Consider the following 71,821-nt stretch of genomic DNA (forward strand, 5'->3'; position numbering starts at 1 on the left):
AAAAAAAATATCAGAACTCTAGTTTTATAACACCAATTTTTGGAAAAGAAGTTCAAAAAGTCAATTTCTAGAATAGATATTTTGTAATCCCAAGATAGTAGGGAGAAAAGAAAGTTTGTTTACAGAGAAATAAATGATTAGACAAATATTCCAAGTTACCCAAAGTGAGAATTAGAAGACCAGTTTTACTTGAGAGAAAGGAAGAAAATGGGCAACATAAGCACGAGTACAGGCCATTAAATGATCATTTGAGGTGACAAAAAGCAAAAAATCAGCAGCCACATTCAAGCAATTGTTACAAATAGGAGAACATATCTTCTTTATGAAAATATGCAGCTAAATGCAAGTGGTTGTTATTTAGAAGAAAAATGTGGTATGTATAAAGATATGTTCCATAACAACCATAATATCGAACCCCACAGGCTCACAATTTCTAACCAAAGTTTCCATGTGGTATCCCCATGAACTTGACATTGCCAACACCACCTAAGGTGTAAACTAGTTGAACTCTTTTACAAGAACAACCAAGTAAGCCACTTTTGATCCCCCATAAATGGTATCAACAATGATCTTGAACATTGCTTACCAATGAGTTGTGGCTCAAATGGGACTTCTTCTCCTCTTTAAACAATCAACTCTTTAAATCATTTCAATTTGTCACTAGAAACAATAAGTAATTAAAATCCACATAAGTTGTATTTAGAACCTATATGGCCTCAAGTGCACGTATAAACCTATTTGAATCTATCCCAATTAGAAACCGAAGAAACATAGAGAAATAAAATAAGCATATCAAGGTTAGAACATGTAAATACTCCCTTTGAAAAAAATTGAGCAACAAAAGCAAGTAGCTTTAATAAATCAATCATATTCTGAGAGGGGTGGTATAACAAGATGAGTACACTCAAATTTGTTGTCCTATTAAGAAAAATGCGTCCCCTTCCCCCCCCCCCCCCTTCTTTCCTTTCCATACCCTATTACTTCAGCCATGTACCTCTTGTACTACAATCATGAAGTAACCCACAAAGGGGAATAAAATGCTAGTTAGCTCTTTCACATACCATACAATCTACCAACATTAGATACTTGCAATATTTGAACTGATTAATTCCAAGTACTAATCTCATTTGAGACCCATTAATATCAAAAGGAGACAAATAGGATGTAAGATTAATATACTGATTATAAGAGCAGTTAAATGCATGATTTTCCCTCCCATTATAATTCACAGCTTGTAGAAATTTGTCGCAGTCAAAACACAAAATACTTAGACTGCCTTATCCTTCAGACCTATTGCCAAGGTAGGGTCCTTTGGACCTACCCCTGGGGAGTAAACCACATGATATATCAAATGGAGAGCACTCATTGACACAAGCAAATTTTTCAAGATACTAAGAAGGTAATAAAAATAAAATAAGCCATGTCCCTCTCCTCCTAAAAAAGCACAATCAGATTGTTGGCAACCGTCTACAAGGCCTTTTATAACCTAGATTAGAAAACAGAAAGATCAAATCAGCTTGAGCTTTTGTACATTTACAATTTTTGTGACCCATGAAACCTAGTCCAATTATGCACATTTGTTTGATACCTTTTCCGCAAGGACAACATCTAGGTGGCTAGTAGCATAGTAATCAAGAAAAAAAGTGGTTTTGCTCCAGAAGTAATAATGTCATTAACACTCATTGCAACTTGAAGCAAGAAAAAGTGCATAAGAAAAATACTAACAAAATAATTTAACAAAATTTGATAATAAATATTACCAGATCAATCCCAATGGTTTCATGAATTCCAGATTCAAATGCAAGTTTAAGTATAGTTCCCACACCATCTGTACCAGCAACAAGGTATGAATCACCTGTCCATGGAAAATAGATTAGCAAACTTTAAAAAATCAAAACAACCAGCCCAAGTTTAAAAGAACACCAAATGAAGGCAAAAATCAGCAACTATCCTCAAGTTTTCTTGGCTTGGATCTAGCAGGAACAAAATTGCCAAATGAATTACCTATTAGACTTGTAAGTTATCTATCTAAAAGGCAGAAAAAAAAAACACATGTTCATTTGATAATTTATTAAACACAAAAACTAAAAAACACAGAGATGCAAGCGGATAAAATTACAAGATTGAAAGAGGATGAATATTAGGAATCCTAGCCATGCTGCTTGAGACTACAAAGGAGTTGGGGTCAAGACAAGACTACGCACTGATACACATCAGTACTTAATAATTAACTTAAGAAACCAAACACAAGTCATAAAATTGAGCTGTCAATTACTCCATAATTCATTCACACACACAAACACGCAAAATTACTCCATAATTGAGCTTTAATCCAAATTACATACTTCAAGTTTGCTGAATCAATTTCTTCCCTCAAGTTTTTTTTTTTTTTCACATTTTAATCCAGCAACTTTCGCATTCCTGTCAAGTTAGTTCTCCCATCCATTGACATCTATGAAATTGCCACTCTTCACATACAATATACAATGTAATTTAACCGAACTTAATGGCAATTTTATAAAAAGCAATGGACAGGATGACCAACTTGACAAAAATGTTTAATTTCAACCACAGAAATCTGGGTTAATGGTCAATTTCTTTCAGCCATCATCTCCTAAAGCCCATGCTAATCAAATAGCCTGTAGCTAAGCAAACTGCCTATTTGGCTAATCTCACCTCACGTATTGTCATCCACAGATATCCTACACTAATTCAAGCAAGTCTAAAATAAAGCTCATATAAGTCTTAAAAGGAAGAAACCCAATATTAAGTAAATCAATTTCAAGTAATATGACCATCATTTCCTTCAGTCTATCCTCTATACAAACAGAGCTTTCCATTCCATTCAATTAAAGGCTTAATTTTGGTGGCACTGAATTTCAGTCTCTGTATATTGTCTGATGTTGGGACAGAAATTCAAAATTTATATATATATATATATATATATATATATTTTCATGTCAGCTGTAGAGTGTTTGGTGGCTATATATGCTATTTTACATTTGATAGAAACCTCATGCGAGAGAGCATGAGGTTTTGCCATGTGGCGCACTCTATGAAGAGAATTGAGATACCCTTAACCATATTAGAGATAAGAACAAATTTAAAAGTAGAGACTCTTTATTTTCTTTGATTCAATATTTCAAGACTAATTTTTTTATCATTTTTTATTCAATGTTTTAAAACTACTATTTATTTCATTTGTTTCAATGTTTCAAGATCTCCCATCTCTCACATACACAAAAAACTCTTTATATTTCCATTCATCCATTTCACTTTTACTCCTTTATATACACATGTCCATAACCTTTCATATCATCTTATCTCAAATACACTTAGACAAAAATGATGTCATTTAGCTTCAACCTTTCAATGACACCTACATAACTCCAACGTTATAGTATCATTTGATCGTAACCCGTATTAGTAGGCTATGACCAAGAAAGGGGGCTTGCGTTCTTTATTCAGTGACGGCTTATGGTTTTGATGTTGAAGTTAGACATTGTAGATTTTGTGAAGGTTATGATTCGCTTGGAGTCTTTGGATGTTTGAGATTTTGGTTTGAGAAAGTTATAAATGTATTTTATTTTAGAACTAAAGAAAAAGAAAAAGGAACATTCTAATTGTTTATTTATGAAGTTGGCTTTTTTTTTTTTGTGTTAAAATTCGTAATTTGTAGGTTTCTTTGTATGTAGCCATAGTGGTAAAAACAAAAATTGATGGTGACTTAAAAGCATTTGTCTCTTTTTTTTAAAGGATACAGAAGTCCCAACTAAAGCCAATTAAATTTTGATAAATGAATCTATTTTTAGCAAATTTCTCTTTGTTTAATCACGTTCTCTTTATATTGATACTTACAAATAATTTCCTTAATTCCATTGAGATAATTAATTGGGTGTTTATAATCAAGGTCTCCATATTTAGTTGTGAGAAAAGAGTGATTGAGAAAGTGTTTGATAAGTTGCTTAAATTTAAGTAATTTTAGGATATAAAAGTATTTTATATTTTAAATTCTTATTTGTAAATTTCAAAATCATTTAATCAGTTTGAAAAATAAAATCTACTTTTAACGGTAAATATTATGATATATTATAATCTTACAATGTTATACAATTTTTTAAAATAAATTATGAATTAAAAAAAATCAAGTATTTAACAATATTGTGAGCAAACATAAATATTATACAACAAAATAAGTATGAAGCATTATATGTAGTTTTTAATATACATAAAAATGATTTCAAATGAAATTGTAAAGTAGTCTGCGCATCACACGGGATATCAACTAGTGTTTATAAAAATTGTGCAATCAATCTTTCTGCGTTAATAATTTTCATTGAATCAAGGATTCCATATTTTTGGATTTTACATGTTGCCAAAAAATATCAATCAGTCAACAAATTACTTCGAATGAGATTCAAGAAGCATGAAGTAATCCACCAAAAAAAAAGGACAGCCATAAAGGCATATTGCAAGAGCAGAATTTAAATTGGTAAGAATTATGTTGTAATGCAACTCATATCCCAACAGCCCACCCAACCAAACTTTAAATCAAATAAAAATTAAATCAAGCCCCAAAGAAAGTAATGGAGAAATAGAGACATCTAAAAACTATAGATTCAAACAGTGTAAGAACTATCACATTTTTCGGACTAGTTAATTAACAAAACTATATATTCAAACAATGTAAGTAAGAACTATTGCAATTAGTCAAAAAATAAAAACTTTCTTACTTAGAAAAATCTTATCAAGGGCCAATCAAAATCAAATAAACCCATATGCAAGTCACAATTTCAGAAACAACCCACTATAAGATTCCACTTAAAACAACCCACAACTAGTTCATTATCAAAGCTACAATAAAAAAATTACTTAGCATAAGTAAAAATGATTAAAACCATTTAAAAATATAGTGTCAATCAAAATCATAAGCTATTGAAGATTTATCATATAAACAAATGCTCCTAGTCTAATCTACCAAAAGAAACGCAAATCTAAACCCTAAATTGAAATACCAAAGCCTAAATCATATTTTTATCAGCGATTTTTTAAAACTAAATTAAAAATTTACCAGTAATGTTTCTGGAGGTATAATGGTGGCTTGAAGCCAGAAAACGGAAAGGAACCGGCTGATGATGGTAAAGTCCCACAGATTTCTCTCTCGACCCCTAACGTTTGTTGTTTTGTATTTTGAATGAAGTCTGTAGAGGAGCATTCATAATAAGGGCAGAGCTGCAGAGACAGAATGTTGGAGGAAACAATGGAGAGAGTTTTAAGAAGAAATTAAAAACTTTACTGGTAATGCTTGTAGAGTAAACTTGGTCTGAACACGATGTGCAACCATACCAGCGGTTTTAAGTTTGCAACAACACTGAAACAAAATAGAAATACCCATTTAAGAAAAATAAAATGGTTCCTTTAATTGGCATAATTTAAAGGTATAATTTTTAGTTTTTTTAAAAATGTAATCGTGGCACAAATTTATGTAACTACATGGCGTAATAAGAAGTGATCAATGTAACAGAAAAAATTCCAAAACATGTATCTATTAGTACTTCCTAATTTACTGTCTAAGCCCATATTTGACAAATCAAATTGCTTGGACATTCAATTGCAAATAAATATTATGCAATGGATTTGAAATTCTCCAATGTACTACCTAGGGCCATATCTTCAGTGTTATGACATGCAATCATGTATCAAGCACCCCTTCAGCCTTGTTAGTCATTTATTTATTTTTATCAATAAGTAACCTTCTTAATCCTTTCCCTGGTAACAATGAAAATAACCCACTATTTGCCTATTAGATTCAATAATCAATAAATCAACTTGGATCATAATGAAGTCTCACAAAACATGCTTCAAAAATAAATATGGAAGAAGTAAAAACATAGCTCTACCTTTTCACTTTGCTATGCACTTTGCTATTGTTGGAATTTGTAATTGAAGTCGAGACTACAAAGGACTTGGATCAAAACAGGACCACCCACCAGTACACATCAATGCATCACTACTCCATAATTAACTTAACAAAGTAAATACAAGTAACAAAATTAAGATGTCAATTGTCCATAATTTATTTGCCCCAAAAGGAAAAAAAATGGCTAACATCCAAATTACACCCTTCAAGTTTAAGTTTAGGTGAATTATAAGTCCTTAAACTTTAACATTCTTGTCAACTTACTTAACTTGCTGCAATATGACATTGTTTTACTGGACTTAATGGCAATTTTATAGTCTGCAATAGATAGAAGGACCAACTTACGACTAAAACTATAATTTCGAAATGAAATTGACAATTTTCACTCAACATTAAAAGGGTTGTTGTAATTTGGATTTTGGCCAATAAACAAAAGTAAAGTTACCGTACTACTGTCACCTATAATATAATATAAATACATTAAAAAAATTAGAAAAATTGAAGGTGAATCGTATTATTAAAAAAAAAAAAAATCATAAACCTATGTTTCCGTCTTGATTGACACCTAGCATACTAGAAGTCAGTTCATAATACAAAACAAACCTCCTTTTTTCCAACAACCTATTCACAATACAAATAACCATGTTGCAACACATACATACATGCTTTTCAAAAAAAAAACTTGGTACAAATTTCACACTAATTGAAAGAACAAATCTATACTGACGAACAAATTTACAAAACCAAACACCAATAGCCCAGAAATCCAAAAAACACAAACAAATTTACAAACCCAAACACCAGTAGCCCGCAAATCCAAAGAACACAAATAGAAATAGAGAGAGATGATAGCAGATTTGAATTTCAAGTGATTAAAATGAAGAGAGATAAAAATCAAATTGATGATGGGTGATGGAGGAGATTTGCAATTCGGTGAGACTTGGAGAGAGTGTTTAGGTGAGATTGGTAGCATGGGTAATGGAGGCCTGGACTTCGTTGGTAGCGGCATGGTGAGGAGGATAGGTAGTAGGGAGGGTTGGATCGACGGTGAGTGTTTGGGAGTCAAAGGCAGATTGGGTTAGGGTGTTCAAACAGCAAGGCTAGAGTGGAATTGAGGATTTTTAAAAAAAAATTTATACCAAACCTATAGCCACGTTTAAAGAAATGCAAATATAGACATGCTTTAAGCCGCGTTTTAAAGAAACGCTGATGTAGGCAGACTATAGTTGCATTTTGAAAATGCGGCTATAGACCCTTTTTTTTAAAAAAAAAACTTTTGTTCAACCTATAACCGCAATTGAAACACGCGGCTACAAACAATACTATAGCTACGTCTTTGAAAAACGTAGCTTTAGCTGTGCCTATGACCACATTTACTAAATGCAGCTATAGGACATCTTTTTTTTTTCTTTTTTTTTTAAATTTGACTTGACATATAGCCTCTTTTTTTAAATGCGGCCATAGGCCCTACCCAATAAAACGCTGCTGCAAACTTTATAAACACGGCTACAAAAATGGGCTATAGCTGTGTTTTCTAAAATGCAGCTATAGGTATATCATTTTAGCCGCATTTATAACAAAGCGGCTATAGGGCAGCTACAATCACGTTTTTTGTAAACGCAGCTAAAAAAATTGCGGCTATAGCTAGCGTTTTTTGTATTGTTTCAACCCAATACCAAAAAGTGACGGACTAAACTAGTATATTTAAAATGCTAGGAACCAATTTAACACATAGGACAAACATTAGGTACTAAAGTAGTAATTAATCCCTAAAATATATAGATCTATATTCATGAGAGGAGGGTGCATCACTTCCAAACTATTTATATGTTTTTCATGAATGTGATTTTTCTTTTGAAAAAAAAAAAAGTAAAATGAAATTTGAGTTTCCAAAGATAGTTTCACTTGACATATTATAATCATGTTTAATTGTAATAAAAATATTAATTAAAACAAAAGCCAATGAGCTTGCAACTGGGAAATTCATCCAAGAGCTAAGCCCCACGACAGAGTGATATCTATGCTTCTCAATTCCAAAAAGGAGGACCAACCGAACAAGTAAAAGTAATCCAAGTAACCACCGTACACCCTTTGTGCGGTGGTCACTCCACAAGTACAAGTGCTTATAAGGTGTGGGGGCAAGAGTCAGGGTTCAAGTCTCCAAGAGGAAACTTCACACACATATACACTTAGATTAGGCTAAAGTAGAATTTTTATTTTGTATTATAAAAACAAAAAATAAAATAAAAAAGCAATCCAAGTAAGCAATGCTTGAGAAATCAAGGTGGTCCATCCAAGGATCCAAAGAAAACCCATGAAATATCTTCATGGCTTGGGAATGGTGAAATTGTTGATACGAAGATTAACCTCCGGCTATTGTACATTTCCCTTGTAGATTCCTCTGAGTTCCTAGGATTTAGGAAGGTGTATTCATGCAAGTAATTTCCTTGTAAGTTGTTACTCTATTAATCCTAATTATATTCAAGTTCTTTCAATTTGACTCAAATTCTTAGTTGTTAGCCTGTTAGATCCTTTGTTCCTTATCATTGATCATATTTCATGTTCAAGCTGTTTACTGTAGTATCAATAAGTCCTATTTACGTTGTGACTTAGTTTACTTAGCTTATTGATACCCTATAACTTAGAATTGCAATAAGAAATTAGCTGAAGAAGGGAGACTTGTCCAAATATGATACGCCATTGATGGGGTTTGATGGGCATATGGTAATTCCAGAAGGGTAGATTTCACTCCCCGTCAACATAGGAGGTAATGAGGTAACTGTAACGCTCATAGTTGTTACTTCTTTCTTGCCATCTACAACAATCCTTGGAAGGCCATGGATTCATGACATGGGGGCTGTGCCGTCCACCTTGCACGTAAAGGTCAAGTTTCGCACCGAGGATGGAATCACGGTGATAAGAGGCAATCAGCAGGTAGACAGACAGTGCTTAGTGGCCGCGGCCAACCAGCAGACTGATCAAAGGGAGTCCATCAAGAAGACCCCCTTCTAGCAATTACAGCAACCCCAAGAGGAGGTGGGGGCCAGCTGTGCCGAGGATCTGGTGAAAGTGAAGATTCTACCGGATTGTGAAAGGAATTTTCTGATAGGGGCAAGCTTGAAGGATGAAGAGAAGGTGGGGTTGTTGCTTTTTCTTATACAGAATGTGGAGGTATTTGCTTGGAGTCCATACGAGGTTCCCGGGGTTGACCCTGGGTTTATTGTTCACAAGCTGAATGTGGATCCTTTATGCCCTCCTAAGAAACAGAGACCGAGGAGATCGGCCAAAGAGCATGTCAAAGCCGTCAGATAAGAGGTTGGGAAGCTGAAGAAAGTAAGGGTCATAAAGGAAACGTTCTTTCTAGAATGGCTTGCAAACACTGTGGTAGTAAGGAAGAAGAATGGTAAATGGAGGGTTTGTGTTGACTTGAAGTAGGGGCCATAAAGGAAACATTCTTTCTAGAATGGCTTGCAAACACTGTGGTAGTAAGGAAGAAGAACGGTAAATGGAAGGTCTGTGTTGACTTTACTGATTTAAACCTAGCATGCGCAAAGGATCCATTCTCGATGCCAAAAATTGATCAGTTGGTAGACGCAATGTACGGACACCCAAGGATGAGCTTTCTGGATGCTTTCCAAGGTTATCACCAAATTTCCCTAGCCGTCGAGGATCAAGAAAAGACTGCATTCATAACACCTGATGCTAACTCTCATTATATCGTGATGCTGTTCGGATTGAAAAATGCAAGAGCCACTTATTAGCGAATGATGACGAGGATGTTTAGGGATAAGATTGAAAGTATAATCGAGGTATACATTGATGACACGGTGATAAAAATCAAGCAGGAAGGGAAACATATTGAAGACCTTAAAGAAGTGTTTGAAATACACCAGCTGCGTCTCAATGCCGATAAGTGCACTTTCGGAGTAAGGTCCGACAAGTTTCTGGGCTATTTAATCACCAAACAAGGAATCAAAGTTAACCCCGATCAGATTGAAACCGTGAAATGTCTCAAATCACCGAGCAATCCGAAAGAGGTTCAAAAATTGACCGGTATGTTGGCTGCCCTTAACTGATTTATTTCCAAGTTCACTGATTGGTGTCGACCGTTTTATCAGCTTTTGAAAAAGTGGAAGGGGTTCTAGTGGGACGAGGAGTGTAGGGCCTTCCAAGACCTAAAGGACTATTTTGGTCGGGCGCCAATGTTAACGGCCCTAGAACTCGAAAAAGATTTGTATATGTATCTCTCGGTGTTCGAACATGCCGCGAGCGCAGTGCTGCTGAAGGACAATGGTGTACAGCTACCAATTTACTACATAAGCAAAACATTTGTTGACGCCGAGACGAGGTATTTGCCACTGGAGAAATTAGTGCTGGCTCTTGCGCACTCCACCCTAAAATTTCCCCATTACTTTCAGGCTCACATCGTCCACGTTCTGTTTGAGTACCCTCTGCAGTCATTTTTGAGGAGATCTGACTTTACGAGGAGAATAGCTAAGTGGGGGATTTGGCTGGGTTCCTCTGACATTAGATACAGGTCGAGGAACTTTGTGAAGGGCCAAGTACTCGAAGACTTCATTGCCGAGTTTTCACTGAAAAGTACGGAGATGATCTGCCTCATAGGAACCAACCCGTGGAAAGTATTTGTAAATGGCGCATCCAACGTGGTAGGAGCAGGAGCTGGAATTGTGGTCATTACCTTAGAAGGAATAAAGTTGGAACATTCGTTCAGGTTAGGCTTTAGAGCCTCTAATAATGAGGCTGAGTATGAGGCTTTGCTGGCGAGACTAAGAGTTGTCTTATACTTGGGAGCGAAGGAGGTGGAGATATACTCGGACTCCCGGCTAGTAGTTAAACAAGTAATGGGGAGTTTCGAGGCCAAGGATCCTTGGATAGTTGAGTATCTACGAGTAGTGAAGCAGACAATGGGTTATTTTTCAAGTGTGAAAGTAGAGCAAGTTACCAGAGGGTAGAACCGCCATGCCGACTCCCTGGCCACATTAGCTTCATCAATAGCCAGTAGGGTACCCCGATTGATCAGGGTAGAATTGGTAAATGAACCGAGCATCAGCACGAGGACAGGAGTCTCACAAGTCAACACTGTCGGGAAGTGCTAGATGGATCCTATGGTCGAATTTTTAGCTGAGAACCTGGTGCTGGAGGACAAGAAGGAGGCGGCTAGAGTTCGACGGATTGCTTCTTGGTACTGGCTATTTGTGAATCGGAAGTTATATCGAAGGTCTTTTGAGGGCCCATACCCACAATGTATGTACCCTAGCATGACCGAAGAACTTCTGGCCGAACTGCATGAGGGCGTGTGCGGCAGTCATGTTGGCAGACATTCATTGGCTCATCGAGCAATGACTCAGGGATTTTAGTGGCCACAAATGCTGAGGGACGCCCTTGAATACGCATGAAGGTGCGAGCAATGTCAAAGGCACACCCCAGCGATCCACCAACCAGCTGGAAACTTGAATCCTGTTAGTAGCCTGTGGCCTTTCGCTCAGTGGGGTCTGGACATAGTTGGACCTTTTCCTTGGGTGATAGGTAACTGGAGATTTGTATTGGTAGCAATGGACTACTTCACAAAGTGGGTAGAAGCGGAGGCGATGGCGAACATCCGAGACGTTGACGTCAAGAAGTTCGTATGAAGAAACATTATAATGAGATTTGGGGTGCCAGAGTCTCTCGTGCCGGACAATGGTCTACATTTTGACAGAAAAGCTTTCCGCGAATTCTGCAGTAACCTCGGCATCAGAAACCGGTATTCTACACTAGCGTATTCGCAGAGCAATGGCTAGGCCGAAGCCACCAATAAGGCCATCATTAATGGATTGAAGAAGAGGTTGGAGGGCGCCAAAGGTAAATGGGCTGAGGAACTGCCAAGCGTCCTATGGGCATACCGAATAACCTTGAGGAGATCCACGAGAGAAACACCATTTTCTCTAACTTTTGGAGCAAAGGCTGTCATTCCTGCCGAAGTGAACCTATGCAGTGCCCGAGTCACAAGATTCGCTCCAGCCAAGAATGAAAAGTTGATGTTCAAACAGCTGAATTTGTTGGAGGAGCACCGTGAAGCGGCGACCATTCGGCTGGCAGAATATCAGCAAAAGCTCACCTAAAGATACAACAAAAGCGTGAGGAGAAGGGAGTTTGCTACAGGAGACCTAGTGCTTCGTAAGGTCGTAGGGAATACACGAGATATCAGTGCAGGGAAACTACCCCCGTCTTGGGAAGGGCACTACAGTGACTGCCGTTGTAGGTGTAGGAGCATACTACTTAGAAGATTTGGAGGAAAAGCTGCTTCCCTAGCGTTGGAATGTTCACAACTTAAAGAAGTTTTATCACTAACCGATATTACACCAGGGTGTAAATTGAATGTAATTTTACAATATGACGGTATTTATTCATGCAGGTGCATTTAACTCCATTACTGTTAAATTATTATTGTTGGTCAACAAATACGGAAAGAATTGTGTAGGCCAAGGCAACTAATTCTACGCTAGTGACAGAAACCTGTCCTCGGTTCAATCTTATCACCGAGCATGTGGAAATCTTAAACCATAACTTTCTAAGAACAGAAACTTGTCCTCGGTTCGATCTTATCACTGAGCAGGTGGAAACCTTAAACTATAATTTTCTAAGAACAGAAACCTGTCTTTGGTTCGATCTTATCATCGAGCAAGTGGAAACCTTAAACCATAACTTTCTAAGAACAAAAACTTGTCCTCGATTAGATCTTATCACTGAGCGGGTGGAAACCTTAAGCTATAATATTCCTACAGAAATCTATCCTTGGTTCGAACTTCATCACCGAGCACACGAAAACCTTAAGCCAAACTGTCCTAAGGGCAGAAAGTTGCTTACCATAAGTGAGAAAGTAAGGTATGATGAGCAAATTAACCATAATTATGTGCAAACTCAGTGGCAAACATCAAGCCTTTGTATAATTAAAAGTAAGGGGTGAGGATGAAAGGGAAAGCACACAACTTCCATTTAAACAAAATCAGTCAAGGCAAACATTAAATAAATTGTTTCGTTGCCACAGCCCGGCGACCTAAGCTTAACCGAGTATATAACAAAATAACTTAATAAAAACTAAATTATCATGCGGTAGGATCGGTAGGTTGAAGTGGAGCAACAGGTTGTCCAGTCCTATCCTTGGCTATCTAACTCGTAGTGGGGGCCTGATTTTGAGCATTTCTAACTCCATTGCGAACACGGCTCGTAACCTTTGGATCAACCGTTTCTACGTAAGCATCAATCTCCTGTACTAGATCCCTCATACTTGGAGTATCTTCCTCGTCCGTGGTGTCGGCTCGACTTTGAACGGGGGGAGGAGGGGCCGGGTACGGGATTTGCTTGGGATTCCACAGGGGAGAATCCTCGGCCTTCCCCGAACCCATGATTCCGGGCTTGGTGAATAATAGGCTCCACAGCATTCTCCGCCTCTAAGAAACCTGCGTTGTACCATTTATCCTCTCTGGCCTCAAGAGCATCTTTCAAGCAAGCAATCTGGTCGGCTTGGGTCAAATTTAAGCTATCTACCGTGGCTAACTTCAACTCGGTCTAGCCCAATTTGGTCGTCATATCAGTCAGTTTTTTCTCTGCCGCTAATTGAGCTCTCTCAGCATCTATTGCCTTTCTTTCAAAAGCATTAGCTACTTCCTCTTTCTCCTTGGCCATGGTCTCGGCAGCGGCCTTCTGCTCATTCACCCGATCAATAACCTTGGCTGCCTCCTTCAGCCTCCCATTAATAACGCTAGTCAATTGCACGGCCTGAGAACATAACAGTAATAAAATGATGAAACTGGGAAGATACCTACATGTTGCAACGCATGAAATAGAGGAAATAAGAAATTACAATGATGGTGTGCCATTGCAGCCATCTAGCAAGTTACTCGTCATCATCGTCCGAGAAAAAGTGAACATCCTTGGGCAGTAAGAGGCCTTGTGCCAGACTTTAAGCTACCCGCCCCCCTTCGCCCTTGTCCCATAGCCGAACGTTGGCGATTGCCGGTAAAGGCTTATCGCCCAACCGAAAAGCGTGCTGCCAACCAAACTCGGACTGGGAAGAAGAGGCCACATTGGTTCCAACTTGGGCCACCAGTTGAGTAACACCCAGCGTCTCCTAAATCCTAGGCCCACCTTTTGCGCGGGACGAGGTCTTCAGCAGGGCATCACTCGGGACGGGGGTATTTTTCTCGACAGCTCGCTTCCTCTTTTTGGTTTTACCAACGAGAAGAGTTTGCCCCTTTCCTTGGGCGGATTGAGGTTGAGCCATGGGGTTGGCCTCAGGCAAAAACTGAGCAAGGGTCATTGTTCTCTTGCTCACCATTTTCTCTACTGGATCGAATTTGGCGCCCGAAATGCCGATCTGCTCAGTAGCTTCTCCTTCGGCTGTTTGGACTTGGGCTACGTTCCCCTCAACGGGAATGTGTCCCTACTTTCTGAGAGCCCAAGAAACTCGTTCGGCTGACTCGTCCCTAATGGGGGCAAGGTCTTTAGCAGTTGTGTAGCGGGGACCAAGGTCTCGGGCTTCGCCAGTAGTCAACGAGGGGGGGAGGAAGTTGGCGTGTCGGACATCAATATAAGATAGCAACAGGCTATCAACCAAAAGGGCTTGGCTGAAGGATTGCCAGGTCTTGTACACGAGGGTGCAGCCAAGTATGAGGTGCAATGCTCGAAGCTGCCTGGAGCTGTGGACAAATATCTCGGACCTAAGCACGAAATTTAGGTCCCTTATATTCACCACTCTAAGATCCTGAGTAAATGCTTTACCATCTGCAACAAAGAAATACAATGGGTCAATATCCAGATAAAAAATGGAGACAAGGGAAAGACGAATTAGTGATCGATACGAACCAACTTCGCGCCGTGAGAGGGGGCAAGGGATGTCACCGGCAAACCAGTTGTCGCGCACCCGGAAGAACTTTCAGGCGGAATTCTTGTTAGAATCAGGCAGGCATGAAATTAGTAGTACCCGTGTATCTCTGACCTTCAAATAATAGTTGGTGTCCTTATTTCCACACAGACTATTCATATAGTTTATATCGTGATGGGTCAATCTCAGATTGTATATTTGATTCAACCTACTAACACAATTAACTACTCGGTAAAAATTAGGAGGGAGTTGGTCCGGGCACAAACCATAAAACCTAAGGGTATCGAGCAAGAATGCATCCATGGGAACCTAACCCCACCCTCCAATATTGACATCAAAGGGAAAAAAGCGGTGTTAGAACCTTTATAGAGAGAAAATTCGCTCTCATGGCAATACGCCACATCTACATCCTCAGGGATGTTGAACGTTTGCCTAAAGGTGGCTAAGGACACTTCCGTGTTCATAAGGTGAGCGTAGCCCATCCTAGACTCTAAAATTGAAGAAAGAAACTAAAGTAAAAGAGAGAGGTAGAAGACTTACTTTATGCTCTAAAAGAAAGGGATATTCTGGGTTGAGGGATTAACACGCAGATGAATGCTCAGTAGAAAGGAAACTCAGAGAATGGAGATTGTAAAAATGAATAAAGGATTCGAAATGACTTATTTATAGGAACCACGAAGGAGAGTATTAATGCTGATTAATAAATGGGAAGTGGGAAATCCTGCAAATCCCCACACCAACTGTCACGCGCATGCAGCCTCGGTTCATAAACCGTCAGGCAATGATGATAGCTGAGCCAGTGGTCACATGCCGCACGACTTTTTGTTACACCTTAATGAATCTCCTCAACCACCCTGCCTCTGTTTGTTCAGTGTCTCGGATAGCATATGTCTCTCACCCTTGACTCGTGCCTGGGAGCTGGGCACAAATCAAAGGGGGGGCTATTGAATCTCCTCAACCACCCTACCTCTGTTTGTTCAGTGTCTCGAATAGCATATGTCTCTCACCCTTGACTCGTGCCTGGGAGCCGGGCACGAATCAAGGGGGGGTTATTGTATGGAACTCTATTCTTTTGTAGGCCTAATACTCACAAAACCCATCATAGTAATGCCACGTATACAAAGCCTAAAACTCGTTGGGCCTTGAGTTCTAAAATATCACGTACAAAATCACATACTCTATTAGGTCCACAAACATGGTTTGGATGGTCCTCGGCACCCAACTCAAATCCGAAAAACGCCGTGAGGCTAGTTATGATATAGACCGTAAAGGTGAGATCTTGCTTGCTCGGGAAATGCAATTTCTTGAAAAGATGAGTCCCCCGTAAGCACAGTGAAGCCTAGGGAGTATCGCTACCGGGCAGTCCATTCAGCGGTGGGACCAGTTCCAATGCCACTCTCATCTCCTCTCACTTCCAACTAAACACCCACTTAAGGGTAATAGCATTGGGCCTCTCCTCCCACTCACCATGAAAACAATCATAATCCTTCCATTAACCTTAGGCTATAAATAAGAGATGGGAATTGGAGAAAGGGGTTAGCAATTTGGGGGGAAAAGGGTGAAAAAGGAGAGTGATCATTTTGGGAAAGAAAGGAAGAACAATTTCGAGGGTATAGAAAGCAAGCGCTTTGAGCTGCCGAGCATAGGACCACTCATTGTAGGAAATCCAAAAGCCCATAAAATAAATAGATTGTGAGCCCAAATAGAAGTTGGGCCCAAGAGCTCCTTCTGGGTACGCACAATTATATTTGTTAGTAATTTGACCTTTAAGTGCCAAATAAATATTGTCTATTAAGACATGCCACTCATATAAGTCAATTTATGTTAGTAATTTGATTGTTAAGTGTTGAATAAATGTTGTCCATTAAGGCATGTTATCCATATAAGTCCATTTTTGTTAATAGGGAAATGCTAACGGATTATGATAATATGACTGTTAAGGGTTTGTTTAAGATTTGCTTATTTTGTTGAAATTGAAATTTTTTTACTGAAAGTATTGTAAATAAAGATAAAAGCTAGCTAAAATAATATAGTGAGACCCATGAATAGTACCAAAAAGTGCAGTGAAACTCATAAATAATAGCAAAATAAACTGAATAGTAAAATAATTTGGTTTTTTATTTTGTGCCAAATGCACCCTAAGTATCAAATAAGTATTGTTCATTAAGAGGTACAACTCACCCATACAATACTAGGTATCACAAGATTATTAAGGAAATTAGACGATATGAGTAAAATGAAATGGAATCAAATATGTATGGTCAAAATAAAAAATTTAAAACATAAATGATACAAATAAAAGGGTTTTACTAATGTATATACCCTAATGTGGCATTTGGTACAGGATAATGTTTTAAGATTTCCAAGAATGTTTAAAAATTCTCATATTTGATTGCAAATCACATCTGGGAGTCAAATGCCAAGGGAATTTTGATTCCCTTTTTAAACCCCTCTTAGTAGGAATGTGGATTCTCTTTAAAACGTGTGAGTATTTAGATTCCCAAGCTTAAAGGAAATTTTATTTTTCATAAATTGACAATTTTAACTCTTTTACCTTATCATTTAAGCAATTAAGATAAAATATAAAACAAATCATCAATATCTTTTCCATTGTCTTTATCTTTTTTTGCCAAAATAATATTAAAAGGATAGACAACTTTGTTGATATATTCTTTAACAAAATTCTATTTAGGTTTCACGTGTGGAAAAAAAAAAGTTTGAAGGGGATCCTCCATTATTGTCAGGTATTCACTTTTGCTATTGTGTGTTGCTCAACAAATTATTAATAGTTTATATTTTGTTTTTCATTATTTATTTAGATGATGATTTTTTTTAAAAGGACTTGATAGTTCACATTCAAATTCAAAGATAGAATGGAAAAAATAAATAATTCATTTAAAATTCCTAGGAATAAACTAAACATTATCATCTCACATTCCTAGGAATCTTAAGATATTCCCAATGAAACCAAACATACTAATAACTACATTCCTAGGTATCTAGATTGCAAGGAATTACATTTTTAGAAATCTGGATGCTAGGAGTAATGTGAATTCCCTCGTACTAAACGTCACATAAGGGCAAACATTAATAAACCATTTCAGGAAACATTTTATGGGAAATTAAAAAAGTAATTAACTGTTTTGACAGTTTTTTCAATTTCTCATAAAATTTTTCCTAAAATGAATGATTAATGTATGCTTAACCCGACCCAAAATAAAAATAACCTAAAATTTTAAGGATAAAAATAGTATTTTAATATATTATATCATAATTTAAAAATCAATTTACAGTAATCTTGTCAACTGCATACACAAGCTTTGATAAACTCCTAGATGTTCCAAAAAAAAGAAAAACAGAGTACTTTAATCAACTCGATAATTCAGTTTGAGCCTCCCTCTATGGCACTATCCAATAAAAATATGGTCAAAAAAAAAACAAGAAATTAAAGAAGAGGAAAAATCAACTCAATAATTCTACTTCCTTATCTTTGATAGTTGTATTGTTGTCCCACTCCCTACTTCCTTATCTTTAATAATTCAAAGGATTCGTTTCAAGTTGTGGATCTAGAATTTTCAAAAAAACAATAATAATTGTAAAGAGTTGATTGGTCACCCATATTATGAATAGATAAGGTAACGACAAAGACTTCCATGCTTATTATTATTATTATTATTATTATTATTATTATTATTATTATTATTATTATTATTTTGTTACATGTAAATGTTTATAACTTTTTGAACAGTTAACTAATCTCTTCCATATGCATTTTATCTTCTTTCTAATATACATTAGATAATTACAATTAAGGATGAATTCCTTATGAGTGTCTCTAATAATTGCTTAAAATATTTAAATTTAGAACTTCATGAATCACAAGCGGTTTGGAAAATTACTGTGCCAATCCCTTAAGATTTTCCAGCTTAAATTGGAAGTATAGTTAAATCTCACTCACACACACACACACACAGCTGTATACTTAATCTTTTTAAGTTATATGCGACTAAGCACCCCCATACATACTTTTTGGCAAGATATACATGTAGAATTTAACTTTAATGTATTAATTTGTCAAATATTGTATTAGGTGAAAATAACCTTGGAGATGCTCAATGCCGATGACATCAATAATATCAATCTAGCAACACTTATTTGTAAATTTTACAACGTTTTTAAACACTATTTAGTGCTTATGTTTTTTAAATTATGGTGGGAATGATGTGAACACCAACAATACTCTTTGTATATAGTGAATTAATATTGGCTCAAATAAATGACATTTAAATAGGATTGTAGATTCAAGAGATTTTATGCATATATGCTCATAAGAGAATAGACTTGATCCAGCTTACTTGTATCGCGTTTTTCAATATTTTTACATAAAATGTTTGTCCATGAAGCATTCTCTTTATGGAAGATAACTCAGAAAAGGATTGAATTGTCAAATTCAAAATCCTAAACCATACATTTATTAGGTTCGGTGGGTGATGACAGGAGAAAACTGACCAACAATAGGATTATGTGATTTAGATTAAGTGAAATGGAGAGTTTTTTTTTTTTTTTTTAGAATTTATTTTTTATATCTAACAATGTAAAGGATGCTTAAGATCTAAAGTTTTTGAGTTAATGAGTTCTAATTATCACAATTGGTAAAATATCTTAATTTCAAATAAAAAATTTGGTATTCAGATTTATCTAAATAAAAAATTCAATTAGTGTTTTAAGATGACGATAAAGAATAATTATCATAAAGAGATGGGTTTAAGTTATACCTAGTGTAATTCTTTAAAGTTACACTTAGTGTAACTCTTAAGAGTTACACATTTTTTTAACCGTTAGATTCAAGTAGATTTTTTTAAAAAAAAAAACCTTCATTATTACAAATATTTTTATTGATTAGAATCTCATTAATTATCCTCATTTATTACATTATAAACTTATCTCTAAACCCAAAAACGTTTGGCGTCTGACTCTCTCTCTCTCTTTTTCTCTCTCTCTCTCCTCCACCATTGCTCCACCTCCACAGTTTGCCGGCAGGAAAAAAAAAAAAAAAAAAAAAAAGCCAAACACTAACAATAGAGGTCTGTGAGTGAGAGTCACTCTTTACAGGAGCTACATCAACTAAAGTAGTTCATACCATAAACTCATCAGGCAAGAGGAGCTGCTCGATGATGGCTCTATACAGTTATGGATCAAAGGCATAGTCATAGATATTTATCAAGTCTCTACCTAGTGTCAAGAATGAAACGTTATTCGGCAAATTATAGAAGGAAAAGATGAAAGAATTATTTGCAACTTAATTTGCAGGCAAATGATGTTGAGGAATGGTGTAGGAGATTGCTATATATAATATACGTTGGATTCAGTCTTGTATTTGAAGACATCAAAATAGTCAGATACGAAATTAAAGAGGGAGGTGCTTGTGTGGTTCTGCAAGTCTTTTTAGGTGAGGTCATTATATATATAGACCTATGGAGAGTGACTTGATTGTATGAAATTGTCACAGTAATTTCTTCAATCAATGCTTGGAAAGTAGTACTGATGCGTACAGCCTGGAATTTGGAATTACTAGAACAATTTCTTTTTCGTTCCATGCACGTCACGTGTGAGAAGGGAAACAAGGGAAATTCGGACTTCATAGTCAATGAGCAAGAAAAGAAACTCTCTTCTGTTGAGGTCCGTTAAAAGACTTTTCCTATTCTACTTTCCTTCATTTCTATTGTCCTGTGAAATCATTTTCGCAGCATCTTTTGTTTCGTCAATCTTTACCCTCTCACTTTGGGTTTTATTTTGCTCAACTTTTCAAAAAAGAAGAAGAAGAGTTTGATACTTTCTACTCTACGCCATTAATTTTCGTTTCAGTCATCCTCTTAGTTTGGTTTTGCTTTGCTCTAGTTCTTAAAATTTTAAAAAAAAAAAAAATATTATAGTAAAGAGTGAGATTTTTCCGACTTTTTACCTTAATCTTCGTAGCAGTTTTTTGTGTTATCATCCTCATCCCATCGTTTCAATTTTACTTTGCTTCACTTCTCAAAAGAAGAAGAAGAAGAAAAAAAAAAAAAAAAAGAAGAAGAAAAGTCCAGCTATAGCTTAATCGTCACCGCTGCTCTCATTTACTATAGCCACTATCCTTGAACTGCTAAAATAAGAGAGGTACTTCCTTTTAGTTCCTCAATTTGATTTTTGTTGCAGTTTGTTACACTGATTTACTTTTTCTTTTTTAATTTTCATTTCAGTTTGTTCTACTTATCATTTGTCAAGACAGGCAAGGAAGGAAAACGAAGAAGGAAAGGAAATTAGGAAAGAGCGAAAGAAGGAAGAAAGGAAGGAAAGAAGAAGATGTCATCTACTGTTTCCCATTTTCTGATACTCAGCACAGTGACTGTCCGAGTCTAAAACAACCTGTGGCTCTGATTTGATATCCTAAAGAGTACGGCGATTGAGGTAACCTTCTTATATCTTTTTATCTCATTCATCCTTTGACATCGTTCTTTGCGGTTGTAATCACTGTAGTCTGTTACTAATTTGGTGCTTAATTATGGATCTAATAGCTGCCCTTAAAATAAAAATTTATAATAAAAAAATGGCAAAATAGGAGATAAGGATTAAAAAAAGTGTTAAATTACCAATTTTTTCAAAATTTTAAATTATTAAAATATAGTAAATTTAATTATTTAATTAGATACTTCAAATAGAGAAATAGTTCGTGAGCATGAACAAAATATGAAATGAATGACTTTAAAATCTTGCAAATTCTCCTATTAAACATCATTTTCTTTTTCTTTTTCTTTTTCTTCTTTTTCAAAGAGATAGGATAGAGGAATTTTAATTCGGGTTCTCCCATGAGAGAAACCGGTAGTTCTACTTGGCAATAAAATATATAAAATTAGGCATAGTTCATGCATTGCGGGTATATATTATTAACAAATTTTTTGTTTTAAATAATAAAAAAGCCTTTTATAGCTCTATTATTCATTACAACTAAAACAAATATAGCAAAAAAAATTTAATATTTGACTTGGAATGGAGAAAAAAATGCAAAAGCATCGAATAGTACACATCAAATTCTTTATAGAAAAGATACTAACCAAATTCTTTTAAAAATTGAAACAAAAAAGCAATTGTAAATATCTTTTCAATTAAATCCATCATCCAAACCAAAAGATTTTAATCAAATCCTAGACTAGTGTACACAATTTTAAGAACTTAACACTATTTGATAATTATTCATGAATGTTTGTGATACATCCAAATCTTTCTTATGAGCAAATAAAAAAAAATTTCACCAAATAAAATACAATCTAATGTTCTTAAGTTGTTCTATTTTAATTTCAAACTTCTTGTCATATGAGTAAAAATTCTTTCACGAAATATATTGTTACCTGGCATTTGTTATAATAAAGAAACTATATAATACCATTAAGCCTAAGTTTTGTTATTGATTTAAGTTTTGGCTTTAAAGTATAAATGACTTAACCTACGATAAATTTTTAATAATAGGTTCGCTTTTTATGGCATTTTACTTTCTTAAATTATAGAAATAAGATAAAGAAGGAAGTCCCTATGACAAAATCTTAAAGAACAGCAGAAATGGTTAATTAATTAATGTCATTTTTTAACTTGATCAAACCCTTGAAGACATTCTCATCTAAATTGATTTTGAATGACAACCGTTGGAAGATGAAAATGCTTTTTTTAGAGGCGACGACCTAATATATTACATAAGAGCATTCACATCCGTTATCTTCAAACTATTCTATTTTACTATCTCAAAAGCTACTTTATCAATTATACCATATCATTTTATAACACATCCAACATCCCAATTTTTATTTTCCTATACAATACATTAAAATAATATATTTACCCAATAAAATATATAACCCAAAATCATCTCTCTCCTCTCCCTAATTTCTCTCTGTCTCTCCCTCTCTCTCTCTCTCTCTCTCACAACCACCTGCCACCATCATCAACAACACAACCACCACCCAAACCTACCACCCCATCACTGCTGCACCACCTTGTTAGGACATTTGTGATTCATGTTAGGAACATATGTTAATTTAAAATTGGCTAATCATTTAACAAAACGCACTTTACTTGTAATTTGGTAAATTTAGGATGTATTTAATACTTCAAGGAATAAAATTTCAAGATCAAGTGTTAAAGTCATGCAAATCTGTTCAAGAAACAAGTGAAGAAGTGTTGGATTTTAAAACTCGACCGCTAGTATCTATCGAGATTTAAAAAGCTGTTTCAACCTGAAATTCGATAGCTTCTCGAGAGATAAGCTATCTATCGAGATTTATGAAAAACTGATTTTCAGTTTTGATTTTCATCAAATCCGTTAATAGATGTTTGGGTTTTTTTTTTTTTTTTCTCACAACCCTAAACATATATAAGGGTTATTTTAAGGGCCATAAAAAGTGGCACAATTGCACGAGTCAGACTATACAGGCAATCGAATCTGTCCCTTTGGTATGACACTTCCCTTCAAAGCTTATCAGTGGCGAGTCATAAGGAGTGAGATCCTCTAGTTTTAACCTTAGCCCCTTGAATAAGTTAGGATACATAATATCCGCGCCGCTGCCTTGATCGATCATCACCCTTTTGACGTCATAATTTCCTATCCTCAAAGTGACCACCAGGGCGTCATCATGGGGTTAAATGGTCCCAATCTTATCCTCCTCCGAGAATCCTAAGATAGTCACATTCCCTCTAATTCTCTTTGGCTTCGAGCCCGACTCCTCGGCTTGGGAGTGTGATACCACCATCACCCTAGTAGGACAGGAAACGGTCCTGCCAGGTGCAGCGAAGATGACACTAATCGTTCCCAAAGGCGGCCGAGATGAGTTGTTCTTCTAATTATTTGAACCTGACTGACTACCTTGCCCGTTAGGTTAGTACAGGTGTTGCTTCAATTTCCCCTCGCTAACAAGCTGTTCCAGATGGTTCCAGAGGGTCCGACAATTCTCGGTAGTATGACCCACATCCTGATGGTACTGGCAAAAAAGATTCTGATTCCATTTCGTAGAGTCTCCCGCCATCTTACTGGGCCATTTGAAGTAGGGTTCCTTATGGACTTTCTCCATTAGTTGGTGCACTAGTTCTCGGAATACAGTATTAACTGCTTGAGGAATGGCTGAGCCAGACAGCCCAGTATAATCTCTCCTCGGCTTATTGTTATGGTACCTGTCCGACCTGAAATCCCTTCTCTCCTGCGGGATAACCTTCACCTTACCCTTACCCTGCTGTTGATCTTCCTCAACCCTTTTGTACTCGTCAATACGGCCCATGAGGCGATGTACACTCCGTACAGGCTTTTTGGTCAAGGATTTCCTCAAATCATGATCAGTGGGAAGGCCCACCTTAAAAGTATTAATTGCCACCTCGTTAAAATCTCCATCTATCTCGTTGAACATCTCCCAATACCTGTCGGAGGATGCTTTCAATGTCTCACCTTCCCTCATGGCCATAGATAATAGTGAGTCCAACGGTTGAGAAACCCTGCTGCATGTAATGAACCGAGACGCGAATGCCCTAGTAAGTTCCCTGAATGAACCGACAGACCCCGACTTTAGTCCATTGAACCACCTTATAGCAATAGGTCCCAGGCTAGAAAGAAAGACTTTGCACATCAAGGTTTCATTGTGAGAATGTACTGCCATCCTCTGATTAAAATGGCCCAGGTTCCACCAGATCTGTCCTGCCATTATAAATGGTAAAGGTGGGCTGGGTGAATCGTCTAGGGAGCCTTCCATTCTTAATCCTGCGTGAGAAGGGCGATTTGGAAAATTGGTGTAACACTCGGCTCATAGCATCATTCCCTAAGCCTTGGAAGGAAGCTTCCTATGCTTACGACCTGGTAGGTCATCCCCTTCACAAGAGAAGGTTTCACTAGGGGAGTCCCTGACTTTGAACTGTAACTGCTTCCTCGGGATTCCCCTGAAGAAGGACTGGATGGGGGTGAAGTCGGCCTTTGTCTGACACGGTGTAGCTTTTTCTTGAGGTGGCCAATCTCCCTCTGCATGGCCCTAGCATTATCCTTATGGGTGTCACTGCCTCTACCATGCGTATGACTCTCGTCAGGATATATGGTATGAACACTTCCCTCTCGATCCCTCTGGCGTTCAAGACACTCAAAAAGATTTTCGGGCTGTGATCCCTGAGATTCTGTATGATACGAACCTACACTTGCCATGATGTTCCAATTCCTTCAACACTAGACTTCTCATAAACAGCGCCAATTGTAAGCGCACAATTGTACCTAGACCCAAAAACAAGTGTTGGGCTCAGGCCCAATGAGCCTTATACAATAAAATTTGTAGAGAATGAGTTTGAAATCTAGGTTCGGGATGTTGGAAGTTGGTTAACAGGCTAGAATGCCACAAACTGTGCAAATGATAAACGAATATGACAAAGAGACCTCCTCGGACGTAAGCCAAGGACGAGTTGCATAAATACTCTCTTTCTATACCAAATTTTACAATTCTTAGTTCCTGTTTTTCTCAGCAAAAAGTGTCGATCCCCTTCTCTTTCCTCTTTCGTTTCCTTATATACTTCTTCTTTACTAGTTCATCCACGTGTCATACAAATCTTCCCCTTAGATACTTGTCTCATCCGCCACCTTCTTGAAGTCTTCAAACAATAGCAAGAAGGCTGAACCGTACTGTCCAGAGGTCATTTCCTCATTAATGCGGTCAGGGAGGTAGATGCAGGGTCTTTAATGTGGTGGTAACAGCTTTTTCCTCAAATATTTCTCACACATCCTTGCTTCTAAAGGGTACTTGGATCACCCTCTTACCCGTCAGTTTTTCCAGAATCTTGCCTCTAACCCCTTTAGCAAGTCCCAGGGTCATTGCTGAGCCTGTCCGACGAAACATTCCTCCTCAAACAACTCCTCGGACCTCTGCAGTGTAGACTGACTTGTGGGCCTAGAGGCCACTGATAAAAATAAACTGGTACCAACCAATCAGGCCCAAAGCCCAAACGTTTATTCAATAGCCTCTACCCCCCACACATAAATTAGAATGCAACCCACAAGTTTCAAACTAAAACATTCCATGATGTTTCAGAAATTAGAATACAACCCACAAGTTTGAAACTAAAACAAAATAAAAGATAAGTGTTCAAGACAATCAAATACGAATGTCATCATCATTTTCAAGATCAATAGTTTCATTTTGAACTTTACTTTCACTAGTAGTAACACTAGTGCTAGCATTCCTAATAACCATGGCCTCCAACTCTGGTTCATCAAGTGTAAAGGTAGCATTCTCAAGAATTCTAGCTCCTCCATGTTTGTCACCCTAATTCCAAGAGTCTCTTGCAATATCCCACATCTTTGTTGCTGCATTTATGTACTCCTCATGGTGCCTTGACAAGAGTTGAAGATTAGAATGCACATATACCAAATCCTCAGCATGTGCATGAGCTATTTTGTTTCTTTTTAAGGAATGAATGAATTTGTATGTGCTCCAATTCCTCTCAAGCACATGGGGAAAAACAAAGTTGTCCAAGAAGTTTAAAGGCAGGAAACCTCCCTCCTGAAAATGTATAAACTCAATTTTCATCATCCTTAATTCATTCTCATCTTTAAAGAATCGCCCCAATCTTTTGCTCTTTTCTATAGAAATTCTCGTAGCATATCATAAATAGGTGTTGTGAATTCAATGATACAATCAACAACATCCCACTGATGATCACTTAAAATCAAATCTTTCACATTTTGAGCGTTTCCGACATCATCCTCCCTATAAGAAGCCCATTAGTCACTAATAGCCACTGCTTGAAGGCATCTTTTTATCATCTTCAACCTTTTCAGCATGACAATAACCAAAGCAAATCTAGTATTAGCAACTTGGAGTAGTTTTAATGGACAAAATTCATTAAACATTGCCTACCTCATTAAATGGTTCATAATAAAAACGCGTATAAAGAATGCATAATCAGTAATATGTATAATCCAACTACATTCCTTATATGTAACTTCATTCTTTAATGTGTTTTTTGCTGCACAAATATTCTTCAAAGCTAGATTGAGAGTGTGGACAACACTCCAGTAGCCTTCATCACATTAGCATTATCAGTGATGACTTAGAAAACTTTTTCATATCCAATCTCTTTTATAACATCCTTCAACAACTCAACAATAAAAATGTTTGTCTTTGTACTTATTTGACCCATCAATTGCCTTTATAAACATTGAACCCCCATCTGATGCATCCATTATATTAATAAGAGGTCTCCTTTGTGGATCTGACTATCCACAAGAAACTATACTTACACCATTTGCAAGCCAAGAGTCCTTAATTGGTTTCAAAAGTCTTTCAACATTTGCTCTTTCTTTTAGCAAAAATGTTGTTCAAAAGGGATTGTATCCAAGAGGAACATAACTTGGAATGTTATGGGTAGCAACATATGCATAATATTTACGATAATTTTGGTTCCTTTCAAAGTGAAATAGAAGCCCACCGATATAAAACATCCTAGTAATTCTACTGTTCAATTCAGCTCTAGCACTATTCTGGAATGCTTTCTCCAAAGGAGAGTTCGCAATCACCTTCCTCCTCTTACCATCAACCACTGCATCTGTACTACCACTCCCTTCCTGTCCCTAGAATGAGGGAATAGGCCCAGGGAAAGGTGGGGGGTAAAGGAATTCAACTTCTACATTCTCGCTTTAACTTATCATTCTCAACCTAATCATGCACTCTCTACATTTATAATCTATTGTCTGGTGTCACTTTCATACATGCTTTAATACCTTTACCACTAATTTTTAATAAATGAGCCTTAACCCTAGACCAGGATCCCACAAAAGTTCCATCACAATAGTTGCACTTAAAATGTGTGTTTCCACCTGATTTAGAAGTAGAACCAGGAGGTTTTTCCAATTTAGTTACATACTTCCAAAGAAGACCTTCATCTGATGAAGGTTATGTGCTAGTAGCTTTATCCATTGAAAATTCAATAATTTCAATTTAAGTTGTTTGACCTACAAATAATTTGGCAAATATATAATAACTAAATAAGAAATCAAGCAATCAACTCAAGTCTCAACATTACAGCTTATATTAAAAATTAAAAAAATCAGATAATAGTTACAGATTGAGAGATGGATATAGAATAAGCAATAGAGCATGTAAGAGTACAATGGAGGGTAAGAATGAAAGCAAAATACCTGAGTGAGCTTGGAACTTGGGTTAGTGAGCTTGAGGCCAAGATTGAGACCGAGAGATGAAGAGTGAGCTTAGGCAATGAGGTAAAGGAGAGATTCTAAGTGAGTGGTCGTGGGTTAGGGAGTGAGAGAGGAAAGATGGAGAGTGAGAAAGGCAGAGACCTTTGTCGTTTGAGAGGGATTAAGGGTTTTTTTTTTTTTTTTAAGTTGCTTCAAAGTTCAAAACCTTGAGTTTTGTATTATTTTTTATTTTATTTTTACTATAATTTCAACCTGATTCAAAGTCAATTTCAACTTGATTCGGCCGGTTTTGGCCAATACGGTCCGATTCGGCCTGATTTGGCCTGAATCAGTGTGAATTCGCAAAAAAAAAAAAAAAAAAAGGATACACCACTGACGCGCGTGTAGCGGTGTTAACTGCTGCATAGCTCGTTCGTGCGTGTCGGGTGCAAGTGTGGTGGCCCTGGAGCTACACTCGTGCTTCCTATGGCCATAATTGATTTTGAACAATACGTAGCTAAAAGCCTTATATCTCTCAGACTCTCACTGTAGTAAGCTGCAACTTTAGAATTAAAAAGCAAAAAACAAAGTAGTTGCCTTCTTCCTACCATCTTATGGGCAATAATCTTTTATATATATAAATAAAATTAGAAAAAAAGGGACAGTAGTTCATTGGTGCACAACTTATCACAATCTGCGCGTTAGTCCTATAACCCAAAATAATTCTCTAAGAGCATTCCCAACAACGAAGGTAGAATGGATTTTCCTTGAGAAGATTATGCTGAAGATGGGATTTAGCGAAAAATTCATCCACCTCATATCCATGTGTGTTCGTTCTATCACTTATTCCATTATGCTAAATGATTAGCCCCATGGGTTTATTGATCCAAGGAGGGGGCTCGGGCAAGGGGACCCTCTCTCCCCTTATCTTTTCTTATTGGTTACTGAAGGTCTCCATGCCCTCTTCAAGAAGGCTGAATTAGAGGGGAAAATAAAGGGAGTATCTCTATGTGCAATTGGACCACGGGTTTCTCATCTTCTATTTGCAGATGACAGCCTTGTCTTCTGTCGAGCTACGATCTCAGAATGTGTCCAAATCTAGTCAATCCTACACCTTTATGAACAAGCATCAAGCCAAAACATCAATAGAGGGAAAACAAAATATTTTCTTCAGCTCAAACACCTCCTTTCAAACTAAACAAGCTACTCAAGCTTTCCTAGGTGTTCCAGCAATTCAGAGATATGAACAATACCTCTGTCTCCCATCGCTGGTTGGTAGAGATAAAAAGAAGTCTTTTAGTATTATTAAGGAAAGGATCTGGAAAAAGCTCAAGGGGTGGAAAGAGAAGTTATTGTCTCAAGCTGGAAGGGAAATACTTATCAAGGCAGTAATTCAAGCAATCTCGACTTACACAATGTCATGTTTTAAGTTGCCAAACTGTCTTATTAAGGATATTGAAACTTTAATTAGAAAGTTCTGGTAGGGATACAGAGGTGAGCAGAGGAAACGTTGCTAGATCCGTGCTTTGCTTCAATTGTAAATCTGACAGTGAAGACATTATGCATGCTTTATGGAGTTGTGCCTCCTTTATTCCCATTTGGGAGTCAAATGAAGTGACAACAAAATTACTCAGGTACAAGTTTTCCTTATTTGCTGATTTATGGGAGATGTTGTTAAAGATGAGGGAAACGTTAGATATAAATCTTATGGCCATGATTTTCTGGTTTATCTGGTCTAGAAGAAACTCAATAAGAGTGGGGGAGCAAGTCATTGAGGTCCAGCAGATTCAGAAGAGAGCAATGGCTTACCTCCAAGATTTTCAACAGGTGCAATGTAATAAGGGTCATCGATCTCGATCGAGTGAAAGAGTTGTTCGGTGGATCCCTCCTATATATCCCCTGTATATAGTTAATTTTGATGGGGCCACTTTCAATAAGTTAGGTGCTGCTTGGTTGGCCGCAGTAGTTCGTGACCATACTGGTAGTGTTATTGGAGCCTTGGCTGAAAGAATTCACTTGCCAGCTTCTCCAGTAGTGGTTGAAGCTTTGGCATGTAGGAGGGCTTTGTATTTTGCGAAGGAACTAAGCATATTTGATCTTTCTGTTGAGGGTGACTTCGAGGTCATTATCAAGGCTATTATAGCAAGAGATATGGCCAATCCGGAGTATGGTCATGTGATTAGTGATATTTTGTTAGTAGCAAATGATTTTCGTTGTAATTTTTCTCATGTAAAACGCATAGGCAATTCAGTTGCCCATTTTCTTGCCAAGAAATCTGTTTCTAGCAACGAGCTACAGGTTTGGATTGAATCTTCTCCTGATGATATAGCTCCCCTGGTAACTCGAGATTCTTTGTAATTTTTTTAAGTTATTAAGTTATTTTTCTTGGCCTTCAGGTCTGGATTCTCAAAAGAAGAAAAAAAAAAAAAAAAAAAAAAAAGGAAGAAGGTATAATTGCTAAAAATTAATTTTAGCAACTTATTTCACAAAAAACACGCTACAACAAGGTTGCTAAACTCAAAATTTTTAACAACTGAACTACAGTAGACTGGTATAATATTTTAATGATAATAATACTAATAATAATAATATTTTAATACTTCTCTCTCATTTCTTCTCTCTTTTCTTCTATCTCTTTTCTTCTTTCACCGGCCTTTGGCTTTCTTTCACTTTCTTCTTTCACCCCAAGAGAAAAACTTTGAGATTTTGGGTTTAGGTTTGAGCAAAAATCAAAAGAAATTGAACTTTAGGTTAGAGGAAACCTTGAGATTTGGGGTTTGGGTCTAAGCAAAAATCAAAAGAGGTGGGGCTGGTTGGAGTGTGGTGGTGGCTAGTTGTGGTTTTGTGGAGGTGGGGTTGTGGGTTTGGGATTGTGGAGGTGGGGAGTGTGGGGTTGTGGGTTTGGGATTGTGGAGGTGGGCTTATGGGTTTGTGGAGGTGGTGGGCTTATGGGTTTGTGGGTTTGTGAAGGATGGCTGGTTAGAGCGTGGCAGTGTTTGGTTGTGGGTTTGTCAGGGTGGGGCTGTGTGTTTGGGATTGTGGAGGTCAGACGAAAGAGAAGAAAAGATTCCAGAGAGAAGAGAAGAAGAAATAGAGAAATGAATAATTAAAATAAAATAAATAAATAAAAGAAGGAAGAGAGAAATGAATAGTTTTTTTTTTTTTTTTTTTTTTGAGAAATGAATAATTTTTTAGGTAAGGTAAAAAATATAAATTTTGATGTATTGTAATTTGTGTTGTTAAAATAGATTAAATATCTTTTTAAGTTGTTAAATGTTAAAAATTTTACAATCGTTGCTCTAACTAGCTGTAAAACTGTAAATGTTGTCTGCTTTCAGCTTTTTTGTGTATCGCACTAACAGCACGCGTGAAGACGGTAGGAGACCTTTACCTTCAGTAATATTCCAAACATAGAGGTATGTTAATGTCATTTGCATTGGCTTCTTTTGTCCTTCAATTTGAATACACTTTTCCTCTAAAAAAAATTAATAAAATTTGTTTACACTTTCGCTGTTGTCATTGTTTTTATTGGCCTTCATTTGCCTATACTCTCAAGACTGCAGCCCAACGCAAAAAGAAGCAAAAAATGGAGGTTCTTACGGGGACCGTAAAAGTACTCGCTGAAAAAATTGTGGGTTACACAATTGCAGCAGTCGGACGTCAGATGGGTTATCTGATTCGCTACAAAAAAAATGTTGACAATCTAAACAACAAAGTTGTAGATCTCAAAGATGCTAGAGATGATGTGCAGCGTAAGGTTCAAGCTGCTAGTTACAATGTAGAAGAAATTGAAGCTAACGTCCAGAGGTGGCAGACAAGTGTTCAGGGGATCACTGCAGAGGTACAAGAATTTGTTGAAAAGGAAGGCCAAGCAAAGTTGAAGTGTTTTAATTTGAAGGCCCGTTATCAGATTGGAAAAAAAGCACACAAGATGGGATTGAACGTCAAGGAACTCAAGGATCAGGCGGACACGTTCCATACAGTAGGCCACCGTGTCCCTATAGAAGGGGGTACTACTATTTCTACTAAAGGTTATGAGCACTTTGAATCAAGAAAATCAATTTTTGACGGAGTTATGAAGGCTCTAAAAGATGATAATATTCCTGCCATTGGGGTTTGTGGGATGGGCGGCTTGGGCAAGACCATGCTTGTTGGAAAAATTGCAACACAAGCAATAAAAGACAAGTTATTTGAAAGGATTGTTACAGTAGTTGTATCCCAAACTCCAAACTTGAAACAGATTCAGAAAGACATTGCAAAAGAATTAGTGTTGAAGTTTGAAGATGAGGACACTGATTTTCAAAAAGCACATTTGCTACGTGAGCGGTTGAAGAAAGAGAAGATCCTTGTAATTGTAGATGATATTTGGAACAAGATTGACTTGGACGCTCTTGGAATTTCTTTCGGGGATGATCGCAAAGGAAGCAAACTATTGCTAACATCTAGATTTCGAGATGTATTAGACAAGGATATGGATGCTGAAATTTTCCAAGTTGAAGTTCTATCAAAAGAAGAAGCTAAATTCTTGTTTGTAAAGATAGTGGGCGATTTTGCTGAAACCTTGAATTTCCAGTCTACCATGGTTGAGGTTGTCAAAGAATGTGCAGGCTTACCGATTGCAATTACAACAGTTGCGAATACATTGAAAAATCAAAAGAACCCAAATGTTTGGAAGGATGCCTTACAACAGTTAAAAAGGGCAAATCCAACACAGATCAAAGGGATGCATGAGAAGGTCTACGCGAGTATAAAGTTTAGTTACAATTTTTTAAGTAAGGAAGCGCAATCTTTATTCTTGTTCTGCAGTTCATTTGAAGAAGATATGGTCGTACAAATAGATCTCTTATGGAGATATTTGGTGGGTTTGGACTTCTTTGAAGATGTTTATAAAATGGAAGAAGTGAGAAATAGGGTCCACACGTTGGTCGAAATTCTAAAAGATTCTTGCTTGCTGTTAGAAGGTAATAGGAGTGGTACATTTAAAATGCATGACGTCATTCGTGATGTTGCCATACATATTGCAGACAAAGAAAAGAAAATGTTAATTATAAGAAGTTTAGATGATTCGGAAAGATGGTCCAATATGAAAAAAATGGAAGACACCATTGGAATCGCACTTTTTGAAGCCAAATTTAGTGAGCTTCCTAAAAGGTTGGAATGTCCACAACTTAGCTTCATTATTTTGGGTGATAAAGAAAAATCTTTACAGATTCCTAACCACATTTTTGGAGGGGCAAAAAATCTAAAAGTTTTAGTTTTGATGAGACCAAGTCTCCCACTTCCTTCATCCCTTTCACTTCTTCAGAACCTCCAGACGTTGGCTTTGCTTGAGTGCGAGTCAGAAGACTTGACTTTAATTGGAGAATTGAAGAATTTGAAAACTCTTGTCCTAGTTGATTCCAAGATTAAGCAGTTACCCATAGGAATAAGGCAATTGACTCACCTTCAATTGTTGGATTTGAGAAGGTGCACCGAACTTGAAGCCATTCCATCAAATGTATTATCAAATTTAAAAAATTTAGAAGAAATACACATGAATCAGAGCTTTAATCAATGGCAGGTTGGCGGAGAAATTACAGAAAGAAGCAATGCTAAAGTCTCAGAGTTAGATCATTTATTACACTTGACCACATTATGTATACATATTCCTAATCCCAATATTCTACCAAATGCCTTACTTTTTGATAAGTTGGTAAGATATGAAATATTAATAGGCCCTGATTGGGATTGGGATAGTAATAGTCGTGTTGAGTTTGAAATCTCAAGAACATTGAAAATTGACCTTGATAGAAGCTTTCAAGAAGAGAATGGAATTAAAATTTTATTGAAAGGTTGCGAATATCTCACTTTGGCTCTTGGGAAGGGTATTAAAAATATTCTTTATGAAGTTGATAAGGATGGTTTTCCACGATTGAAGCATCTTTATGTTCAAAACAGTGTTGAGATTCAATACATCATTGATTCGATATGGTTTCAATGTGTTGCCTTTCCTGTTTTAGAGTTACTTTCTCTAGTCAATATGATCAATTTGGAAAAGATATGCCATAACCAACTTGCAATGGGGTCTTTCCACAACTTGAGAAAGTTAGAAATAAGAAAATGTGATAATTTGATATTTGTCTTCTCCTCAACCTTGCTCAGGTGCTTTTCGCAACTCCAAGAAATAGAGATTGAGGATTGCAAGGTAATGAGTGCAATTGTTGCAGAGGAAAGAAAACATGGGATACAGGTCAATGATGACATCATTACGGATACAATTGACTTCACTCAATTGCGTTCTTTGAATCTAAAAAGATTACCAAATTTAAAGGGCTTTTGTTCTGATGTTGATTCTCAGCCACTTTTCAACAGAAAGGTATTGCTATGACTTATGATTTAATATCCTCTACAGATTGTTATAACCTTCACACGTACACATTTTAAAGTTGAGCATTATACTAAAAGTTGAGCATGAATTTGACTTTCACTTGTATGGAAATTACTTGCTAGTTATTCATTATTGCAAAGTCAAATCCCTTACATATCATGATTATGATTTTGATGGAAAGTATTCTTCTATTAATATCATTTACATCCGACAAATTACGAGATTGACGTACTTTGCTTACGAAATTTCCTTATGAGGGAATATGTTAGACAAACACGTATCACACCAATCTTCTTATTAGTCAACAATTGATTTTCTTTGTGCATGTCAAATTACTTCAATCATGTCCTTTTTATTTCCTTACTTAACTTATTTGATCATTTGTAATATAATTAGAATTTTTAAATTAGTTTGTTTATTTACTAGTGTTAAGGTCCAAACTAAGTTTGCTAACCATAGAAATCTAGAGGGAAATTGTATATATATTTTTATTGCCGTTTTAAGCTTCAATAAAACTGAAACTACCCCATTTTCAACCCTTTTAAAAATAAAAAGCAAACAAACAAACAAATCGGGTTGGGTTGGGTGCCTATTACCCAACAAGACTGGAAAAGAAAAATTGTTGCTAAAGTGGTTTAGGTACAAGTGCTGTTCTACTTGCTTCGTGAGTTTTTGAAATATAATTTAATTAACTTTTCTCATGTTTGTCTCTATGTCTTATTCTCAACATAAATCTTCTTCTTCTTTGGGTAATATAAAGGTATGTTATTGACTCACTCAATATATATGTGAGAATTGTAGGTTGCATTTTCTAACTTGGAGAATCTACACATCGATGCCATATATAAGCTGAAGATGTTGTGGCACAATCAAATCGATCCAGATTCTTTTTGCAAACTAAAACAATTGTGTGTTGATGACTGTGAAAATCTAATAAACATTTTTCAGCCTAATATCTTAAGAAGGCTCCAGAATCTTGAAGATTTGCAAATAAGAAATTGCAATTTATTAGAAGAGGTATTTGAAGTTCAAGGGAAAAATGTTGATGAAAGATGTGATATGGTGGTATCCACTCAGTTCAAAGTCTTGAAGTTAATCAATCTACCAAATCTTAAGCATGTATGGTCTTCAAGTCCCCAAGCAATTTTAACATTTCAAAATCTGCATGAAGTTGAAGTTTCTAACTGTAAAAGTATGAAAAGTCTCTTTCCAGCTTCGGTGGCCAAAAGTCTTAAACAACTTAAGAAGCTAAGAATACACGATTGTGGATTGGAGGAAATTGTTGCTATGGAAGAAGGACTGGAAACAATGACTAAGTTTGTGTTCCCACAACTTGTCTCTCTAAGTCTTGAATTGATGCCTGACCTTAAGTGTTTCTATCCAGGAAAACACACCATAGAGTGGCCATCGTTGAAACAGATTATGATACTCAAATGCGACAAAGTGAAGATTGTTGCTTTGAATGAATTAAGCTTCCCAAATACAGGTGGGTTGGGCCATGATGTTCCGATTCGGCAACCCTTTCTCCAGATTGAAAAGGTATGGACTTGGACTTGTTTCTTTGTTGACACGGATATAAAATGTTTTTTTTTTCCTTGAGAAATAATTATAGCATGCTGCTAACTCCACAGCTAAAACCCTTTTCATTAAAATGTTTGCATTGTATAGCTTTTATACTTGATGGACATTGTTCGGTTGACATTTTTTTTTTTTTTTTTTTCTGTTAAAATGATTTCCACTTAATGCTTCATATAAATCTAAATGGAGCTCTGTCGTTTATGAAACTGAATGAAGATAGTAAAAATGTTTTTTTTTTTTTTTGGAGTGCTTTTGTACTGCTCCAATTATTATTTTTTTCACCAATATCTTTCAGTTTTATACCTCTAATTCTTCCTACGTAAAATATAATTTTTCCCCCCTTAATTGTGCACCACCGAGTCCTAATTAGTCCAATCATTTCTTTTAAACTTTGATTTTATGTTTTTACAACTATCCTAACTTGCACTACAACCAAAATCCTTCCTTCATATTCCCATATAAAAAAAAATTAAAAAAACATCCTTCCTTCATATGATTAAAAAATAAAAATAAAAATAAAAAATATCATTTTTATCCCTATATTTTTACAAAATTTTGTTTTTCATCCCTAAATTTTACAAAACATCATACTTTTCATCCTTTTGTCTATGTATATTCTTCTGCCTCGGTTTTGCAATCTTGCTTCCTCCATCTGTTTCTAATCTTGAACATTTCAGTTTCTCACCTTCCCTCTATTTTTTCACATCTCCAATATATAGTAGTATTGACGCACGGTTTAAAATAATTACATAGCTACATCCCATAATTTTCCAAATTTTATGACTTCTTGCTCTTTTTCCCTAGGATTCCTGAAACACATCACTTTAGAGCCAATAAAATTTTACTCCCCCCCCCCCCCCTCCCTTCTTTTTTTTTCTCTCCCTTTTGGGTGTTGGAATCTTATCATGATCATATATATTGCGATTTTCCAATTATTTTAGGTGTGATACGGTATTTCAACTCTCTTTTTTTGGATTCTCTGCAATTGTCATATTACAGTTGTTAATTGTTTGTGATTGAGAGATATGAAGATTGAGAGCTCACTATATATATGGTTAGGGATGTACAAAGGAAGACGAAATTAGCATAGGGAGAAATGGAGAATCATGCAGTTCTATCATGCTAGTTAAGGTTAAATCATACCGTTTGTAGAATGAGCATAAAAATGAAGGTCGATACTGTATTTTACAGTATCGACCCATATGTCACCACCATGCATCTACCAAGTTGCTGTATATTAGATTTCTTTTTGATAGTTGTGGTTTGTTTTTGTTAGTGAGAGTGACTGGGAGAGCTGGGAATATTCTTGAGTCAGTCACTCTTAACCCATATGTCACCAGCTGTATATTAGATTTCTTTTTGATGGTTGTGGTTTGTTTCTGTTAGAATAATTGTTTTGAGTATATATGTTTTTAAGCAAAATTCGTTAGTGAGAGCTGGGAATATTCTTAGGCATAGAAAATCATTAGGAATTGATATATGGAGGACCAAGAAAGAGTAGAAGGTTATAATAAGTCAGGGAAGAGTGACTCATTGGAGGCTTGATTAACCGATCGAGGTAGCCCAGTGAATGGGAGCATCATAAAAAATTTCTTAAATTTATATAAGGTCAAGTAATGTAATTGATTAACTTTTTTTTTTTTGGGTGATGTTTTCTTTGATTGTCAAGGATCTTCAGCAAAGTATAAGAAAAGAAAAATTAGTGTCTTATATATTGGTAGAAAGTCTTTATAGTTAAATCAAATACTTTCTTTTAACAATAAACTGCGCAAAACTCAATTATAGCAATCTACAATTGTACCATGTAGAGCATTCGGTCAAACATAAAGAGATTCTCTTCATTTAGCCTTCATGCATCTTATCAAAATATTGCATTTATAACAAAGTATTAATTAATTGCCATATGTTAATGGGATAAATATGTTTATTTCAATGTATTAATTATACCTATATGATTCACTAACTATTTATAAATAGATTTATATAGTTATTCTTTAAAATTGATATAAGAAATAATTTATTTGGAGTACTTATTATAGAAATATATTTGAAAGTATAGCATAACTCCTCATCAAAAAGCAATATGTGTGTCTATATATATATATAATAACACATGATACTCAACTACAAAAATATTTGTGTGCTTAATTTCGCCAAAATATAAAAATAGTTTATCAAAGTAAAATGTTAATATTTTTAATAATTTTCCTTTCCAAAACAACTTACATTTCCTAACTTCTCTTAGTGACATATAATATATATACATATAACCAACAATTGGAAAAACAAACCAATAAAAGACAAAAAAAAAATTGTCTTTTTTTAAAAAACAAATACACATACACACACAGAAGGAATTGAAAAAGGGGTTCTAACACAAAAACTCTACTCAATAGCCATAATATATATATATATATATATATATATATATATATATATATATATAAATATAAAATTTAGTAACACACAACCAAAAAAAAAAAGTAATTGTCATCTTATGTTAGTGGATATAAATAAATATTTGCATTTTAGTTATATTAATTTTAATAATTTTCAATTTCTCCAACTTTTTTAGTGAGATATAATATAATTGAAATTAATGCTCTAAATATTATGCCACATAATACATATTATGCATGAGCAATGCTATAATTCATTCAAATATTAAAGATTTACCGCACATTTCATGGAACTTTTTTTTTTTTTTTTTTTTTTTTTGAAGAAACACATCACATGGAACTTGGGTAGTTATTACTTATTTATGAACTCTAAGGAGTGATTTTTAATAATGAAAATTGTCATATATTTAGTAAAGATTTATATATAACGTAAGGAAATATTAAATTACTATTAAAAGATTTTAAAGTGTTTGCATTAGAGTTTAGAGCTAAATTGACATTGTCCTTTGCATAAAATGCTTGAGGATCTAGAGAGGAAAGGGTTCAAGATGTAGAGTTAGTAACATATTTTAATAATTTTTGGAAAAAAAAAAAAAAAGAGTCTAGTAGACAAATGTTTAGATGGATGTGATACAAATATAATCATTTCATAAATGATATACCAAATAATTTAATAAAAAATTGGGACCATTAACAACTTCTCATTACGTCTCTCACACGCACATATATATAGGAATGGCAATGGGGTGGGGTGGGGCTAGGCCGAAAGATGGGGTCTTCGTCTTTGCCCGGCATGATTTAGCCATACCTCATCCTCGTCCTGCCCCGCCCCGCATGACGGGAAAAACTTTCTCACCTCATTCTCACCCCTTGGGACCTCGTGAACCCTCGCCGCACCCCGTAAAACTCTATTTTTTGTTAATTTGTCCTACAACTAGTACAATTGTTTTTTTAATGAAACATATTTCATTAATAAAAATATACTTGAAATTACAACTAAATTTTTCCCATCAAATCAAATCAATTTTTAGAAAAAAATTTTTTGAATAATATACCCAAGTGTTAACAGACAATTACCAACAAAAAAAAAAAATCTCATATTATAACACATAACAAAATAAAGACAGAGAACCATATTTGGTATAGTAAAATAAGCTGATATTGACATATTTGTTTAAATAGTAGGGTTTTAGGATATGAAAAATTTACAATTATAACCCTTAGCAAAGCGGGGTGGGGCAGGGACGGAGTGGGTCTAAAAAATCTAAACTCATCCCTGTCCCGTGATGCGGGGCTGAAATCTTGCCCCATACACGACCCACCACCTTCGCGGGGCGAGGAAAACCCACGCGGAATGAAGCGGAGAGGGGCGGGTTAAACGGGGTGGGGCAAAATTGTCATCCCTACATATATATACTAGGCTTATTACACATGTTTTGTGCATGCGATATTGCTCTTTTTTATTTATTTGTTTTCTTGGTTTAGTTTTACAATGTTTAAAAGTAATACTCCCTCCGTCCCTAGTTTGTTTGTCCTCTATTCTGTTTTAGAATGTCCCAAAATATTGTCTTATTTCTAAAAATAAAAGTCATTAATTTATTAATGTTCCTATTATACCCCTATTTTATTTTCAAAACTATTTGTAAAGAAGGCTAACAAATATTTTTAAAAACCAATCTAATTGGGACACCTTTTTAGTTGCCTCATTAAGAATAACTCTTTTAAAAAAAATAAAAATAAAAAGCTAATAAATTTATTTAAGAATAGTTTTGTAAACTTATATGTTTTTATAAGGCATCTGATAATAAATGATATTTCTAATAAAATTTGACTTTTTAAACAAAATAAACAAATTGAGACAGAAGGAGTATATAAATAACTGTGTATATTTTTTAAAGAAAGAGGTAAAATAACGTGGGATAATATTTAAAAATGAGATAAAGATTCTTCTAAAAAAAAGATAGACATGGTGTCCTAAATTTTAGGCTTAATAGAAAAGATAAAATTAAAAAAAATTAAAAAAAAAACCTAAAACTTAGGTACGGGCCTATTTGGTAAGAGATTTCTAGTAACGTTGTTTAAGTTTTGTGGAAATACGTGTGAGTAAAAAAAATTTTGTAGTATTTAAACAACAGTTTTCATTGTTTAAAAGTATTTAACTAAAAGATAGAGGTATTTTAGAGAGTCTAATAATATGTGTGAGAGTATTTTAGTACGCACATACTAGCCTTATCATGCACTTATTTAGTGGTCCTATATTGTAGAAAAAAAAAGTGTTTTTATTTTATATATATAATTTTTATTTTGAGAATCTAATTTATAATTAAATATTTTTTTTTTTTTGAAAATAACAAGATAGAGGCCTTATTTTTTAGGCAATTTTTTAGTGGGAGTTAAAGTTGTATTTTTACCTGATTGTTCTTTACTTTTGCCTTTACTTAAACATAAGAATATATGGGTATTTTTGAAGAAAAAAAAAAATGAGAATCCTATAAAGGGGAATCCCTTTAAATAGTAGTAGTAGTAGTAGTAGTGTGTGTGTGTATATATATATATATTACCTAAACAATTTGCCCCAAACTCACGAGATTTTACGTAACCAAATTCAATTTCAAGAGCAATGGCATGACATTTTAGAAAGAACCTGAAGAGATGAACCTCTGTACTCCCACACAATCTCTCCTCAAGTAAAGGCTAGTTTGTTGCTTTTTCCTCAGTTCTGTCATTAGTTAACCCATGTTGTACTAGCGTCGTGGTTTTTTAGAATATAATATAATTTTTACTTTTCCCATGTTTGTCTCTGTCTTATAATCAACTTAAATTTTCTGTTCATTCTCAAAAAAAGAAAAGAAAAAAAAGAACAACTTAAATCTTCTGTTTCTCAATTATTTTGGTAATATAAAGGTATGTTATTGACTCACTCAATATATATGTGAGAGTTGTAGGTTCCATTTTCTAACTTGGAGGATATATGCATCAGTGACAAAGATAACCTAAAGATGTTGTGGCACAATTATCAACTCATTCCAGATTCCTTTTGCAAACTAAAAAAGTTAGGCATTGCAAGATGTAAAAATCTAATGAACATTTTTCCGCCTAATATGTTGAGAAGACTCCAAAATCTTGAAAAATTGGAGATAAGGGATTGCAATTCGGTAGAAGAGGTATTTGACAATATTAGAGGGGTAAATGTTGATGAAATATGTGATACAGTATCCAATAAGTTGAGAGTCCTGACGTTATTCAATCTTCCGAAGCTTAAGCATGTATGGAGTTTGGATCTCCAAGCAATTTTGACATTTCAAAATCTACATACTCTTAAAATTTCTTACTGTAAAAGTCTGAAAAGTCTTTTTCCAGTCTCAGTGGCCAAAAGTCTTGAACAACTTCAATGGCTGGAAATATTTGATTGTGGATTGGAGGAAATTGTTGCAATGGAAGAAGGACTGGAAACAGTGACTAAGTTTGTGTTCCCACGACTATTCTCTCTATGTCTTTTTTCATTACCTGAACTCAAGTGTTTCTATCCAGGAAAACACACTTCAGAATGGCCATCACTAAATTATTTGTGCATATCTGAATGCGACAAAGTAAAGATTTTTGCATCGAATGACTTAAGCTTCTCAGATACAAACGAGTTAGGCCATCGTGTTCCAGTCCAGCAACCCTTTTTTCGGATTGAAAAGGTATGGACATGTACTCGTTTATTCATTAATATGTATATAAGCATATAACACTTTGTGTAATTATCCAAAAATTAAAACTAATACTATAACAATTTGTTAATCAATAATTCTAGGTATACAAATAATTCCACCAAAATGTTTGAATATTTTCATTTTTTTGTTAAAATACGTTAAAATGTTTGAATTGTATAGCTTTTATACTTGATGGACATTGTTGGGTTGACATTTTTTTTTCTTCTTCTTTTTGGGGTGCTTTTGAACTGCTCCATTTATTATTATTATTATTATTATTATTATTATTATTATTATTATCAATTTCTTTAGGTTACGTGCCTTTAATTTTTCCTAGATTAAATGTGCACCACCTTTTTTTTTTGTTTTTTGAGAAGGAAATGTGCACCACCTTGTCCTTGGTCCAATCATTTTTTTTTTACTTCGGTTACACGTTACACCACCAATTTTTACAGCTATCGTAACATGCAGTACAGTCAAAACCCTTCCTTTCAGGTTCTCAAAAAGAAAAAAGACTTCCTCTATTAAAAATGACTTCTTTCTTTCCCTATTTTTTCTTTGGGTTAAAGTGTACCACCGCTCCTAAAATGGCTCTCCATTATTTTTTTTTTCTTTTTACTCTTTCTTTTTAAATATATCATAATTTTTGTTGCTATTGTAAAATGATTATAAAAATATTGTGGGCGTAATATTTATTTTATTATTATTATTTTTTCATTTGAAGGTTGAGAGCTTACTAAGGGTTAGGTAGGGATAAAATATGCAAAGGGAGACAAAATTAGTATAGGGGAAATCATGCATTTCAATCATGTGAGTTAAGGTTAATTAACTCATACCAGTTGAACTATTTTGAACTCATTGCATTAGAGACTATTGTTTAGAGTAGATGTTGTACTAATATAATCAATTGTTAAACAATATCCCAAATAATTTTATAATAATTTGTGACCGCTTAATCATTTCTCATTATGTGATTTAAAGCCAGTTCATACAATATATAGAATCTCTTACCTAAATAATTTGCCCTAAACTCACGAGATCTTGCAGAAGCAAGTCAAGCAATTCAATTGATTATCAAAAATAAAATTAAAAATCAAAAAATTCAATTTTTTTTGTTTTTATTTTTTTCGTTATCTGAATTTCGAGAGTACAACCATCACATTTTATAAAGAATTGAACTTGAAGAAACTAACCTCTGTACTCCCACAGAATTTCTCTTCAATTGACGGGTGGTTTGTTTCTTTTTTCCTCAATTCTTTCATTAGTTTGCTCCATGTTGTACTAGCCACGTGGTTTTTTAGAATACAATTTAATTTTAACCTTTCCCATGTCTGTCTCTATTTCTTATTCCCAACATAAATCTTCTTTTTCTCAATTATTTGGGAATATAAAGACTATGTTATTGACTCAGTCAATAAATATGTGAGAACTGTAGGTTGCATTTCCTAACTTGGAGTATATACACATCACTTTCATGGATAACCTGAAGATGTTGTGGCACAATCCTCAGCTCGTACCAGATTCCTTTTGCAAACTAAAAAAGTTGCTTGTTGGCGGATGTAAAAATCTAATTAACATTTTTCCGCCGAATATGTTGAGAAGACTCCGGAATCTTGAAGAATTGAAGATAGGGAATTGCAATTATGTAAAAGAGGTATTTGAAATTAGAGGGGTAAATGCTGATGATATTTGTGATACGGTATCCACTCAGTTGAGAGTCCTACGGTTATTCAATCTTCCAAAACTTAAGCATGTATGGAGTTTGGATCTCCAAGGCAATTTTGACATTTCAAAATCTACGTACCGTTGAAGTTTTTAATTGTAAAATTCTGAAAAGTCTTTTTCCAGTCTCAGTGGCCAAGAGTCTTGAACAAATTGAGAGTCTAACAATACACGATTGTGGATTGGAGGAAATTGTTGCCCTGGAAGGAGTGGAAACAATAATTAAATTTGTGTTCCCACGATTAACCTCTCTATATCTTGAATCGCTGCCTGAACTCAAGTATTTTTATCAAGGAAAACACACTTTAGAGTGGCCATCGTTGAAAAGGTTGAGGATAAAGGATTGTGACAAAGTGAAGATTATTGCTTCAAATGAGTTAAGCTTCCAAGAAAGAGATGAGTTGGGGCATCATGTTCAGATTCAGCAGCCCCTCTTTCCAATTGAAAAGGTATGGATTTGTACTTGTCTCTTTGTTAACATGTATATGACACTAGCTAGTGTAATTATTATAAAATAATCAAAAAACTAAATTTAATAACAATTTTTTAATACAAATATAACTAGTGGGACTACATATAAATATATAGTTCGATTAGGTTATCTATATAAAACTTTTTTTAAAAAAAAAGCAGTAGGATTAGGAGCCCAGTTTCCAGCTGTACCATAGTTGTGTTGAAGCTATACGAACTAACAAGTAAATGTTCAGAATAAGAAATTAGATACATTGGATAGGTTCCTGACTACCTTGACGATATTTTTCAGATTTCTTTTTTGGAAAATGAAGGACATAATTGAGATATCCAACTGACTAAAACCTTATATGAAATCATCTTCTTTAAAACTAATTAGGGTATCATATAAGGTTTAAAGAAGCCTTTCATTTTACTAGTCAATAGATAATTTTCAAATTAATTATGGTTGGTAGGTTGGATTTCATATTATTGTTTAATTTTATAAACTTTTATTTGGGCTTGGTTCTAATATAATTTCAGAATTTTGGGTTTGACTAATATGTTTTGCTGATCTGGTGATAGTTTCAAATTTTTTGTTTAAGTTTATTAAAAAATTGTTGACACATATGAATTAGGGGACAATTTTGATGGGTATCTCGACCCATTCTAACCATAATTTTGCATATGATTTGTCACATGTTGGGTTTAGACCACTATCAGATATGATTATTAATCACATTTAAGGCCAAGTTGATTATTAGATTTATTATAAATAGCCTTTAAAAATAAGATAAACATCAATAGCATGCATAGACTGGAAAAGTTTTTTTTTTTTTTTTTTTAAAAAACATATGATATTTTTATGATCGAGGAAAAAACTTGAAGATTAGATTCAGCACCTTTGATGACTGATTTGTAGCAACTTCAGATTCATCAATTTTGATTGTATGAGAATAAACACTGGTAGCAACTTTGGAAGCAATAGGCACCAGTGGCGGTTCTAAGATTTTTTTTCTATAGGATTCAGTAAGAAGATGAATCTTGAGTAGGACAAGAATCTTGCGGTCTCTACATGGTTTCCTTATTACAAATTTGTTCATAGTACTAGCAAGATTATAAACTATAAGTTCATTTGGTATATTGTTTCTTAATAAAATGGACATATTAATTATAGAAATAAGTTCGAAGGGGGGGAGTTAGAGCTGGATTCAAGTCTCTAGAAAGAAGCATAACACACATATATATTCAGATTAGACTAGAATAGGATTTCAATCTCAAATTAAAAATATAAAAAATACAATAAACATATTAATTATTATTGTTAAGTGAACTTTAATTATTATTGCTTATAAAAATTTTATCTATTAGTTTATATGTTTACTCTTTACAATTCTTTTATTTAACAATTCAACTCAACTTTGACAACTATTGGTCTTTGTAATTATATTAAGAAAACTTTTGTCGTGTTAACTTTTACTTTTGTCCTCATTCAATCACTCCCTTATCCTATGCCTCTTGTCTAATGTTTTCATATTTATTTTTTTAGAATGCCTCATTGTCTAATTGTTTAATTGTCTTTTAGTATTAACATTTGCTAATCATTGATGAATTGACTAGCCCATGCCTCAGTCCCCATTAAACAAACAACAAATTAAGAACACATTCAAAATTATTAGCTATTCCAATCACAAATTCAATCAGAAGTATAAATTAATTGTAACTTTTATTTGCAAGAATAGATTGTTAATAGGATCATATTCAAACTAATTTCAGTTGGACTTAAAAAAGATTTAAGGTCAAGGACTTGAGAAATGCTATGTTCACAACATTTTCACAATAAATTATAGGTGGCAGGATGTTACAATTCTAATTTCAATTCACCACTAAAATTACTATTTTGCCCACTCCTATAGCAGCCATTAACAACCTGTTACTTACGATTTGTTTTGAAAATGTTATGTACATATCATTTTTCTAGTGACTCAAGGTGTTCAAAATTTTATTTAAGAAGGTCAAACAAAAGAAAAATTATTTCTTTTTTTTTTTCCTTGGCCAGCTCTTGGAGTTCATTTGAACACCCTGGACTAAAGCTAATGCCACCCCTAGAAGGCACAAATCTTTTAGATCTCAAATGACTAGTTCCAAAGTTCCTAAAAATATTTCTTAGTGTTTTCTTTTTTATATATTGAGTAAAATAGATTTGAAACACTAATCACTAGATGGACCGCTAGGCTAAAAATCCATTTTAGTGAAAACGCATTTCAATTGATCAAAACTATAACTTTTTGATCAGTTGAAATGAATCGAATTTTCATTCTGACACACTGAGAAACAAAACCTTGAACAACTATCTTAACATACCTATAAACTCTAAAGACTATAACAACACAAATTTTGATTCACATGTTTGCTCATACAAACTAAGATATTTAAATCCTAGCGTCATATCTTGTTGGTTATTTTTGTCTTTAGCTTACAATTTTTCTTGTAAGTTCCAACTACTTCAACTAATAAAGTCTGTTATAAAAAATAAAAATAAAAAGATCTAGATTAAAATTCCACACACATAAAAAATCACTAGGTGTGCTGACCTAATAATAAGAAACTATAATAATGCAATCAATACTATAAATTGAAATCTATCATATTTAAAAATTAAAAAAAAAAAGGTAAAAATTCAACTTTTAAACACACCTTTAAAACCACAAGTGGCAAACTCTAGTTGAATTGGATCTTTTTTACTTTTTATATTTCCTTTAAAACAAAAAACACCTTGTGCATATTTGTACTCAAAACTTTTGTGCGTGAGTGATTTTGTTTGAAACCAAATCCCTCAAGTTGCATACTATGCCTCTCTCACATACAGATCAGTAATTCATTTGTGGGGTTTACTCCAGTGTGAGATGGTGTTATATGCAATCATTACACAAGATAATCAATCATGACATAGTATCTGATTTTAGAAAATCATATATAATACTAGTATTTGATGTAAGAAAATCATATATAAGCAATCGCCCCACTACCTCCCCAAAATCATATATAATATTATCTGATGTTAAATTGCCCCTAATAACACATACATAAAGCCCCTTTACTCGAAGAAAGAAACAACTATCATCATATTAGTTTTTGTCTTTTCATAGTGGGTGCACTCCTGTTTGGTTAGAGTATTGGTGCTTTTTGTTTTCAAAACAATGTGAAAACAGTCATCAAAAAAGTATATTCAAATTTTTTTTTTCCAATTACAAAAAAGTGTGTTTGTCATCATGTTTTTAGGTTAGTTTTTTAAGTACTGAAAACACAAAAAGAGAGAAATCTCGCAATACCCAAATGGATTCATGAACACACCCAGCACCATCTGTTTTTTCAACACGCTTAAACCAAAACCTCCCCTCTTATCCTAATGAAATCACTTTCTACATAATTAGATTTGAGGTAATCTCTAAGAGATCAATGAGACACTGCCACCTCACCACCTAATCTCTTTTGTTTTTAAAGAAATTCTACATCCATAACATTTTCACAACAAATTATAAATGGTTAGTTAATATTATTAGTTCAAATTTGAATCTAACACTAAGATTACTTTTTTGCCTCAACTATAACAACTAGTAACAACTTGCCACTTAAAATTTGTTGTAAAAATATTGTAAAAATGTTGTGGACATATTATTTCTCTTTAATTTTAACTCATTTTAAAACTAATCATATCAAAATCCTAAACCCCATTTGTTCTACAAGTCCATCACGCAGCATGTTGCAGTGTTTCCACATGTTCAAGCATGAAAGATAAAACATCCTTAACCCTGCGACATTTGCACCGAACTCATCGAGTCACACGATGACTCTAGAAGTACGCCGATATAGACTTTGCTTGTCGATGGACTCGCTGACAATCACAATATCATAGAGATTTGTATGACAATAACATACCATAGTATTATGTACCTGTTTTGTTATTCATACCCATTATTATTTTTCCAATTTAATTATACTTTCAATTTTGTCATTTAATCTTCCCCCAATTGAGTTGATATCCTAACTTCGCCACTGGTTAGATACATTCGATCTCCACTCGAAATAATTGGGAATATTATCTAAACTTGCTTAGAGAACACTAACTTTTCCTTTCTTTTGTTCAATGCTTTGATCTTTCCCAGGATACATTGTCTAACTTTGAAGAATTGAAATTAAATTGGGATGATACCATAAATCAGACATATGATCAATTAAAAACACAGTTCTCTTGCAAACTAAAAGTCCTCGGGCTGTACAACAAAGATAGGTCAACAGCATTCCCTTGGGTATTTGTTCAAGGATTGTACAATCTTAAGGAGCTTCACATCTTTAATTTTTTCTTGGAAGAAATTTGTCCATGTGGAATTGTCGATAATGAAGGACAATATGCTGAGATGTTTGAACGTTTGACAACTTTACATCTATCTAAAATGCCCAAGTTGATGCATTTGTGGAAGGAAAACACTCAACAAGGTAGGAGCATTCAAAATTTGGAGTCTCTACATGTATCATATTGCGGCAGATTAAAAATTTTAGTACCATCCTCAATGAGTTTCCGAAATTTATACACTTTGAAAGTAACGGAATGTCATGGGTTGATTAGTTTAGCAACTTCCTCAACTGTCAAAGGTTTGGTCCAACTCAAAGAATTGAGTTTATCTGGATGCAAAAGAATGAGAGAAATAGTCACAAACGAGGGAGAAGGCGAAGCAGGAGATGAGATTTGTTTCAATCAATTGAATCGTTTGTTGCTTTATGATTTACCCACTCTGGGAAGCTTCTTCCACTTGGGTAATCGCACCATAAAATTCCCATCACTGGAATCTCTATCTGTGGTCAGATGCCCGGAATTGAAGATCTTCTCTAATGGAGTCCTAAGCATGCAGAAGCTAAAGTGTGTTAGACTGGACGAAAACTATTGGTCGGCATACCAAAGAGGTCTGTTCCCGGTGGAAGATGTGAATACCTTCATAAAAAGATGTTGGGAGAAAAACAATGATCCATGCTTAAGACAACTATTCACTCAGAAGGTATGTTGACTATGTTCTCACATTTTTATTTTATGTAATTCTTAAAAGCATTTTTGTTGGAGTTAACACAAGGAAATTGACATGATGCGGACCCAATGGTCACATATCCTAAATTCCACAGTAAAATAACGTTAATAATATATAATATTTATAAAACTTTTTTGATAAACATATAATATTTATAACACTTTGCAATTGTTAATATACTTTTTCACTACTGGTCGTTAAAAGGTGCAATGCACTGGAACGTGAATTCAACTAGTTTTAAATTAGTTTATTTCTTTAAGATTGAGTCACTTTATACATTAAAACAAAAGTGAATTCAACTAGTTTTAAATTAAAAGATAATAGAAAAAGTTATTAACAAACGCACGTATTATGCTTTTAGAAGGCTTTTGGTGGAATAATTTGCTTCTGCTGCCATGTATTATGCTTTTGGTTTCTTGGCAAGTTTAATCCTAATAAATAAGCTATACATTGATTTTTCATATATTTATCTACAGACATGCACATATGGTATACATTTTTTTTCTTTATTTCATAAATGTGGGAGTTTTGTTCTCATATAGTCATATTTACCATCTAGCTGACATAAAAAAAATTTCTATTTTATATATGAACTCATTTTTCTTCTACGGTGATAAAGTGCTCATTTCTCCTATATATAATAGCAAAATGATAATATTTTTTTACACAAGCATATCTCACTCGTTTACACTAATATAGAAACACTAATTTAATCTCTTTTTTTTTTGGGTTTGACTGAAAAAAATCTTCTTATTTTCGTTCTTGAGGAATTTGGTTTGAAAAGACTTGATATTTGTTCTTGTGCTTGTTGGATCTTTTGACTTTGGTATTAATTGCATTTATTATTGTATATAAGAATGAGATTGTTGATTAGATCATGATCTAGTGTTATGTTGTTTTGGGATTAAGTTTCTCTTTCATCTCTTTATTTTTTTGGCCGGATTAGTTTTCGTTTGGGGCATTAATTTGAACCTCTTTTATCGTAGACCAATGCAAGCACAAGTGAGGCCAGAGAGGAAAATGATGTTGATGACTTGGAGGATGACTCAATGTAAGATTCAAGGGGAGACAGGAAAACGCTGGTGATAACTTTGGAGGATGACTCATTAAGATTCAAGTGAAAACGGAGAGAAAAATACTTAAAATGACTTCAAGAATGACTCAAAGGAAGATTGATCTTTTAATATATTAATGATTGATTTCTAGAATAATATAACATTTATTGTTGAACGAGTGATGTAGTGCTTTTTGTTTTTGGTTGTGATGTTAGACTTGTAGACATTATTGGGTGGATCAAAAAGTTTGCCTTAATGTATTGGTGTGTTACGAATAAGGACGAGACTCATAGACTCATAGGTGCTTTGTCATGGGGCTTTGGAGCTAAGACAAGGCTATTACATAGTCCAAGATATCATATGAATTTTTATTAGTGAAACTGTAGTTTTGTAGACAAATAGATGGATTGCTTTAATCAAGTAGTGAATTGTATACTCATCCTTGCTCATCTCTAAGAGCACTAGCATTGGGAGGTGTAAACATCCCCCAATTGCTATTTTACAACCTAAGCCACCCAAAACCCACTCCATCCAGGTTTGTAAACTTTAAAAAAATTGCAACCTATGAATGGTAAGGTTGCATATATGCAACCTTACTGTTTATAGGTTGTAAAAAAAAATATTATTTTAATATGTAGTTGTGTGTGAAGAGAAAAAGTGAGTGGGAAAAAAAAAATAATACTTTTTATTATTTTATTTAGTTTATTTTATTTTATTGGGTTGAATGTAAAAATAAAAATTGGAATGTAGGGTGAGTTGTAAAATAAGCTAGTAAAATAGATAAAGTAGTATTTGAGATTGCAAAATAGGTTTTTTTTTTTTTTTGCATTCCCGGATGCTATTGCTCTAAGAAGTGAAAACCATATTTAAGAATCCCTAGCTCATATCTAAGGAGTTAAAAACAAATATTCAGCACAAAAAATAAATAAAAATAAAAATAGAAGCGAAAAACAAATACTAGCCTACCGTTTAGTTTGGGTTGGTGAGGTTCTAAGTTATGTTACATTTGCTTTGCTAATGATCTTGCTTAGTATGTTTATATTTATTTGTTTTAGATGAAGTTACTAGGGATCATACCTTAGACATTGAGACACAATAAAGGTTGGTCAAGGTGCTGTTAGGCCAAAAAAACAAGTGTGAGAATTGAGATTAAGCTGTTAGGATGTGAATTTAATTATTGGTCTCAATGAAACCCATGTTAAAAAATGGTTAAGTAGTACAAGTAGAGGCCACCCCATTCAATTAAGTTGGTTTTGATGCCTAACACTATCCTGAGTTTGAAGCCTATCTTCTTATTACTTAAATAATTGGTCTTTAGACTCTTAATCAAGATGAAAATAGCAAAATTTCTATGAACATAATGTTCTAAATGACATAGAAGAGTGCCAAATTTGAATACAATGTGACAAGGCCTTTAGTAAGCATATCGCTACTCAATGCTAATACAACACAAATAGTGAAACACTTACCTGCAGCACATTTTTCCTTTTACTAACAATCTAGCTATATATTAAATATGTGTTTAATATTTGTACTTAGAGCATTCACAATGGAAAATGTCATCCTATTCTATTTTACCATCCCAAAAACACTACTTTATCAATTATACTATACTATTTTATAATACACCCAACCTCCCAACTTTTAATTTCCTATTCTATTTATTAGAATAATATATATTACCCACTAAAATAATATAATATATTCCAATACAACTCTCCCTTTTTCTTCTCCCCCATCTCTCTTCCACTTTATCAATTAAAATATATTATAATTTTTAATAAAGTGATACAGTGCCATCCTACATTTAGGATGGCACTGTAGCACAATTGCAAAAAAAATTGCAATTGTAAGATTTTACAAGTTCGGCTGCTGGGCTCTTTTTGTGTCTTTGTGCTAAATTTTTCCTACATATACCATTTACAATTGCCAATGGGAATGCTCATACACTATGCAATGAGACCTATAAAAATAGGCAAACCCAAATCCTTATTTATAGGACCCTCAGCTCCAAAATTTATCTATTAGTGGAGTAGTCCTCTCACAAACATGTGGGCTCATGGATGGAGCTATATATGGACTAGGTGGGGTATTGGGCCCCCTAAAGTTATTTTTTTTTTCAATATTAGTATATTAATAGGTACCAAGTTTAGTAATTTTGTTCAATAAAATTATACTTTGCCCTCCCTTAGTAATGCCATTAATTCTTTTAAGGGTAAATGTTATATCCGCAAACTTTTTTACAACATTTTTACAAACTATTAAGTTAGCAAATTTTTATTGGTTTTCACACTTGCATCACTTTTTACTTACAAATAACCATGCACCACATTAGCAATTGTAAAAATTTTGTAGTTTTATCATTTTCCACCTTTTAAAAGCCATAAAAAATTAATATATTAAATCTAAAACAAAATATACAAGCTCAAAAAAAATTACCAATAATAAAGCTAAATAAAATTAAGCTCAATCAACATATTTTACCCAAAACAAACAACTTGGCCCTTTACAAAGTTTTAAACAAAAATCCTTAGTGGTAAAGCATGCAGTAGAGTCAAAGGTCGAAGTTGCACATAGCGAGCAGCAAAGCCACTCCCTAACTTTAAGTTCTGACTCTGTCCATGTACGGCCTTACACCATGGCAACGACACTTTCCTTAAGAATGAGTGCACCCAAATCCCTATTTAGCCCCTTCCTTAAACCATTAGTTCTTCATTGTTTTTATGTCTGATTCATTGATATGGTATTTTTCTAGTAATATTTTCTGAAACTAATCTGTGAAGATGTAGATGCTATTGCAACCATATTGCCTTCAATTAATTAATAAAACCTTGAAACTAATTGTAGCACTTTTTCCTGTAAATACAATTTCAAGTGACAAGAGTACATAAGTTGGCAACTTGACAGTGGCAGTGGCAGTGGAAGACTGGAAGCTAAAAATGAAGCAAAGGCGCATGCTAGCAGCAGCCCTCAAAAGCAAGTACCAATGGGGTAATTTCACCTTGAGGTAGAGGTCACTGGCAGCTTCATGTTCTTCCAAAAACAGCGACCATAAAAACTAGTTGGTCAGTCAAATTGAATGAAAGTTAAAAGGCAGAATCAATAAAGATTTTAGGATTTTAGTTTGAAGGGTTATCTTGAAATTGTCTTGTGTCATGAAATTGAGAGGAGCAATATCATTCGAATTTGGGTTTAAGATTCAATGGCAGTGATGTTGAAGGGCACTCATTACTAATTTGGGTTTCAAATGGGGAAGAGGAGCCATATCATTTGGGTTGGGTAGTGCACACATTAGGCACATAGAGACATGAAAACAAAAGAGACTAGACAAAGTAACCAATTATACTCATTTCGTAAATTTAGTGGCTAAAAGCGCTCTTTTAAAATATTAGGAACTATAAAAGCACTCATTATGTAAACGTTATGGAGCAAAAGTGTTTTGTTTTTTTAACCTATATAATATAGTTTTTGACAATGAGAAAATTGAGTTAATTTTTTAAAAATTTTAAAGTCTAAGGTCTTGCATATATTATATTATATAATATAATTTGATCTTAATTAATAAATATCAGAAAATTAAGTATTACTGTTTACTAAAAAAAAAAAAGTAGGGAAATTTATCTAACATTAATTGTGTGTCTAGTGCCCGCTATTTATAACCCCAGACTGTAATTACAAAGGTTAGGTCATTTTGTAGTTGTACTTTGGTTATATAATATATTATAAACCTCGTTTAAAACACTAATATTACTATTTTCGTGTGTGTCCTAATAAGTATTACTGTTTACTCAAAAAAAAAAAAGTATGGATGTTTATCCCGCATTGGTTGTGTGTGTCTAGTGTCCGTTATTTATAACCCTAGTTTACAACTATAAAAGTTAGGCCCTTTTGTAATTGTACTATAATTATGTAACGTATTATAAACCCGGTTTAAAACACTAATATTACTATTTTCGTGTGTGTTCTAACAAGTATTATTGTTTAGTAAAAGAAAATTATTTTGTGGTTTAAGATGTAAATTTTGAAAATTGTAGGGGCTGGCAAATATTTGCCAATGTGGTGTGATTGGGGTGTGACTTCAATAGATCATATTGTTTTACAGCTCATGCTTTGTCTTCACTTCCACTGTTTGCATAAATAGAGATTTGTTGTTTGATTTCTTAATTTTCATTAATATTTGTCTTAATTTGAATATCGAAATAATTTGAATTAAAATTAATAAATAAATAGTAGTTAGAATTTTTATTTATTAATTAATTTTAATTCTAACGTTTGGAAGCTGATGCCGAGTTTTAGTGCACGTCTCCTTTATATGGAAGCTGGTAAACTGGAATAGAACTTCCATATTTGAGTAGAAAATGCCCAGAAAAAATTGACAGACTTGGCAACAAACTCATAATTATTACTGGAGTGGGTAGGTTGGACTGGAAGACACGGAAATGGTGCATTTTGTATCAAACTTGATGGAACGTAACTATCAACCATAGTATTATACTATGTGAGTTTGCTCGACTGTTCGTCTTTGCTACCAGGTTTTTGTTTTTGTTTTTTTTCATAAATATAAGTTGTTGATATTTGCGCAGTTTTCGCAACTCGCGCACACAACTCCCTCACATAACTTCATAGGTGTTGAGCCACTACTGTTAATGCCAACAAACAACTACAATGTACAATGAATGTCTCACGCTCTCGTAGTAGGTTTCATTAATATTATAGTGGGGATCTAGGGGTTACATTACTTCCAAACTACTGATTTATTTTTCATAAATGTGAACTTTATTTTTTAGAAAAGTGAGTAAAATTAAAATTGAGTTTTCAAAGATAATTTCTCTTGACAATATTATAATTAATTTTAATATAAATAATTATTTTGCTTATAATTTTTTTAATGATGTTAGGAATATTAAAATAAATTACTATCACGGAATTGAAGGCTAGAAATCAAGCAAACAATAATCACAACTGGAAATTTGAATTTATGGGTGAGGTTGGGTATGCATGATCGAGGTTAATTTATGTACACAAACTTTATAAGAGAAATCTCAAGTGCAAGACCTTCTTCTAACAAAGAGGAATCAGTCTTGCTTTGGGTTCATAGGAGGAAATTCCCATAAATGGATTTACCAAACTTTTTCAACACATGCTTGATAACCTGTGCATGTAGGCTGTAACTTGGGTATGTAGATTACTGATGGTGGTGGTTTTACAAGTTACTAATACTTTAAGAAGTTGACGGGAGTATCAAGTCCGTCAGCTATGGTCACTAGAACTTCTCCTTTTGACGTTCGCAGCTACACCTCATATGTGACGACGTTGGGCTGAAGTCTTAGCTGACAGAGTCAAAGCTGAAGGTCCTAAGCTGACGACCTTACCGGAGACATACGTAGGCTGACGACCGTATAGGAGACCCGGATGAGATCATGTGTAGGGCTTTTCCTACCACGTTGAAAGGTCCTACGAGGGACTGGTACAGTAAGCTGACGCCTAATTCTATAAGCACCTTCAAGGAATTAGGTGTGCAATTCGTATCACACTTTATCGGGAGTCACCGGCATAAGAAGTCTACCGCATGTTTAATGAACATCAGACAACGAGAAGACGAGACTCTAAGATCATACATCGTTCACTTTAACAAGGAGGCCCTCTCAATAGACGAGGCGGATGACAAAGTACTTGTAGCAGCATTCACAAACGGGCTGCGGAAGGGTAAGTTCCTGTTTTCTCTATATAAGAACGACCCAAAGACTATGGCCGAAGTATTTTACAGGGCGACCAAGTATATGAACGTAGAAGATGCGTTACTAGCCAAAGAAGAGAAGCCTAGAAAAAGGGGAAGACAGGAAGACGCACGCTCGGATAAGGGGCAAAAGAAGGCTATAACTGAGGAACGACGGGATGATCAACGCCATAGACCACCCGCAGGGAGATACACAAGCTTCACTCCCCTAAACGCTCCTATCGACCAAGTATTAATGCAGATTAAAGATGAAGAAACTTTGACTTTTCCTGGCAAGCTGAAGGGAGATCCCAACAAGAGACCAAGGGACAAATACTTCCGTTTTCATCAAGATCATGGCCATGACACCGCTGATTGCTACGACTTGAAGCAGCAAATAGCAGCTCTTATTAGACAAGGAAGGCTACAGAGGTTTGTCAACAAAGAGAGGGCAGACCCGCCACAAAATCAAGCCCCTCGACGAGACAATGATCGCCCCAAGCAACCCATAGGAGATATAAGGATGATTGTAGGGAGCACCATGACCGCCAGGTCATCCAAGAAAGCCCGAAAGACATACCTCAGAACGGTTCAGAACATCCAGATGACAAGTTCTGCGCCCAAAATGTCGCGGATTGACAATCCCCCCATTGGATTCTCAAAAGAAGATGCACGGCGTCTTCACCATCCCCATAACAATGCGCTGGTCGTCACCATACAGGCAGGAGACTATAACATACACCGAGTCCTCGTTGACAACGGTAGTTCAGCAGACATCCTCTACTACCCTGCTTTCTAACAGATGGGAATCGAAAGGGGACGACTAGTTCCAACTAACGCCCCGCTCGTCGGCTTTGGAGGAGCAAGGGCATTTCCACTTGACGTCGTCACTTTGGTAGTAACCATTGGAGACTATCCACAACGGATCACCCGGAATGTAACATTCCTTGTAGTCGATTGCTCGGTGGCCTACAGTGCCATCATAGGACGTCCAACCCTCAACTCATGGAAAGCCGTAACATCGACATACCATTTGATGATAAAATTCCCTACTGTTTATGGAATTGGAGAATTGAGAGGAAATCAAGTATCCACACGCGAATGTTACGTAGCCATGATGGAGATGGACAACCACATTCAGGCCATGAACATAGAGGAACGTCAGGTGGCGACAGAGCTCGTTGAGAGGCTCAAAGATGTACTTCTTGACAAACCCCACCTAGAGCGAATGACCAAAATCGGCACCCTGGCAGACCCGGCAGTACGTCAAGAACTCGCAACCATCTTGAAAGAAAATCGAGACGTGTTCGCATGGAGCCACGAAGACATGCCAGGAACCGATCCGTCAGTCATAGTACATAGGTTGAACGTGTCGCCATCTTTCTCGCTCGTCAGATAAAAGAAAAGAACCTTTGCCCAAGAAAGAGATCAGGCAGTAGTAGAAGAAGTCCGCAAACTACAAGAGGCGGGATTTATCAGGGAAGTGTACTACCCTGATTGGTTGGCAAACGTCGTAATGGTAAAAAAAAACAACGGAAAATGGAGGATGTGTGTCGACTTCACGAACTTAAACAAAGCATGCCCCAAGGATAGCTACCCCCTCCCGCGGGTCGACATCCTGGTGGACTCTACTGCCCAACATCAGCTGCTGAGCTTCATGGATGCATTTTTTAGATATAACCAAATTCGAATGGACGAAGCTGATCAAGAGAAGACTTCGTTCGTAACAAGCCAAGGCCTTTTTTGCTACAAAGTCATGCCCTTTTGCTTGAAAAACGCTGGCGCAACCTATCAGAGGCTCATGAACAAGATGTTTGCACGACAGATTGGAAGACACGTCCAAGTATATGTCGACAACATGCTGGTCAAAAGTCAAAGGGAAGAAGATCATTTGGAGGATCTCAAGGAAACCTTTGATACTCTTCGCTCCTACAACATGAAGCTCAATCCAAGCAAGTGTGCCTTCGGAGTGACGGCGGGAAAGTTCTTAGGGTACATGGTATCCCAAAGAGGCATCAAGGCCAACCCGGACAAGATTCAGGCCATTATGGGGATGGCACCTCCTAAAAATATGAAGGAAGTACAAAGCCTTAATGGCAGGGTCGCCGCACTTAGTAGATTCGTGTCGAAGGCAACGGATAGATGTCTACCATTCTTCCGCATACTGAAAAAATCCTTTGAATGGATGGCTGAATGTCAACATGCATTCGAAGACTTGAAAGTCTCTCTCTTCGCCGCCGTTACTAAGTCCCTTGCAACCAGGAGAAGAACTATTCCTTTATTTGGCCATTTCCCCGGCTGCTATCAGTGCGGCCTTATTTAGAGAAGACAACAAGATCCAAAGGCCCGTGTACTACGCGAGCAAGGCACTACATGGTGCAGAAGAGAGATATCCCTCCATGGAAAAACTTGCCTTCGCTCTGGTCACGACGGCCCGTAAACTCAAGCCATACTTCCAAGCCCATACGATAGTCGTCCTAACTGACAAACCTTTACGGCGAGCAATGGGCAGCCCTGGAGCCGCCGGACGAATGGCATTGTGGTCAATAAAATTGAGCAAATTTGACATACAATATCGCCCCCGCATCGCCGTCAAAGGACAAGTGGTTGCCGACTTCATTTCGGAGCTCACCAGCGTGGAAGGCGAAGAGGCAGAAAATCCCCAATGGAGCATTTTTACAAATGGGTCGTCCAACAAGAAGGCTGAAGGAGTAGGGGTCGTACTTAAATCTCCGGAAGGCAACGAGATCGAATGTATGATTCGTCTCGATTTTCCTACAACTAATAATGAAGCTGAGTACGAAGCCCTGATAGTAGGTTTAAAACCTTGCCCAAGTTGTAGAGGCCGCGAACGTAGTTATTCACTGCAACTCCCAGGTCGTTACAAGCCAAGTGAACGACGAGTACGAGTGCAAGGGCGAAAAGATGAAGAAGTACTAGGAGCAAGTGAAAAGGAGGATAGATGGGCTGCAAGCCAAGATAGTCCAAATCCCAAGAGGAGAAAACGAACAGGCCGACTGTCTTTCCAAAACCACGTCTGCAGAGTCTATGATCACCATTGACAAGGTACTTTCTTTCATTCAGCCCTTACTACTAATAGACGTTGTCAACATACAGGAAATTGGTTTCGAAAACAATTGGACCACCCCCCTGATCTCATTAAAAGATGGCACGTTGCCTGATGGGAAGGAGGCCGCAAGGAAGCTGAAAGTCCAGTCAGCACGGTTCATCTTAATAAAAGACATCCTCTATAAGAGGGGCTTCTCTCGACTGTACTTAAGATGTTTAGGCCCCAAAGAGGCAGACTATGTTATGAGAGAAGTACACGAGGGGATATACAGCAACCACTCAAGGTCACGGTCATTGGTAAATAAGTTAATTCGGGCCGGATACTACTAGCCGACAATGAAAAATGACGCCCAGGTTTATGTGAAAGCTTGCGACAAATGTCAAAGGTTCAGCAATATCATTAGACAACCGGCGGAAGAATTGACCCCCATAACCGCCCCATGGCCGTTCGCCCAGTGGGGGTTGGATATCATGGGACCATTCCTAATGGCAGCAAGGCAGTTGAAGTTTCTCGTCGACGGCATCGATTACTTCACCAAATGGGTCGAAGCTGAAGCCTTAGCCATGATCACTGAAAAGAATGTAAGGAGTTTTGTATGGAAAAACATTGTTTGCAGGTACGAAATTCCAAGAGTCTTAATTTCAGACAACGGTAAACAATTTGACAATGACTCCTTCCGAGCCTTCTACTCAAAGTTGGAAATCAAGAACCATTATTCCTCCCCAGCCCATCCTCAAGCAAACGGACAAGTTGAAGTCACCAACCGATCCTTGCTTCGAATCATCAAGACTCGGCTCGAGGGGGCAAAGGGCATATGGCCTAAGGTGCTACCCAATGTGCTATGGGCATACAGAATGATAGTAAGGACTCCCACAGGAGAAACTCCGTTCCAGCTGACATACGGGAGTGAAGCGGTCATTCCAGCCGAGATAGGACTCACGAGTTACAGGGTGGACAATCACGATGAGGGAAGAAATGATCAAGAGCTATGTCTACAACTAGATCTAGTTAACGAGGTAAGGGCGATGGCTGAGCAAAGACTCGCACGATACTAGGACCTCATGGCCAAGCACTACAACTCCCAAGTCAGGCGCCGAGACTTCAAAGTCGGAAACCTCATTTTAAGGAAAGTGATAGGCGCCGCCAGAGATCCCGCATAGGGAAAGCTTGGCCCAAACTGGGAAGGACCCTACAAGATTATATCATGGCTAAGAAAGAGCACCTATCACTTAGAAACACTTGACGGGCAGAAGCTACGACACCTATGGAACGCCGAGCATCTCAGAAAGTACTACCAGTAAAAGATATCAAGCAGAACACTACTCCTCATTACCAGTTTATGTTCTTTAATTATTTTTCCTAGTTTATTCTTGTCTACAATATATTTTAAGCCCAAGGAGCTGAAAGTTTATACTTTTTTTTGAACAAAGTTCTACTTATGCATTCATCATAATAAGAGGAGGTTTATTCAGAAACGACTAGTAAATTTATTATGTTTTCAAGGAAACAGCAAGTCCTCAAAGTGGACACCCTTATGCCTAAGTCCACAAAGTTGACACCCTTATGCCTAAGTCCACAAAGTGGACGACCCTATACTAAGTCCACAAAGTGAACGGCCCCTTGGCTAAGTCCAGAAAGTGGACGACCTAATGACTAAGTCCACAAAGTGGACGACCTAATGACTAAGTCCACAAAGTGGACGACCTTATGCCAAATTCCACAAAGTGGATGGCCCCATGGCTAAGTCCACAAAGTGGACGGCCCCAAGGCTAAGTCCACAAAGTGGACGACCTCACACCTAAGTCCACAAAGTGGACGGCCTTATGGCTAAGACCACAAAGTGGACGACCTCATGGCTAAGTCCACAAAGTGGACGGCCCCATAGCTAAGTCCACAAAGTGGACGACCTCACGCCTAAGTCCACAAGGTGGACGACCCTATTCCTAAGTCCACAAAGTGGACGACCTTATTGCTAAGTCCATCAAGTGGACGACCTTATCACTAACTACACAAAGTGCACAGGGGCAACAAAGTACTGATTTGTCCTCTTTTTTGAACGTTATACTGAGCCCGTTACCTACCTGTGTCAGCTGATGAAGTTGACGCCATCATATATAAAGTGAGGGGTATATGGCAAATATCTTAAAATAAGTTATTAATCGGACGGGTATATGGCAAACATTTTAAAATAAGTTATCAATCGGCTAAAAGAAAGTTGACAACATTGTTCATAAAAGTGACGGATATATGGCAAATAGATAAATCGAATTGAATTAGCTAAGAAAGCTGACGCCGTTAAAAATTGACAGGCATACAACTAAGTTTTGATCCAACGGCGTCGCCCATAAGGCTAACGGAATGATAAAAACAATTCAAAGTCTCAGCTAAAAAGAAGCTGACGTCGTTACTACTTCAACAAACAACAGAGAAACAACGTCGTCACCCATATGCTGACAAGCTTGTCATGAGCAAGTGGTTATAACTTAGAATATGAAAAGAAAGAAACATACTTGGAATATAAAATGACATATTAAGATTAACGCAAATACTGTCTTTACAAAAGCCCAGAGAAATGGGCATCAAGCATTAAAAGTCGTCTACACCTTTAAAAAAAAAAAAAGAGAAGTGCTGAGGTTCCTGAAGCAAGGGGATCTCGGGACCTTCCGTCATCTTTGGCAATAAAGGGCTGGGCATAAGGAATAGAAGGGCTGACGGCATTTGGATCATCGCCATGAGGATTTGCTGGAGTCAAAGTGACAAACTAGTCCGCGGCTGGCTGAGCAAGAACGACGCTGTCATCCCTCTGATTATCATCGTCACCTTCCTCATTGACGGCGTCGCCTACAAGGGTTGACGAGATAGACTCATCCATGGAAATCTTGGATAAATCCAAGTCAGGGTGAATGGATTTTACTTGTTTCAAGCAGTCCTTAAACTCGTCACCATAGTAGGTGGCACAAGCGTCTATGAAGGATAACGAGTCCTTAAACTCCGTCACAGCGTCGCTCCTAGCCGTTTCCACCTAGACTAGGATGGACTTCAGCTCATTTTCCCCCGTCATCTTGGCTTCTTCTTCCAGCTTCCGTCAACGACTTTCCTCCGCTAGCTTCTCCTTTAAATCCTTCAGCTCCGTACCCAAGATACGGTTTGCATCCTTGTATTGCGCTTGATAGTCAGCCAAGTACTTGATGCGCTCATGCAAATGGGAAATCACCCCCTCCTTGGCAGAGCACCTATTTGACAAAGCCTTCATGCGAACCATAGCCTACATAGAAAAAGAAAAAACAACGTCAGAATGTTAAAATTGGTTGGGCACCAAAGTAAAGAGAGAGGCATACCCTAGTAAGATCGAAAAGGTCTGACGCCCCTATCTCGTCAATGGCCTGCTCAGCATAAGGGTCCATCTCTTCATCCTTTAAAATGGATTCTGTCACCTCCACAACATAGTCTTTGTGGGTTAACAGGCGGCGTACGGATCCCTGGGTGATGGGGCCTGACGAGGTCATCGGCCCCTTACCTACCCCATGGACGAACCTAGGAGGTGACGGCCTCTTTGAAGACTTATCCCCAGGAGTCGTGGCAACCTTCTTCCCGGGACGGTCATCCTTGCCGTCGGGTTTCCTCTTGGCTCCTGTCCTCCCGACGAGCTTCGGGGCAGACGACGGGGTCAACTCACCCCTAACCTTCTCTTGTTCCTTCTTCTTAGTAGCAGTGGCAGCTCGTACTCTTTGCCTAGCTGACTCCATTTCTACAAAAGATAAAGGTTAGAAAAAAGACAGCGTCAAGATGCAGACGAAAGAAATTGAGAGATACTCACGCCGGCGAGAATAAGCATTTAGTTTGCAAGCTTCCTCCGTCGGCTCGAAACCACCACAATACAAATGCAGAGTATCTAGTGTGATTAAGTCCAGACACTTTCGCTAGTCCAAAGGGATGGTTGTCACCCGACGGATGAAATCCTCTTGTTCCGCGGTAATGCGTGGACGGTTATTAGCTGAAATGAAAAAGAGACGAGTTAAAGGACCAAACAGGTAGACGAAGTAAGAAAGCTGACAGGACCAACCTGAGTTCCTAACATATGCCCAGGTGTTGTCAAAAAAGCCATTAGGCATTGACTCCCACTCCTCTTGACGGCATACCCAGTTTGTCCCCTCTACAAAGAAGTATCTGCCTTTCCACTTCCTATTGGAATCAGGCATGTCCGATACCAATTTTAACTCTTTTTCCCTCACTACGAAGTGATACACCCCCTTCGACGAGGAGATATGATGAGGACGGTAACACCAAAAGAACTCTTCCAGGGTTAACTGACAGTTCCCAACACTCAGACGACCCCACAGGATCTCAGCACCAATAAAGGTTCGCTAGGCGTTAGGGGCAATCTGGCTGACGGATATCCCCAGAAAATTGGCCAGCTGACGATGTAACAACGTCAGTGGTAGCCTTAATCCGGTAGTGGACATGGCATCATACATGCCGACATCCGCGGTTCGTCTCGAATAACATCTCTCACCTTCCTCGGGGAGACAAATTGGGATATCGTCTGGTATTTAATAACGGGACCGCAGACTTTTGAAAATATTTTCCGACATAGTCGGAAGGAATTTGTTGACGGACCATTCTGGGGGTAGGATGAAAGGACGATCATCACTAGAAGCTCCTAAGGTACACTCTAAGGTTTCCTCGTCACCATCACTCCCACCCTCGTCACTGGTACTTCCTTTTTCTTCATTGGTCCTCTGGACTCCATCATCTACCCTCTCTTCTCCACTGTCCTCGCTCACCTCACTTTCTCTAGAACTCCCTACTTCCCCGTCAGAAAAAGGAGTTGATGTTTCCCTTTCTGATGACCAGGATAGGCCCTCCGCGGGCTCACGGCCTGATTGGAAGACCTTGTCGTAACTTGCCCCGTCGCGGATCGACGATTGATCACTCGTCGTCTCCCTAGACATCTGACTACCTACAAACGACGGGTTTTTATTCTAAGAACCTAAGCAGACGACTTCACTAAAGGGCATTACTAGAAAAATAAAAAGGTAAAGTAAAGGGAACTTACAAGTAAAAGGACAGTCTCAAGAAGCTGACGGCAATCTGATTGACGGAGTAAAAAGATCAACAGTGACGTTCTCTTTCTCTCGAAATCAACAAGGTGTGAAAAGTTGGAAATAGGAAGGAAAACGAGATATATATAGGCGAAAGGGGGCACGGAAGACAAAGTGACACGCTCATCCAGACACGGTGCCAATCAGTCCAAGCCATGTGTCCCACCATTTAATAAAGATGGCACGAATTACCACGCATGAATGGTTTCCCCCAATAACGTCAGCTCCATAAACCGTCAGCCACAGCTAACGGGGTAATGGAGTAGGGGGCAGCTGATGGTGGTGGTTTTACAAGTTACTAATACTTTAAGAAGTTGACGGGAGTATCAAGTCCGTCAGCTATGGTCACTAGAACATCTCCTTTTGACGTTCACAGCTACACCTCATATGTGACGGCGTTGGGCTGAAGTCTCAGCTGACGGAGTCAAAGCTGAAGGTCCTTAGCTGACGACCTTACCGGAGACATACGTAGGGTGACGACCGTATATGAGACGTACGTAGGGTGACGACCTTAGGAGGTAAAAGCTGAAGGGGTAACCCAACCTTCATCCATAACTTGTTTTGTCCACTACGTATGTGCATATAAGGAAAGTTATTGCGCTACACGTTCGGCCTTAGTCAAGAAGATTCCTATAAGGAAAAGGGCTCTAGGTGATACGTAAAATCCTTAAATTACTCTCCTAGAAGGAAAGTACTTCCTCACCAAGGCGCTTATTTCGGATCCATGCCACTATATATACCCCAAAACCCTCATAAACCACAAGCCGCATAATTCACTTAAGCTCTAACACTTTAGGGTTGTAAAGAAGAAAAGAAGTTCTAACTTAACCTTCAGAGGACTTTTGGCCGGCACCACACCGGTGCCCTTTGTTGGTATTGTCTGTTGTTGTGCAGATGTTGTTTCGAGTAAAGTGAGGACCACGTGATAACTGGTGGGGGATTTTCGCTCATCATCAATTACCAATCCGTGTGTATTGAACTAGGGTTCCAATGGGTTTTTGTAGGTTTGGAAAATATTAAGTTCTCTATCATCTTGCTTGACTGAGACTTATTGGCAATGAGTCTTTAAGTATCGTTATTGGAAAACAGAGACTTAAGTCATAATAGGTATAAAAGGGTGTCTACAATGTCTAATTAATTCTATTATTGGCCTAGGGTTAAAACGGTGTTAAATCTCTTATCTTTAATAAGAGAATTAAGTATTTATGAACCATTATAATAGGTTCGAGAATTCATTTGTACGTAGGGAATGCATAAGGCATCCTAAAACATCTATTTATTAACAATTATCATATTTAATTATTCATCAGTCTTTATAGTTTATAAGATATTTTATTGATAAAATAATAGATAAAATGTTGGAATATTCACATAGGAGCGGTGTGGTTAGTTAATTTTTGAAATCCCACACTCGTTGCTAATGACAAAAGTGAGTAGTAAATTTAACTAAATTAAGCCCAAACTCATTGGCTTAACTTTTGGGTTAATAAACCGGGTTTTAATTCAATTTTTTCTGTGCATTTTCTACTCAAGTATGGAAGTTCTATTCCAGTTCACCAGCTTCCATATAAAGGAGACGAGCACTAAAGCTCTATGTGGACCACACGATCGGTGAAGATCTCGTTTTCAATTAAAAACAACGTTAAATCTAGTCCGTACATTTCATGAAGAGCGTAATTGTTTTTGTTTTTTGGCAGTGGAATGGAATCCTAGTAAGGACAGAAACGTCCAACTGGTAGTGAGACAACAACATTCAAATCATCATCCCGACGTGTGCCTACCATGCATCGAAATGTCCATTTTGTCCTTACTCATAATTACAGTAATCTCCATAAGGTAAAAATGTAAAATAATAATAATAATAATAATAAATTAAATATATATACCCTTAAGCTGTTCTTTTTGCGAGCAGAGCGATCCACATCGGCAAGCCGATACTCATGCATAATCCAATTGGTTTTACTCTCCTCTTGGAGCTTTTCCAGCATAGAAAACCAGAGCCTCGTTGATCCCAACCGGCTTCGGATTCCCGATCGGCTTATCAACTCCAGTAGCCTTCCAGTACCCAGTTCCCGCCGCCCGATTCGGCCTTGAACTGTTCGGGTACTTCCGGTCTCGAGGCGAAAAGAAGTACCACTCTTTCTCTCCGTACAAAGCCTTACCTGTAAATCTAAATCATACCACCACATCAATAAACAAATAAAAAAACAGAATCATAGCGTTATAACTCAACTATCATGTTCTATAGCTTTATAACTCAACTCACACGTTCATAGTAAAAAGAGAAAAAATTTACCAGGAAGTTCCCATGGATTGTATTTGTAGAGGTCGATCTCAGCTATAATAGGCACAGCAATAGGCTGTGAAGCACATTTACGGCAGAGATAGTGCATGACGAGCTCTTTATCAGTAGGGTGAAACCTGAACCCATGAGGTAAAACTAACTCAGTCGAAGTTTTTTTTTTTTTACCTTTCTAAAACTCTCTCTCTACAAAAAAAAAAAATTTCACTTGTTTGGAGTAAGCTTTGACGGCGCTTGAAACTTAGAACGCAAAGGGAGAGAAGGGAATTTATAGGGAAGGAAAGGGAAGCGAAGGGGACACGTGGAGAAATAGGAGGGAGGGGAGCTTCTAGAAGACACGTGGGCGATAACGTATGTGCGGACTAAGGGAGAGAAGCAGCCGGGACAGGTGGCGAGTGAGAATTCATTTGTACGTAGGGAATGTGTAAGGCCTCCTACAACATCCAGTTAGCATATTTAATTATTCATCAATCTTTATAGTTTATAAGATATTTTATTGAGAAAATAATAGATAAAGTATTGGAATATAGGCTAGTGTGATTAACTCATTGGCTTAACTTTTGAGTCAATAACCTCTCACTACAACCAAAAAAAAAAAAAAAAAAAAACAAACGCCACTATAGGTCTAAGAAACACCACTATAGGTCCATTTGGGCTATAGTGGCATTTGCTATCATGGCGTTTACAAACGCCACTATTGTACTGCAATTATAGCCCTATAGTGGCGTTCTGCAAATGCCACTATAGATCAATTTTTTTTATTTTAAAAAAGGCTATAGTGGCGTTCTGAAATGCCACTATAGACCAATTTTTTTTTTTTAAAAAAAAAGGCTCTAGTGGCATTTGGGAACGCCACTATAGACTCACCCAATAGTGGCATTTTGCAAACGCCACTACAGCCCAAAAACCAACAAAAAAAAATATGATTACTGAAAATTAATTTTTGGCAATCAAAAGTTTTTTATTTTTTAAATTTGAATTACAATTTTAATTAAATTATATTTATAATTTTAATTAAATTAAAAGATAAAAAAAACAAATTACATAAAAAAAAAATACCAGCACTATAGCTAGCCTAGCAAATTCAAAATAAAACACAAACCCACCCAAAAAAATTCAAAATCAAACACAACATGCTCACATGCAGGAATCTCAAACAAGGAATAAACCAAAATAATTATTGAATTTTTTTTAAAAAAAAAAATGCTTACCTCCAACTATACAATCAATGGCTTCAAACACAATAGCACTCCTTCTTCAATCACAAATCCCAGAACAGTAGCACTATCTACAAATTTGAACAAAATCAACTAGCTGTAACACCATCTACAAATCCAAAACTCACAAACATTAGCACCACCACAAATAAAACAGTGGAAATAAAATCAAAATGGAGAGGAAGAGAAAAGAACAAATCTAGGTGTGAAGTGAAAGAAAGAAAAAAAGAAAGAGAAAAGAAGAAACATGGAGGAGTGGAGGTAAGGAAAAAAAAATGCTCCAATTCAAAAGAAAAATGCTCTCCCATCCTCAGTTACTCAGATGGTCAAATTGATTTTCACAATATTCCTTCCAAGTCAAACACATCAAAGGTACAGATAACCTTATCACTGATTACCATTCTAGAAAGCCTCCAGTCCTTCTTACCACAATAATTCCTCCACCCTTATGTGTATACCCAATAACAGATCCATCCTCATCCTCAGGCCCTTCTATTTCAGCCTCTAATGATATCATGAACATGATAGAAACACTTCCCCCAAAAATAAAAGACTAAATAAAGACCCTGACCCTTCAAGCCAGATCCAAAAGAATCATTCGAGTCCTCCATGATTACCTCAAACAACATCAACGCCATTTCCTTGCCCTTTTCCCAGAAATTGAGCAACCATGGAAAACTCCATTTGCATTTTGGATATCAAACTGAACTGTTGTACACTACCTCTACATGTGGTACTTACTCAATAAGTACTACTTGTGCCTCTATTTTAAACCAGAATTCTACTCACACATTTTTCCTCGAGAGAATAAGTATTTTTACAAATTCTGGCGTGAAATTTTGAAAAATGATGTTCATGATGGTCAATGATTCAAGTATCCCAGAATAGATCACCCCCGTTTTGGTCGCAAAATCACTTCTGCATGTATAGTAGCTAAGCTAAACTCCAAAAATAATGTTCACACAGAAGGAATTTTTCACCCTCCAGATATACATTGGGTAACTAATGCTGATGGTACACTTCACACACACATGGGCGTGTCTTGGATATCTTGTCACTATTCACTCACAATGGTAGAATCTCTCAATCAAAGAATCTTTCCAAACATAGTACCAGCCGACCCAGATGTTTACAGACAGCAATGGCCACATGAAGACCATTGGGAAATGCCTAATCCCTTATTTGGCTTTGATGATCCTTACTACCATAACCATGACCCAGATGTAGGTATTGATGAAGAATGGTTTCAAGAAAGAGACGGGGATGATTAAAGATAGATATATATAAAAGATATATTCAAAAAAAAAAAAGTTGTCAGGAGCCACTTTTGTTGACTTTTCAACAAAGCTCCTCTTTTGTTTTTTCTTTTCTCTATTGCTGTCACAATTTCTTTAAGCTAACAACTATTACATAATGTCCTATTGTATGATGGCCTTCGTCCTTTTCCCCAGTTTCATTATATCTTGGCAACTTTTTTTTTTTTGAATACATATTCAAAAAAAAACCCAACCGAACTGAAAAAGAAAAAAGATAAAAAGTGCCCGTAGTGGTGTTTGTCAAACACCATTATAGGTCCTTTTTTTAATTTTATTTTTTTGGTTAGTTTTTTTTTTTTTTAAGATCTATAGCAGCGTTTGTAAGACCAGGACAAACGCCACTATAGGCCATTGTAAGTCTAGAACCTTTAGTAGCGTTTTAAAAACGCTGCTATAGGCCCTTGGAAACGCTACTATAGACTCATTCTTTTAAAACGCCACTATAGGACTCCCTGAACGCCACTATAGGCCTAGTTTTTTGTAGTGTCTCAATTGAAGTCTTCCTAAGTGGTTATCTCATTAACAAGTGGTATTAGAGCCAATAATTCAAGATCAAGTGTTTGTTAGTGGATTGATCTACCAAGTAGAACAAGGAAGACTTCTATGTGAAATCCACCCATGGTTGAGTAAAGGTATAATATTTTGTTAATGTTATATTATTCAATATTTTTTATTGGTCTAATATATTCAAATTGTGCCTTTAGAATACACATTTTTTTATTTTCCTTAACACGCATGCTAAATTTTGTATTAATTGGATGTTATTTACTATTTAATTAACTAGTTTACAAAAAAAATCATTTTTTAAAATCTCTAATCATCTTAATATTTTGCAAGAATTAAGAATAAAAGATTCAATATAATATTCGACCAAAAATTTACATTTTTATAACTAATTTTATTGACATATAATATATAATCGAAATTAATTTTTTTAACCATTGTAACAAATAATTAGTATTATACATGGACTATAAAAATAGTTTCTTATTAAAGTTTTCAAAATGAACAAATAGTATGCATGCATGTGGGGGGCAAAAAGATCCTGATGGGAACGTGGGCCTTTTGGGCCGTGTTAAGGAAGGCCGACCTGATCCTGGGTTTAGAAATTGTTAGTACTATGGGTCGGCCCATACGCCGAGGATCCGAGGATCCAGCCGAGGGTGACCTTATCCTCGGATGAACACTGAAGAACTCGGGATTTCATAGTAAAGATTAGGGGATGACATGGTTAAGGCCAATGGTTAAAAGGGGGGAACCCTAGAACGCCCCAGAAGTACCGATGTTGAAGAAATGTCAAAGATAAAGGCTGCTACCTCCACGTTAAAGACCCTGCACCTACCACCCTGGCCGCATTTATGGGGAAGTGACACCTGAACAGTAGAAGAGAAACTTCTGGTTACTATTCAAAGGCACTGAGAAGGGAAATATCTAGGCTAAGGGGGAGGTGGGGCAACACGTGTACAAAGTGTTCAAAAGATGAATATTTAAGGAGGAACCTGGAATAGATAAGAGGAAGGGCTTTTTGTAATCTAAAAAGAAAGAAAAGACTAAGAAAGGGATATAATATAAGAACAGCTCTCGGCTTACGTCCGAGGAGGCCAATTTACAATATTCCTTATTGTTTCCAAGTATTCGCAATCCTTAGTTTGTCATTTAATCCCCACATACTTCTAACCTGGGTTTCAAGCCCACACTCTACAAATTCATATTGTTTAAGGCTCATTGGGCCTGGGCCCGTAACTGTTCTTGGGGCCAGGTGCACTTGTGCCCTTACAATTGGCGCCGTCTGTGGGAAATCTAGTCTAGAAGAGGTAGGGATATTATGGCAGGCTTAGGCTCTCACCATGCAGAGTCACAAGGATCACAACCGGAAGATCATTTCCAACGTCTTGAACATCGTAGGGATCGTGAGGGAAGCGTCCATACAGAATACCCAGGGGCTAGCCATACTCATGGAGGGGGTAGCACTACCCATGATGAGGGTTCTAAATCCATGCAGAGGGAAATCAATCGTTTGAAGAGGAAGTTACGCCGCGCGAAACGTAAGGTTTCCCCGTCCTCGTCTAGTTCTTCTTCAGAGAAGGATAGGGGACCTGGCTACAGTTCAAGGTCATGTTCCCCCACCAGCGCAACATCCTCCGGTGAGGAGGACGACCAGCCAACCCGCAGACGTAAGAAGCTTCGTTCTAGGGGCTTAGGCAACGATACCATGAGTAGGGCGTTGCACCAGCTCTCTAGATCTCCGTTTTCACGGAGGATTGAGAGGGGGAGGCTTCCCAGGAGGTTCACCCAGCCCACCTTTACCATATACAATGGCCGGACTAATCTGGTGGAGCACGTGAGTCACTTCAACCAGAGGATGGCAGTGCACTCTCACAACGAGACTTTGATGTGTAAAGTCTTCCCCTCTAGCTTGGGACCTGTGGCTATGAGATGGTTTAACGGTCTCAAATCAGGATCTGTAGGCTCATTTGGGGAGCTAACTAGGGCATTTGCTTCGCGGTTCATTACGTGTAGCAGAGTCCCTCGGCCATTGGACTCGTTGCTATCCATGGCCATGAAGGAAGGGGAGACACTGAAAGCATACTCCGACCGATACTGGGAGATGTTTAATGAAATAGACGGCGACTTTGATGAGGTGGCACTTAATACCTTTAAGGTGGGTCTCCCTACTGATCACGACCTAAGAAAGTCCTTGACGAAAAAGCCTGTCCGCAGCGTACGCCGTCTTATGGATCGTATTGATGAATATAAAAGG

The 71,821-nt window shown here is 36.4% G+C and overlaps 7 protein-coding genes across 8 annotated transcripts; 6 read left to right on the plus strand and 1 right to left on the minus strand.

Moving 5' to 3' along the window:
• The first annotated feature begins 10,122 nt into the window (after window positions 1-10,122).
• LOC142620717 (uncharacterized) lies at window positions 10,123-10,893 on the plus strand. Its single transcript, XM_075794042.1, has one exon. It carries the CDS (start codon window positions 10,123-10,125, stop codon window positions 10,891-10,893), a length of 771 nt encoding a protein of 256 aa, XP_075650157.1.
• Window positions 10,894-11,037: 144 nt separating this feature from the next.
• On the plus strand, window positions 11,038-12,042 carry LOC142620718 (uncharacterized). Its single transcript, XM_075794043.1, has 3 exons — window positions 11,038-11,185; window positions 11,468-11,565; window positions 11,722-12,042. The coding sequence occupies exons 1-3, from the start codon at window positions 11,038-11,040 to the stop codon at window positions 12,040-12,042; spliced, it is 567 nt and encodes a 188-aa protein (XP_075650158.1).
• Window positions 12,043-20,060: 8,018 nt separating this feature from the next.
• On the plus strand, window positions 20,061-50,685 carry LOC142620042 (disease resistance protein At4g27190-like). The gene is made up of 9 exons (XM_075793481.1): window positions 20,061-20,960; window positions 21,044-21,251; window positions 31,326-31,403; window positions 31,544-34,342; window positions 35,156-35,893; window positions 41,277-42,017; window positions 43,465-44,200; window positions 48,368-49,255; window positions 50,269-50,685. The coding sequence occupies exons 4-7, from the start codon at window positions 31,574-31,576 to the stop codon at window positions 43,837-43,839; spliced, it is 4,623 nt and encodes a 1,540-aa protein (XP_075649596.1). The 5' UTR covers window positions 20,061-20,960; window positions 21,044-21,251; window positions 31,326-31,403; window positions 31,544-31,573; the 3' UTR covers window positions 43,840-44,200; window positions 48,368-49,255; window positions 50,269-50,685.
• Window positions 29,668-30,345, plus strand: LOC142620719 (uncharacterized). Its single transcript, XM_075794044.1, has one exon. The coding sequence runs from the start codon at window positions 29,668-29,670 to the stop codon at window positions 30,343-30,345; it is 678 nt and encodes a 225-aa protein (XP_075650159.1).
• Window positions 48,049-50,337, plus strand: LOC142620720 (uncharacterized). The gene is made up of 3 exons (XM_075794046.1): window positions 48,049-48,060; window positions 48,368-49,255; window positions 50,269-50,337. Exons 1-3 carry the CDS (start codon window positions 48,049-48,051, stop codon window positions 50,335-50,337), a joined length of 969 nt encoding a protein of 322 aa, XP_075650161.1.
• Window positions 50,686-56,084: 5,399 nt separating the features above from the next.
• On the plus strand, window positions 56,085-56,852 carry LOC142620721 (uncharacterized). Its single transcript, XM_075794047.1, has one exon. The coding sequence runs from the start codon at window positions 56,085-56,087 to the stop codon at window positions 56,850-56,852; it is 768 nt and encodes a 255-aa protein (XP_075650162.1).
• Window positions 56,853-61,653: 4,801 nt separating this feature from the next.
• LOC142621111 (NAC domain-containing protein 48-like) lies at window positions 61,654-66,748 on the minus strand. Of its 2 annotated transcripts, XM_075794424.1 has the most exons (3): window positions 66,522-66,748; window positions 66,112-66,395; window positions 61,654-62,388 (listed from the first exon to the last, which is right to left on the minus strand). In XM_075794424.1, the coding sequence occupies exons 1-3, from the start codon at window positions 66,616-66,618 to the stop codon at window positions 62,209-62,211; spliced, it is 561 nt and encodes a 186-aa protein (XP_075650539.1). In that variant the 5' UTR covers window positions 66,619-66,748; the 3' UTR covers window positions 61,654-62,208. The 2 variants fall into 2 exon arrangements, with proteins under 2 accessions (XP_075650539.1, XP_075650538.1); XM_075794423.1 differs by lacking the exons at window positions 66,112-66,395; window positions 66,522-66,748 and adding an exon at window positions 62,462-62,953.
• Window positions 66,749-71,821: the final 5,073 nt, after the last annotated feature.

This window comes from Castanea sativa, chromosome 12 (assembly GCF_040712315.1).
Source record: "Castanea sativa cultivar Marrone di Chiusa Pesio chromosome 12, ASM4071231v1".
NCBI lineage: Eukaryota > Viridiplantae > Streptophyta > Magnoliopsida > Fagales > Fagaceae > Castanea > Castanea sativa.

What these genes read in the sequence shown, in the direction of transcription:
- LOC142620721 (XM_075794047.1), top strand. Translation starts at nt 56,085, where the DNA reads ATGGCCGAAGTATTTTACAGGGCGACCAAGTATATGAACGTAGAAGAT.
- LOC142620042 (XM_075793481.1), top strand. Translation starts at nt 31,574, where the DNA reads ATGGAGGTTCTTACGGGGACCGTAAAAGTACTCGCTGAAAAAATTGTG. An exon ending in AGCCACTTTTCAACAGAAAG is followed by an intron (nt 34,343 to 35,155) that starts GTATTGCTATGA and finishes TGAGAATTGTAG; the next exon opens with GTTGCATTTTCTAACTTGGA. An exon ending in CCTTTTTTCGGATTGAAAAG is followed by an intron (nt 42,018 to 43,464) that starts GTATGGACATGT and finishes TGAGAACTGTAG; the next exon opens with GTTGCATTTCCTAACTTGGA.
- LOC142620717 (XM_075794042.1), top strand. Translation starts at nt 10,123, where the DNA reads ATGTTAACGGCCCTAGAACTCGAAAAAGATTTGTATATGTATCTCTCG.
- LOC142620718 (XM_075794043.1), top strand. Translation starts at nt 11,038, where the DNA reads ATGGATCCTATGGTCGAATTTTTAGCTGAGAACCTGGTGCTGGAGGAC. An exon ending in TGAGGGCCCATACCCACAAT is followed by an intron (nt 11,186 to 11,467) that starts GTATGTACCCTA and finishes CTTGGGTGATAG; the next exon opens with GTAACTGGAGATTTGTATTG. An exon ending in ACGTTGACGTCAAGAAGTTC is followed by an intron (nt 11,566 to 11,721) that starts GTATGAAGAAAC and finishes AGCAATGGCTAG; the next exon opens with GCCGAAGCCACCAATAAGGC.
- LOC142621111 (XM_075794423.1), bottom strand. Translation starts at nt 62,869, where the DNA reads ATGGAGTCAGCTAGGCAAAGAGTACGAGCTGCCACTGCTACTAAGAAG. An exon ending in ACCTTTTCGATCTTACTAGG is followed by an intron (nt 62,389 to 62,461) that starts GTATGCCTCTCT and finishes TTTTCTATGTAG; the next exon opens with GCTATGGTTCGCATGAAGGC.
- LOC142620719 (XM_075794044.1), top strand. Translation starts at nt 29,668, where the DNA reads ATGAGGGAAACGTTAGATATAAATCTTATGGCCATGATTTTCTGGTTT.
- LOC142620720 (XM_075794046.1), top strand. An exon ending in GACAACTATTCACTCAGAAG is followed by an intron (nt 49,256 to 50,268) that starts GTATGTTGACTA and finishes CTTTTATCGTAG; the next exon opens with ACCAATGCAAGCACAAGTGA.